Here is a 72,089-nt window from a genome sequence, read left to right as displayed (position 1 = left end):
CCCCATGCTGGCATGCTTACGCCCAACTGCCCCCCTGCCAGCCTGCTCGCCCACAACTGCCCCCATACTGGTGATTGCCCACAACTGCCCCCCCTCCGCCAGCCAGCTCACCCCCAATTGCCCCCCCTGCTGGCCTGTTCGCCCCCAACTGCCCCATGCCAGCCTGCTCGCCCACAACTGACCCCCATGCCAGCCTGATTGCCCCCAACTGCCCACCCCTGCCTGCCAGCTTGCCCTCAACTGCCCTCTGCCAGCCTGCTCGCCCCCAGCTGCCCCTCCTGCTGGCCTGATCGCCCCCAACTCACCCCCATGCCAGCCTGATTGCTCCCAACTGCCCTCCCCTGCCAGTCTCGTGGCCCCCAACTGCCCTCCCCAGCTGGCCTGATGGCCCCCAACTGCCCCGCTGCCAATCTGTTCACTCCCAACTGCTCCCCTGCTGGCCTGATCACCCCCACCTCCCCCCACCCCCACTGGCTGCTTGCCCTCAACTGCCTCCCCTGCCAGCCAGCTTGCCTCCAACTAGCCCCCCTGCTGGCCTGCTTGCCCCCAGCATTCCCCCCTGTGCTGGCCTGCTCACCCCCAACTGCCCCCCTGCCAGCCTGCTCACCCCCATCTGCCCCCCTGCCGGCCTGATTGCCCCAAACTGCCCTCCCCTGCCAGCCAGCTCGCCCTCAATGCCCCCCCTGCCGGCCTGCTCGCCACCAACTACCCTCCCCTGCCGGCCTCATGGTCTCCAACTGCCCTCCCCTGCCAGCCTTATGGCCCCCAACTGTCCCTCCTGCCAGCCTGTTCGCCCTCAACTGCTCCCCATGCCCGCCTGATCGCAACCACCTGCCCCTCCTGCCAGCCTGTTTGCACCCAACTGCTCCCCCGTGCTGGCCTGCTCACCTCCAAATGTCCCCACTGCTGGCCTGCTCGCCCTCAACTGCCCCCCTGCCAACCAGCTCGCCCCCAACTGCCCCTCTTGCCGGCCTGTTTGCCCCCAACTGCCCCCCTGCCAGCCTGCTAGCCGCCAACTGCCCCCTTGCCAGACTGATGGACACCACCTGCCCCCCACCCCCGTGCTGGCATGCTCGCCTCCAAATGTCCCCACTGCTGGCCTGCTCACCCTCAACTGCCCCCCCTGCCAGCCAGCTCACCCCCAACTGCCCTCCCTGCCAGCCTCAAAGCCCCCAACTGCCCTCCCCACCTGGCCTGATTGCCCCCAACTGTCCCCACTGCCGGCCTGCTCGCCCTCAAGTGCCTCCCTGCCCGCCAGGTTGCCCCAAACTGCCCCCCTTGCTGGCCTACTCACCCCCAATGTCCTCCCGTGTCGCCTGCTCACCCAGAACTCTCCCCTCTGCTGGCCTGTTCGCCCCCAAATGTCCCCCGTGCTGGCCTGCTCACGCCCAACTGCCCCTTCCTGACAGACTGCTCACCCCAAATGCCCCCATGCCAGCCTGATTGCCCCAAACTGCCCTCCACTGCAAGCCAGCTTACCCCAACTGCCCCCCTGCCAGCTAGCTCACCCCCAACTTCCCTCCCCTGCCAGCCTCTAGGCCCCCAACTGCCCTTCCACCTGGCCTGATTGCCCCCAACTGTCCCCACTGCTGGCCTGCTTGCCCTCAACTGTCCCCCTGCCAGCCAGGTCGCCCTAAACTGCCCCCCTTGCTGGCCTGCTCAGCCCCTACTGTCCCCCCGTGCTGGCCTGCTCACCCCCATCTGCCCCATCTGCTGGTCTGTTCGGCCCCAACTGTCCCCCGTGCTGGCATGCTTATGCCCAACTGCCTCCCTGCCAGCCTGCTCGCCCCCAACTGCCCCCATACCAGTGATTGCCCCCAACTGCCCCCCCGTCAGCCAGCTCACCCCCAAATGCCCTCCCTGCCGTCCTGTTCACCCCCAACTGCCCCCCTGCCAGCCTGCTTGCCCCCAACTGACCCCCATGCCAGCCTGATTGCCCCCAACTGCCCCTCCTGCTGGCCTGCTCGCCCCCAACTCACCCCCATGCCAGCCTGATTGCCCCCAACTGCCCTCCCCTGACAGGCAGCTCACCCTCAACTGCCCTACCCTGCTGGCCTCATGCCTCAAACTGCCCTCCCCTGCCAGCCTCATGGCCCCCAAATGCCCCCTCTGCCAGATTCATGGCCTCCAACTGCCCTCCTCTGCCGGCCTCTTGGCCCCCAAATGCCCCCCCACTGGCCTTATGGCCCCAACTGCCCTGCCATCCTCAGGGCCCCCAACTGCCCTCCCCAGCTGTCCCGATTGCCCCCAACTGTCCCCATTGCTGGCCTTCTCGCCCTCAACAGTCCCCCTGCCAGCCAGGTCGCCCCCAACTGCCCCCCTTGCTGGCCTGCTCACCCCCAACTGTCCCCCCGTGCTGGCCTGCTCACCCCCAACTGCCCCCTCTGCTGGCCTGCTCGCCCCCAATTGCACCCCCCTGTCGGCCTCATGGCCTCCAACTGCCCTCTCCTACCTGCCTCATGGCCCCTAAATGCCCTCCCGCTGGCCTTATGGTCCCCAATTGACCTCCCCAGCTGGCCTCATTGCCCCCAACTGCTCCCCCTGCCAGCCTGATCACCACCACCTGCCCCCCTGCTGGCTGCTTGCCCTCAACTGCGCCTGCCAGCCAGCTTGCCCCCAACTGGCCCCCCTGCTGGCCTGCTTGCCCCCAGCTTTCCCCCCGTGCTGGCCTTCTCACCCCCAACTGCCCCCTCTGCCGGCCTGCTCACCCCCAACTGCTCCCATGCCGGCCTGATTGCCCCCAACTGCCCTCCCCTGCCAGCCAGTTCACCGCCAACTGGCCCCCCTCCCAGCCTGCTCGCCCCCAACTGCCCCCTTGCCGGCCTGATCGCCATCACCTGCCCCTCCTGCTGGCCTGCTCGCCCTCAACTGCTCCCCTCCCAGTCAGCTTGTCCCCAACTGCCCCTCCTCTTGGCCTGTTTGCCTCCAACTGCCCCCTTGTCAGCCTGCTAGCCCCCAACTGCCCCCTTGCCAGCCTGATCGCCATCACCTGCCCCTCCTGCTGGCCTGCTCGCCCTCAACTGCTCCCCTCCCAGTCAGCTTGTCCCCAACTGCCCCTCCTCTTGGCCTGTTTGCCTCCAACTGCCCCCTTGCTGGCCTGCTAGCCCCCAACTGCCCCCTTGCTGGCCTGCTCACCCCCAAATGTCCCCACTGCAGGCCTGCTCGCCCTCAACTGTCCCCTTGCCAGCCAGGTCACCCCCAACTGTCCCCACTGCTGGCCTGCTCACCCCCAACTGTCCCCCCATGCTGTCCTGTCCACCCCCAACTGTCCCCACTGCTAGCCTGCTCGCTCCCAACTGCCCCCTCTGCTGTCCTGCTCGCCCCAAACTGTCCCCCGTGCTGGCTTGTTCACCCCCAACTGCCCCCCCTGCCAGCCTGCTCACCCCCAACTGCCCCCCTGCCAGCCTGCTTGCCCCCAATTGCCCCCTTGCCGGACTGATCGCCACCACCTGCCCCCCCTCTGCCGGCTTGCTCGCCCTCAACTGCCCCCCTGCTAGCCAGCTTGCCCCCAAATGCCCCACTTGCTGGCCTGCTCACTCCGAACTGTCCCCCCGTGCTGGCCTGCTCACCCCCAACTGCCCCCCCGCCAGCCTGCTCACCCCCCAATTGCCCCCTCTGCTGGCCTGCTCGCCCCCAACTGTCCCCCTGTGCTGGCCTGCTCACCCCCAACTGCCCCCACTGCTGGCCTGCTCACCCCCAACTGCCCCCTCTGCTGGCCTGCTCGCCCCCAACTGTCCCCTGTGCTGGCCTTCTCACTCTCACCTGTTCCCCTCCGGCAGCCTGATCGCTCCTAACTGCCTCTGCCTCGGCCCCACTACCATGACTTTGTCCAGAAGGATGTCCGGAAGGTCTCCCAGTCTAATTAGCATATTACTCTTTTATTAGTATAGATAGATTATAAACGATAGCATTGCTTAAATGCGGGGGAGCCTTTTTCAGCAGAAGGAGATGCTCTTAGCAGAGAAAAACACATAATCCCTATATCTGGACTGATAGCCAGCCATATGCACTATACTGCCAAAGTGGTCATTGAAAAATTGAACTGCTTTCTTACACCTTACACCAAACAGCTTTTGCTCTTAAAACCCCTCCTCAGCCCCCACCTTAGGTTCTGCTTTTGTAGTTCACCAAGATTTGCTTCTGATTGGTTGGTTTCTATGCCCGTCAGCATCAAAAGCTCCACCTCCTAGGCAGCCATTGGCTCCTGGCACTTCACCCAGATTTGATTCTAAATGGTCAGTTTCTATGCCAGTCAGTGTCTCCGGGTCTATCTCTGGGCCTGATCAAAGAGGTTGCAGATCAGATCCTGCCTCTCTCTCTGCAGGCCTCTCTCTGGGCCTATCCACAGCCCCCTCAGTAGTCAGTGCTGGGTTGCTGCCCCAGTACTGGCTGCAGTCAGTGCTAGGTCACCACAGCAACCCAGCACTGACTTCCGGTGTTAAGTCAAGCCTTCAGTCATTATGGACCCTGGCTCTTTATATATATAGATTCCATAAAGCAGTAGTTCTCACAGGTGAGCATGCATCAAAATGGATGCTCTATGAAGAGGGCTTATAAAACACATATCTGGGCCCCAACTCCCAAGTTTTCTGATGCAGTAGGGCAGGGTAGGGCCAGAGAATCTGCATTTCTAACAAGTTCCAAGGTGATACTAGTGCTGCTGATTAAGGAATCACACTTGAAGAACCCCTGCCTTAAAGAGAGGCAGAGAAAATATATTGGTCCAGACCCTATCCTGGGTGGGGAAGGTACAGAAAGGTGTAATCATGGTCTCTTAACTCCAGAGTCTCTCAGACTGATGTGGGAGAAAGGCCCACATGCAGATGACCATAACACATCACAGGAAGTACCCAGTGAGGGATTTTTACCTGTTAACTTGGGAGCTCAGAGGAGGCTAGTTTTTTCTTAGGCAATTAAAAAAAATAGTAGTGTTTAACTGGATAAGTGAATCCCTACTGAGTAAATTTCAGAAAACTTTGAATGTGTAGCTGTGTTTATACCAGGTAAAGATGAACATTTGAGCATAATATAAGGTAAAAAATTGTTGTGAAATATACTTTTGTCTTCCTTTTTCATCTACTTCATGGGAATTTAAACAATTCAAAACCATATGAGCATGTCAGTGGTTTTTCATGACTGGCATATTTCTATTGATATAAAGAAACATCATGGCTGTTTCAATACAAAATGCTGTTAGGAACTGGGTCTTCATTAAGATAGAGCAGTGGTCGGCAAACTCATTAGTCAAGACAGCAGCAAACCATGGCTCGCGAGCCGCATGTGGCTCATGAGCCACAGTTTGCCGACCACTGAGATAGAGGATAGATAGCTAAGTGGTTAAAATATTATTTTATATTTGTGTATATATGTGTTCTTTGCAGCAATGATGGCCACTTTCACTTGGATGTGGTAATTGGGAGATGATGGAACACCTGAAATTTTCTTTTCTATCATTTAAATGAGATTTCATGTTTTATTAAGTAATCCTTCCCTTTATTTCTCACAAGCAGCAAAATTTCCCCCTGTCCCCTGCATCATTTCAGGATGAAGGTTGGGATGATTTGTCAGTCACCATTAATTCTGCCTCCTGCATTGGAATGGGCAGATACAGCTGGAGGTTTGCTGGATCCAGGCTTGGCTGCAGACCAAGAGGGGTATCTTATCTCCTAGTATTTACAAGCACTTGGGAGCTGATTCCTCATGAGAATTTCTTTATTTCCAGGATAGAATTTTCCAGAAGAGATGAAAAGCTATGAGCAGATTCCAAGATGGTGGCCAGAAGCATGGCAGTCAGGGAGAGGATGGCAGTCAGGGAGAGAGTGTGAGTGAGTGAGGGAGTGAAAGGGGAGTGTGTGGATGTGTGGTGTGTGTGTGTCTGAGTGAGGGACAGCTAGATCTCACAGGACCTTTGGGGGCTGGCAGACCAGGCTCGCCTAGCCGGGCAACCTCTGCTACTGCTGTAATCACCCCTGAGGCAGTCGGCTCTGCCACAGAGGCCACACCATCTTGAAGGGGAGGGCTTCTGTGACTGGGAGCCCAGCTTCACCTCCACCCAGGCGGCCCTCAGACACCACCTGGGATCCTACAGCCACTACGGCCAGGGACCTGCTGCCTCGGCTGCCAAGCCACCAACACCGGGACACCAGCCTCCCTGGCTGAGGGCTACAGTGAGTTTCAGAGCGTGCTCCCCTCTTGCCAGCCAGACATTTTAGCCTGGGCACCTTGACCATGCCAGCAGCCATTGCCCGTGACCATGTGACCAGCCACCAAGCCCACCACTGCAGCCACAGGCCCCACATGACTTGAAACCTAGATCCTTTGGTGAGAGCAAAAATGGGGAGACAGAAGAACAACCCCCAAAGGAAAGAAAAAGAGGAATCACTAGAAAAGGAACTAAATGAAACAAGGCATGTAATATGTCAGAAAAAGAATTCAGAATAAGGGTCATACACTTGATGGATGAGAAAATCAACAACCTATTTAAGAATTAGGAGGAAATAAAGAGTGACATAGCTACAATAAAAACATTATGGAAGCTTTCAACAGTAGACTAGGAGAAGCAGAGGATTGAATTTGCAAATTAGAAGGCAGGGAAGCAAAATCACACCCAAGCTGAACTGCAATTGAAGGAAAAAATCAAAAGACAGGAGGAGAGCCTGAGGGAGCTTTGGGACACCCTGAAACAAAGCAACGTATGTATAATAGGGGTGCCAGAATGACAAGAAGAGGAGTAAGGGTTAGAAAAATTATTTGAAGAAATGCTGTCAGGAAACTTCCCTGATTTGGGGAAGAAAAAAGTCACACAAGCACAGAGAGACCCAAACAAGATGAATCCAAAAAGACCCACACCAAGACACATCATAATTACAATGGAAAATGTTAATGACGAAGAGAGAATCTTAAAGGCTGCAAGAGGGAGACAGAAAGTTACCAACAAGGGATCGTCTATTAGATTATCAAATGATTGCTCAACAAAAACACATCAGGCCAGAAAGGTATGGAAGGAAGTATGCAAAGTGATACAAAGCAGGAGACTGAATCCAAGAATACTCCATCCAGCAAGGCTAGCATTCAAAATTGAAGGTGAAATCAGGAGCTTCACAGACAAAAAAAAAGGGCTAAGGGAGTTTAACACTACCAAGCAAGCAATGCAAGAAATGCTAAAGGGACTGTTGTAAAAAGAAGGAAAAAATAGCAACAAAAAATAAAAATGGCTACAAACAAGTACCTATCAATAATAACCTTGAATATAAATGGACTGAATGCTCCAATCAAAAGACATTGAGTGGCCGAAACCGGTTTGGCTCAGTGGATAGAGCGTCGGCCTGCGGACTGAAAGGTCCCGGGTTCGATTCTGGTCAAGGGCATGTACCTTGGTTGCGGGCACATCCTCAGTGGGAGGTGTGCAGGAGGCAGCTGATCGATGTTTCTCTCTCATCGATGTTTCTAACTCTCTATCCCTCTCCCTTCCTCTCTGTGAAATATCAATAAAATATATTTAAAAAAAAGACATTGAGTGGCTGAATGGACAAGAAAACATGACCCATATATATGCTGTCTGCAGGAGACCCACCTCAGAACAAAGGACTCACACAAATTGAAAGTGAAGGGATAGAAAAAATATCTTTCAGGCAAATGGAAATGAAAAAAAGCTGGGGTAGCAATACTTATATCTGACAAAATAGACCTCAAAGTGAAGGCCATAACAATAGATAAGGACGGCCACTTCATAATTCTAAAGGGATAGATACAAGATGATATAACTCTGGTAAACATATATGCACCCAATGCAGGAGCATCCAAATCCATTAAAAAAAAAAAAAACACTTCTGGAAGATATCAAGGGAGAGATCAACAGCAATATGATCATAGTAGGGAACTTTAATATCCTATTGACATCACTAGATAAATCCTCTAGACAAAAAATATCAGCAAAGAAACAGCAATCCTAAATGACTCACTAGATCAGATGGACTTTATTGACATCTTCAGAACATTTCACCCCAAAGCTATAGAATATATATTCTTCTCAAGCGCACATGGACATTTTCAAAGATAGACTACATATTGGGTCACAGGCAAAGTTTCTCCAAATTCAAGAAAATTGAAATCATATCAAGCATCTTCTCAGACCACAATGGCATAATATTAGAAATCAACTACAATAAAAACAATCAAAAAATTAAAACACTTGGAGGCCGAATATCATGCTATTAAACAATGATTGGGTTACCAAAGAGGTCAAAGAAGAAATTAAAAACATCCTGGAAATGAATGACAATGAAAACACACCAATCCAAAATCTATGGGAAACAGTGAAAGCAGTCCTGAGAGGGAAGTTCAAAGTACTACAGGCCTACCTAAAAAAAAAAACACAAAAAAAAAACAAAAAACAAAAAAAAAAAACAAGAAAAAATGGTAGTAAATCATCTAACTCTACAACTTAAAGAATTAGAAAGAGAACAATAAGAAAAGCCCAGAGTGAGGAGAAGGAAGGAGATAATAAAGATCAGAGCAGAAATAAATGACATAGAGACCAAAAAAAAAAAAAAATACAAAAGATCAATGAAACCAAGAGCTGGTTCTTTGAGAGGACAAACAAGACTGATGCACCTCTAGCCAGGCTCACCAAGAAGCAAAGAGAGAGGACCCAAATAAACAAAATCAGAATGAAAGAGGTGAAATAACAACATACCCCACAGAAACACAAAAGATTTTTTAAAAATACTATGAACAACTCTATCCCAACAAACCAAACAACCTAGAGGAAATGGACATATTCCTAGAAAAATACGACCTTCCAAAAAACTCAATCAAGAAGAATCAAAAAATCTCAACAGGCCGATAACTAAGGAGGAAATTGAAGCAGTCATCAGGAATCTTCCAGCAAACAAAAGCCCGGAGCCAGACAGCTTCACCCGGGAGTTTTACCAAACATTCAAAGAAGAACTAAATCCTATCATTCTCAGACTATTCCAAAAAACACAAGAGGAAGGCACACTTCCAAGCTCTTTCTATCAAGTCAGCATTACCCTAATCCCAAAACCAGATAAAGACACTACAAAGAAAGATAATTACAGGCCAATATCCTTGATGAACATAGATGCTAAAAAACCTCAACAAAATTCTAGCAAATCGGATCCGGCATTACATTTCATTAGAAAGATCATACACCATGACCAAGTGGGATTTATTCCAGAGATGCAAGTCTGGCACAGTATCTGCAAATCAATAAATGTGATACATCACATAAACAGATTGAGAGACAAAAATCACATAATCATATCAATTGATGCAGAAAAGGCATTTGACAAAAATCCAACACCCTTTCTTGATAAAATCTCTCAGCAAAGTGGGAATAGATCATACCTCAACATAATAAAAGCCTTATATGACAAACCTACAGCCAACATCATACTCAATGGGCAAAAACTAAAATCATTTCCCCTAAAAATAGGAACAAGACACGGATTCCCACTTTCATCATTCCTGTTTGACATAGTACTGGAAGTGTTAGCCATAGAGATCAGACAAGAAGAAGAAATAAAAGGCATCCCAATGGGAAAAGAAGGAGTAAAATTGTCATTATTCACAGATGACATGATATTGTACATAGAAAACCCTAAAGACTCCATCAAAAAATTACTAGAACTAATAAATGAATTCGGGAATGTAGCAGGATACAAAATTAACACTCAGAAATCTGTGGCATTTTTATACACCAATAATGAACTCACAGAAAGAGAAACAAAAACAATCCCAGTTACCATTGCAACAAAAAAATTAAGATGCCTTACCAATATAGCTCCTAAAGCAATGGAAACTAAGGAGAAAATAAACAAATGTGGCTACATAAAAAAAAAAAAGGTTTTGCACAGCAAAAGAAACCATCAACAAAACAACAAGAAAGCCCACTGCATGGGAGAACATATTTACCAATGTTATCTCTGATAAGGGTTTACTCTCCAAAATTTGTAGGGAACTCATACAACTTAACAAAAGGAATATAAACAACCCAATCAAAAAATGGGCAACGGACCTAAAAAGATACTTTTTGAAAGAAGACAGAAGGAAGGCCAAGAGACATATGAAAACATGCTCAAAGTCACTAATCATCCAAGAGATGCAAATCAAAACAACAATGAGGTACCATCTCACACCTGTCAGAATGGCTATCATCAACATATCAACAAAGGACAAGTGCTGAAGAGGATGCTAAGAAAAAGGTACCCTCTTGCACTGCTGGTGGGAATGCAGGCTGGTACAGCCACTGTGGAGAACAGTATGGAGTTTCCTCAAAACACTAAAAATGGAGCTCCCATTTGACCCAGTGATCCCACTTCTAGGAATATATCCCAAGAAATCAGAAACACCAATCAGAAAGGATATATGCACCCCTGTGTTCATAGCAGCACAATTCATCATAGCTAAGATTTGGAAACAGCCTAAGTGCCCATCAGCAGATGACTGGATTAAAAAGCTGTGGTACATCTATACAATGGAATACTACGCTGCAGTAAAAAAGAAGGAATTCTTACCATTTGCAGCAGCATGGATGGAACTGGAGAGTATTATGCTAAGTGAAATAAGCCAGTCAGAGAAAGATAAATATCACATGATCTCACTCATTTGTGGAATATAATGAACGATATAAACTGATGAACCAAAATAGAACCAGAGTCATAGAAGCATCAAACAGACTGTCCAACCTATGTGGGAAGGCAGGAGGTGAGGGAGTAAGAGATCAACCAAAGGACTTGTATGCATGCATATGAATGTAACCAATGGACACAGACGGGGGGGAGGGAAGAGAGAGCATGTGCTGATGGCACCAGCCCCACTCGCACCCGCTGCTGGCGCCGGCCCCAATCACTCCACGCTGTCAGCGGTTGCAAGTGGGGCCAGCACCATCAGCGAAGGGAGCTGTGGGGGCGGGAGCAGGGCTGCTGGCAGACAGAGGACTGGGGCCACGGTGGGAGGGGCCGGGCTGGGGCACAGAGAATGAACAGAGACCCACCCCTATGCCCACCACAGCCTTGCGACCCACTGTTCCTTTCAAGGTGCACACATTAGTGCACTGGGCTCCTAGTAATTATAAATTTTAAATAAAAATGTTTTTAAAGATGAAAAAAAGTATGGAGAGCTGAAAAATGCCACCATGAGGAAGTTTTTCAATTAAAGTGAGAATAAAGCTACAAGCAGATGGTCTTGTTAACTTTGTTAGTTTTGCTGTCAAATATTATTGTCAGAGTGAACTTTTATGCATTTTGTGGTGACTTGTGGGTACAAGCATCACAGAATGTAAAATTAAGCAGTTGGACAAATGAGGTTTTCTCCATTTGGGTATTTGCATATAAACAAACTGCAGTAGTGCTTTTTGAGAAATGTTAATTTGAATGGTTCTGGGTAATTTCCTGTGTTTTCTGTTTTTGCTTTCATTGGATAAGATATTGACATACAGAGAGATGATGAACAATTTGTTCGAATAGAGTCAGAGTAAGATAAGAGTGAACCATTTTGAGTTTTGCAACCATTGTTTTGGTCATCGTTCTGTGGAGGGGATGGATTTTCAGTTTGGATGTTAAATCACTGTTGGTGATCTCTTTTATTATAATACTAATTATTATTGTTGTTTTATTTAGGGAACTATAGACTAGCATGGTATATGGCCCAGATTAAATTACATGAAGATGAGAACCAAGATTAGGGGTCCAAAGGAAAGTGCTAAGAAGTTCTATATCATGGAGTGAGGCAAATATATTTTCACTAGAGGGCCAGTACACGAATTCGTGCACCAGTGGGGTCCCTTGGCCTGGCCTGCGGGATCAGGCTGAAACCAGCTCTCCAATATCACCCAAGGGGTCCCAGATTGCAAGAGGGCACAGGCCAGGCCAAGGGACCCCACCAACCGATGCACAATCAGGGCCAGGGAAGGATGTGGAAGGGCTCCAGGGCATGTCCGGCCTGTCTCGCTCAGTCCATGTCAGCCAGACCCCAGCAGCAAGCTAACCTACCGGTCAGAGCATCTGCCCCCTGGTGGTCAGTGCACGTCATAGAGACAGGTTGACCAGTTGACTGCCCCCTGGTGGCCAGTGCACATCATAGTGAGCAGTTGAGTGGCCTTAGCATATCATTAGCATATTATGCTTTGATTGGTTGAATGGATGACCAGACGACTGGACACTTAGCATATTAGGTTTTTATTATATAGGATAAGAGGAAGCTTATGGACACAGAAGTAAGGCAAAGTCTCTGCCCGCATTGAGCTATTACTCCATCTCGGAAAGCAGACATTAAACCAGCCACAGTGACTGGTTAAAACTGAGATTAACATACACAGTAAAAGTACAGGGAGCTATGAGAGGATATCACAAGGATTTGACCTAGTGTTAAGAGGATCAGGGTGAGCAGCTTGTTTGAATCAGTGGCAATTAAACTGAAAGTGGCAGGGCAAATATGAGTTAGCCAGGCAAAGAGCGGGAGGAGTTGACAGATGCCCCTCAAGCTGAGAGCATAGCTCTTTGAAAGACTTTGAGCCAGGAAGGAGATGGGGTTATTGGAGCTGTTACAAAAAGCCATACTTCTAGTGTGATTAGAGCATAGTGAACAGCAGGGGGAGTGGTGATAGACAAAATTAGAGAGGTAGGCCAGGCATGATCACTCAAAACCATATTGAATTGTTTTTGTGGTGTTGGATTTTATAAGTTCCTTATAAATTATTAATTTTATTAATACATTTCCTTATTAATGTTGGCTATTAAGCCCTTATAAGATGTATTGGTGAATATGTTCTCCCATTCAATGGGTTGTCTTTTCATTTTGTTGATGGTTTCCTTTGCTGTGCAAAAACTTTTTAGTCCTATTTATTTATCTTTTTCTTCTCAGAATATATCCAAAGAAACCCAAAACACTATTTTGAAAGAATATATGCACCCCTATGTCCATTGCAGTGTTATTTGCAACAGCCAATAAGGTCTGTAATTGAGTTGACAGCATGGTACCATTATAATTTTTCTGGCTTTGATAATGTATCTTGGTTATGTTATTTTGAGGGGGATCTGAGTGAAGGGGGCAGAAGAACTCTCAGTATTGTTTTTGCAACCTCTTGCATCTTAAATTACTTAGAAATAAATTATACAAAAAATAAGATGTGAGTCAAAATTACAAATAGTTGGTAAAAATAAAACTTTATGATGTGATTCAGATACCAGCAATTATTTGGACCTATAAGGGTCTACATCACTTATTCAAATGCTGTTTATTGCAAGTAATGAAGCTCTAATTGTTTGACTGTATTGTGTGCAAAATGATTTTGGTCATGCATCATGCCACCTGGTGGGGAGATCCAGAAAAAATTCCTGGCCTATCCTAACCGAATTTCTTTTGGGGTTTCAGAGAAATTATTGGCAAAAATTCAGAGTGCATCTAGTTTTTACATTCTGGTTATAGGAGATTACTATTAACCAAAAGCCTCAGTGGGCAGCTTGGAAAAGGACAGCAATATCTGAAGCCCCTTTGAGGCTAGATGAGTGCCTTCCCCAGTTTGAAAGGCATTTAAGCTGGACCTTCCTCCTACACTCACTCCCTTTAATGTAGGTCTACTCTTGAAAAGGAGCAGATATCCAGAACCAGCTGTTGCGTCAAATATAAGGAGGTAAAATGACTATAACAGAGACCCATACAACTAACATCTGGGCAAAGGTTTTATACTATGTTTCCCCTATGGGGAAGCACCAGACTTCTAATGATCTTTTCCTCAGATATGGTCTCCTGATCTTTAATCACACAATTATTAGATTATAAGAAAACAGTGACAAGAGGGCCATTGTACATGAAGATGGTAGTAATAAACCAAAATAGATTACACTATTAAAAGAGGCAGCTCAGCATAATGGAAAGAGCATGAGGCATTGAACCAGACCAATACAGGGTGGAAAATAGCTCAAAGCTTTATTCTCATATAGATAAGAGCCATATATAGATAGATCTTGTGATTTTTGGTGTCCATCTGCTTGTATTTTAGAGTCCACGGGAATACTTGGTTATGCAGTTTTTTTTCTTTAAATATTGTCAATGGTTTTTTGTATCAATTCAGAATATCAAAATGGTGGGTGGGGGTGCTGGGTGAAAAAAATAAAGAGATTAAGTACAAACTGACAATTACAGAGATATAAAATACAGCATGTAAAATATAGTCAATAATATTGTAATAACTATATATGGTATCAGATGAGTACTAGATTTATGGGGGATCACCTCATAAGTCATATAAATGTATAATATAATATTGAACGTCAACTGTAATTAAAACAATTTTAAGAAAGAACAGTTGGTCAGAGCTTATATGTTAGTGTGAGACTAGAATTGAAGCTACCCTTTAGTTCAACTGAAAAAAAGAAATACTTCACCTGAAAAATAGAGAGAAGGTATTTTTCTTTGAAGTTGTGTGTCTGGAAAATGCTCTGAGCACATGGCAGTTAAAAGGAAAGATTGTCTCAATTATCTGTACTAATAGCAGAAAACCTTGTCATAGATTATACAATACAGAAACTAATGCAAAAAATTTGCAAGTGGTTTACATATATTCACCTTCTTAATTATGTTTATCATTAAACTTGAGTTTCTGGAATATTCATTAATTGGAAAGTAGCTTCATCTATAATATGCCAGAAGAAGGAGGAGGAGGAAGAGCAGAACAACTATTTCCAATGTGCCTGTTTTGTGCCAGGAATAAACTAGTCACTTGAAAGAAAACCTATGCACCTACTAACATCATATTCCCAGAATCTCCATCACCTAGATTTCAGTCTTGTTAGTTTTAGCATATTTGTTTCACCCATCCTTTATTGCTTAAGTATTTTAAAATAAATTATAGACATTCTTCTACTTTGCCCTTAATAATTTTGTATTCATCTCTTTAATAAAGGGAAATTTTCCTCAAAAAATTACCAACTACCACATAAAGTAAATTATCAGTAAATACCCTAATAACAATCTCTCACACAGCCTATATCCACAATTGTTGAATTTCCCCAAAATAGTTTTTATAAGTGAGGTGTTTTTTTCCAAACCAGTGTTTACATGTCATATAGGTCTTTTTAATCTCTCTTAATGGAGAATATCATCCCTCATGGACACAATTTGGTAGCATATTTTTATCATAGAGAAGTTGAAAAATTGCAGTCCAGAACATTGAAAAGCTCTCCTATGGCTGCACTCTACCTCTTAGAGGATATGCTCCTATGCTTTTATTCTAAATTTGTATTATAGACATTTCAATCACATAAAAATTAAAGAGAACTATAATACAACTCTATCGCTAAGCTTCAACAGCCATTCACTTTCTGCCATTCTTGTTTTGTCTGTCTATTGCACATCCTTTACATTGCTATATATTTAGAGGAACATATCAGGTTGCTTCCCTCCACACTAACCTAGGTACATATAACAATACTAATGATGATCAGGGAAGCATCAATCAGACTGTCAAACCTCAGGGAAGGTAGGGGAGAGTGGGGGTAAGGGGGAGAAATCAACAAAAGGACTTGTATGCATGCATATAAGCCTAACCAGTTCTCACGGACACCAGGGGGGTGGGGGCATGCGTGGGGAAGGGTTCAGGAGGGGAATGGGGGGATGAGCACAAATATGTGATACCTTAATCAATAAAGAAATTTAAAAAAATACTAATGATGATCATGATGTTGATTATTTGATAACTGGTTTATTTTCTATCCTAGAGTTTTATCAGCATGAAAAGAAGAATCTTGTTTTCTGCTACTTGACTATCACCTAAAATGGTGCCTGACTGCCACACAGTAAATGTTCAGTAGCTTTTAAAAATAAATGCAAGAACAATGAAATATCTTGAGCACAGAGAGATCACTTAGAGCAGGGCCTGGCATTAAGTGCCAGCTCTCAGCCAGATAGCTGTAAATAGATCCCATTATTTAAGTACAGTTACTTACTGTGACTACCACTGTGCTAAAGAACGCTTGCAGCATTATTCTCTCAAACCCTCAAATTACTTAATAAGTTCCAGTGAAAATATGAGCATATTCATCTCAAATGGAAGAAAATTTGATGAACAATGAGATGGAATTTTTTGTCACTCAGATTCTTTTTTTAATCAGAGATGGGGATGGTATCTAGTGTTGATTACACTCTGGGAAAGAGCTTTGCACAGAACAATTGGGAAAGTTTTTTAGAATTTAAAATGCTATTCTACTTCTTCATGATAACAAATGAGGACAAACCAAAGCATAAATAATCACTGGAATATTGTTGGTGACTGTGAAAAATGCATAATAAGGGAATAGCTAAATGTAGGTGTATGCAAGCATACTATGGAATATCTGTGGAGCAGATATTTTTCAAATCAGGCATGCAATTATGCTAATTTTAACAATGAGGTAAACCTGGTCTAATATTATGGAATGATCTCCAAGAGAGAAAATTTTATAAGAAAAAATCAAGATAGACTAAGAAGGCAATAGTTATTGCCCCATATGTGTTAAACATGAAAATTTCTCGAGCAGGCATGCCTAATTGTTAATTCTGAGGGGAGTACTTAGGTTTTGAGAGCAGTAACAAGGTGGAGGGACAGTCTTAGACTGTATTACTGGATTTTTCTGCTAGAAAATATATAAAGTATTAATTTTCGTTAGTCAAAGACCAACGAGAACACATCTGTGGTTAAAATATTGGGTTTGTTGTTCACTGTAGTGAGGGAGAATAAGATGATAGAACCAGGGAACATCTCAGTAAGAGGATGATAAAAGGGATTTAATGGTATGGTGTTTGAATGATTTCAGAAAGCACTCAGAGAGGGAAGCAGATTTTGCGCTGGTTTGGATGTTGTCGGGAAGCAGGGAGATTTCTATGATTGGGTATCTCAATAAACCTTAAATAGAAGGAAAGAACAGTAGGTGAAGCTAAAACTGTAATTAGTAAAGAAGCATCACTCATATTAACCAGTATAGAGGGATGTTTGATCATTTTTGCAACATGGACAATATTCGTGTTTTTGTCTGTATTCAGGCATGACCACTGAGTGGTCTTATTTTTGTTTTGATCCATTATGCTAACAAGGTGGCCTTGTCTGCTATTGATGTTCTAAGAAATAATTCAATGAGAGAACACTAAGGCCTTGCTATGAGTGCCAAGCGGCTCCTAGCAACAACAAGGCTTAGTTGATATTATTAGACCCAACTCCTGGATGTCAGGGCTGCTTTGCTCTTTCTCAATACCACTTCCCTTTAGCCAAGGACAGACATCGGCCTCAGAATATTTATCCATAATGTCCATATTTTACCATGGTCAAGATTTTGATCATCAGGAATTTGTTTAGAGAATGATGTCTATAGTTGGATGAGGATTAATTTTTCCTGCTTCTTTTGTTGCTAGCATGTAGGATCATTTAATGTGACAATGGCTATAGAGCAGCATATAAAAATCAGGACAGACCAAGCTGGTTTGGCTCAGTGGATAGAGCATCAGCCTTTGGACTGAAGGGTCCTGGGTTTGATTCCAGTCAAGGGCACATGCCCAGGTTGCAGGCTCGATCCCTGGTAGGGGACATGCAGGAGGCAGCCAATCAATGATTCTCATCATTGATGTTTGCTGCCCCCTCTCTCTTTCTCTCTCTTTCTCTCTCTCTCCCTCCCTCTCTCCTTTCCTCTCTGCAATCAGTAATATATATATATATATATATATATATATATATATATATATATTAAAATAAAAAGAATCAGGACAGAATATGTCAACCAAATATAACAGAATATGTCAACCAAATATAACACAAGCAATTACCAGGAAGAAAAATGGTTCTTAGTACTTGAACAAATTCTTTTTTTTAATATATTTTATTGATTTTTCACAGAGAGGAAGGGAGAGGGATAGAGAGTTAGAAACATCGATGAGAGAGAGACATCGATCAGCTGCCTCCTGCACACCCCCCACTGGGGATGTGCCCGCAACCAAGGTACATGCCCTTGACTGGAATCGAACCTGGAACGCCTCAGTCCCCAGGCCGATGCTCTAGCCACTGAGCAAAACCGGTTAGGGCACAAATTCTTAAAGTTATACTGGTAAGTGAATTCAGTTAAGTAGCAGGATACAAAATTAATATTCAGAAATCATTTTCATTTTTATACATCAATAAGAAACTATCAGAAAGGGAAACTAAAAAACAATCCCATTTACAATTGCATCCAAAAAATACCTAGGGATAAATTTAACAAGGAAGTAAAAGACCTGTACCCAGAAAATTATAAAGCACTGAAGAAAGAAATCAAAGAAGATACAACTACATGGAAGTATATACTCTGTTCATGGATAGGAATAATTAGCAGCATTACCATCTATATATTCAATGCAATTCCTATCAAAATACCAATGGCATATTTCACAGAACTAGAAAAAACTCATCCGAAAGTTTATATGGAGCCACACACAAACCTGAATAGCCTCAGTAATATTGAAAGAAAGAAGACAAAGTTGGAAGTATCACACCATCTGATACCAAACTATACTACAAGGACATAATAATCAAAACAGTATAGTACTGAGTAAAATACAGATCAAAGGAACAGAATAAAGAGCCCAGAAAAAAACCCATGCCTATATCATCAATATTTGACAAAGGAGGCAAGAACATACAATGGGGTAAAAACAATCTATTCAATAAATGGTACTGGGAAAATTGGACAGATACATTCAAAAAATTAAACTAGATCACCTTCTTACACCATATACAAGAATAAACTCAAAATGGATTAAAGACTTAAATTGAAGACTGGAAACCATAAAATATTCTAAAAGAAAACACAGGAAGTAAAATCTCTAACATTTCTCTCAGCAATATTTGTTCTGATATATCTCCTTGGGCAAGGGAAAGAAAAGAAAATATAAACAAATGGGACTACACCAAACTAAAGAGTTCTTGCGCAGCAAAGGAAACCATCAATGAAATGAAAAGGCCATCCACTGAATGGAAGAAGATATTCACCAATGGTACACGTGATAAGGGGTTAATATAAAAAATTTATAAAGAATGCCCTTTTTGGCCCTGGCTGGTTTGGCTCAGTGGATAGAGCGTCGGCCTGCGGACTCAAGGGTCCCAAGTTCGATTCCAGTCAAGGGCATGTACCTTGGTCGCAGGCACATCCCCAGTAGGGGGTGTGGAGGAGGCAGCTGATTGATATTTCTCTCTCATCGATGATTCTGACTCTCTGTCCCTCTCCCTTCCTCTCTGTAAAAAATCAATAAAATATATTTTTTTTAAAAAAAGAATGCCCTTTTTGGTTTGGCTCAGTGGATAGAGCATCAGCCTGCGGACTGAAGGGTCCCCTAGTCAAGGGCACATGCCCAGGTTGCGGGCTTGATCCCCAGTGTGGGGCGTGTAGGAGGCAACCGATCAATGATTCTCGTCATTGATGTTTCTATCTCTCTCTCCCTCTCCCTTCCTCTCTGAAATCAATAAAAATATATATTTAAAAATTATAAAGAATGTATACTACTCAATGCAAAAACAACAACCAAATAATTCAATTAAAAATTGGGCAGAGGACCTGAATAGAAGCTTCTCCAAAGAGGACATACAGATGACCAATAGACATATGAAAAGATGCCCAACATCACTAATTATTAGAGAAATGCAAATTAAAACCACAATGAGTTATCACCTCACACCCATCAGAATGGCTATGTTCAATAAATCAACAACCAGTGTTGGTGGGGACATGGAGAAAAGGGAACTCTTGTGCACTGCTGGTGAGAATGCAGACTGGTGCAGCCACTATGAAAAACAATATGGAGGGTCCTCAAAATGTTAAAAATGGAACTGCCTTATGACCCAGTCATTCCACTTCTGGGAATATATCCAAAAAATCTAAAACACTAACTCAAAAGAACATATGCAGCCCTGTGTTCATAGCAGTGTTATTTAGAATAGCCAAGATATGGAAGCAACCCAAGTGCCCATTAACAGATGAGTGGATATAAAAGCTGTAGTACATATATATAATAGAATATGACTCAGTCATAAAAAGAATGAAATCTTACCATTTGTGACAGCATGGGCATGCCTAGAGAGTATTTTGCTAAGAGAAATTAGTCAGAGAAAGACAAATACCATATGAGTTCACTTACATGTGAAATCTAAAGAACAAAATAAACATTTTACCATTATGCTCTTGAGATTATTCATGCCTGTTGTGTTTGTATGGTAGAAATATCATAGTGTTACATTTCACATTTTTTTCTCAAGTCTGTTTGCAGTGACATCACGTTGGAAATTTGAAATTAATCATTGTAGGAAATACTGGCCAATACTATAGTCAAGCCTTTTTTAGCTTGGCTATCTAAACACACCACAGGCTTAGGGTTTAAAGTACTCTAGCACAGTGGTCAGCAAACTCATGAGTCAACAGAGCCAAATATCTACAGTACGATTGAAATTTCTTTTGAGAGCCGAAAACCGACTTCTGCGCATGGGCCACGAAGTTTCAATCGCACTGTACGTGCGGCTCACACGTGGTATTTTGTGGAAGAGCCACACTTAAGGGGCCAAAAAGCCTCATGTGGCTTGCGAGCCGCAGTTTGCCGACCGCTGCTCTAGCAGTTTGGAGAGGGAAAAACCATTATCATTGTCAGCTGCTATTCTCAAATTGGCCTGCTATGTTTTCCTCTGAATATCTGCTGGCTATTTGTTGTTCTTCTGTCCTAGGGCAGTGGTCGGCAAACTCATTAGTCAACAGAGCCAAATATCAACAGTACGATTGAAATGTCTTTTGAGAGCCAAATTTTTTAAACTTAAACTTCTTCTAACGCCACTTCTTCAAAATAGACTCGCCCAAGCCGTGGTATTTTGTGGAAGAGCCACACTCAAGGGGCCAAAGAGCCGCATGTGGCTCGCGAGCCGCAGTTTGCCAACTACGGTCCTAGGGTATTCAGATGCTGGGACGTTATTTCCTCCTTTTATTGTCACATAGATGCCAACAGGTCCTGTGGGTGTTGGTGGTTTGTCTTCACCCACGTGTATTTTAAGGTAAGTCAGAATATCTTGTCATCACGCTTTATTGCAAATGTTGTTGACAGTAATTTTTGGTTTTTCTATCTAGTTGTTCTGTGTGTTTTTAAGTGGAGATTAAGAGAGACTGATAAAACTGCCTTACCACCACCATCATTTCTGACTATCACCTAGATTTCAGTCCTGTTAATTTTACCATATATACTACATCTTTTTAAAGTATTTAAAAGCAAATAATTATAGCTACCCTTTCAATTTTCTCTGAAATAGTGTCCCAAAAATGTATACACACTTTGATTATTAATTCCAATGGGTTAAATCTGAAAAGAAACATTGGAATTAATAATTATTCAAAGTGTGTATACATTTTTGGGACACTCTATGTTTTAGTATGTTTCTCTTTAATAAAAGAACACTTTTCCTCAACAAAAATCATCATACTATTACCACAACTGAAAAAATTAACAATTCCCCAATATTATCATCTCACACTCAGTACCTATATGGATTCTTTTCTTTGTCCTCACAATAGTTTTTAAAAGTGGAATATTTTCAAACCAATGTCACATGTTGCATATTCTTTAAAGGATCTCTTAATCAAGAATGACCTACATCACAAATACAGTTTTTCCTTTATTTTTAGATTGTGATATGTTCTTTTATTTATTGTTCAAGATATTACAAATAGTAGTACATATGTCTCCTTTTTTCCCCTATTGACCTTCCCCCAGCCTCCCCTATCCCCCAGCACTTGCCCTCGCCCCCCCCCCCCCCGTGTCTTGCATTTATTGATTGTGCTTATATGCATGCATACAAGTCCTTCGGCTGATCTCTTATGTTCTTATGGAATTAAAAGCCAATGCATTTTGTTCTAGCATATTTCTGAAAGTTACTATCCAGAAAAGATAAAAGCATTGAAAAATTATCCTATAACTGTGTTCCATAACTGTACTCCTTTCCTCATAGGGTATGCCATTATACTTTTTATTAAACATTTCAAAAAAAATAGGGAAAATAATATATAACGAAACCCCTTGTACCTATCAGTTACCTTCAACAATCATTGACTTACTGCCCTTCTTGTTTTCATTAATTCCTTTATACTCCCTTCAAAATAACTATAATTAAACATGTTGACTTAGCTGGTGTGGCTTAGCAGTTGAGCGTCAACCCAGGAACCAGGAGATCATGGGTTTGATTCCTGGTCAGAGCACATACGTGGGTTGTGGGCTTGGTCCCAGTGGGGCGGGTGCAGGAGGCAGCCGATTAATGATATTTCTCTCATTGATATTTCTGTCTGTCTGTCCCTCTCCCTTCCTTTTGCTCTAAAAAAAAAATCAATAAAAACCTATTTTTAAAACTGTTGGATTACATCTTCACTACTGTCCTAGGCAGATGTCACATAATAATGATGACACCATCCAAGGGAAACACGTCACAATACATGAAGCCATACCTTGTGACTGGCACTAGAAATTCAGTGAAAAGCAAAAACAAGAGGTGGGGGTCACATCTGTTGCCAACACTACACTGAGAAATGGTTGCACCTACCAACTGTAAAAAGACATTTTGGAGGCAATTGTGAACATTTATATAGGTTTACGTTTGGGATGGCATTATGGAATTTTGTTGACGATCGTAATGGATTTTTCTAAGAAAATACCTTTAATTTCTAAAGATGCATTTTGAAGTACTTGGATGTGAAATATCAGGAAGCTAGGGCTTGTTTTAAACACTCCACTAGGGGTCCCTTAACTCCACTTCCAGATAAATTAGGCCCTTTCCTCACTTCCCTCTCTCTCTCTCAGAAGATCCTGTAATTCTGGTTTTTGCCTCCACAGGGCAATCCAACACAAAGAAGATAAGATTTTTCTGGAGATGGTGGTCAAGTTGCAACAAGGTCATGTGTCTGTTTGTGCCTGAATCTGGGTCTGAGGTTTGGGGGCAGGGTTCAAAGCCCTCACAATTCAACCCTCAGGAAATTATCTCATTTTAATTTTTAGTTTAAAAAATCATTCTTTGAATCAATACCACATCATGGTTTAGAATTCAAGAAGTTACCTAGGATAGATGCCAAATGATTTCCCAAACTCTCATCTCCCATTTGCCTTCCCCACAAGCAGGTAACAACTGTTATTAGATAACTTATGTATCATCCCAGAGGTATTTTATATATACACTAGAGGCCCGGTGCACGAAATTCATGCACGGAGGGGGGGTTCCCTCAGCCCTGCCTGCACCCTCTGCAATTTGGGACCCCTAAACCTTTTTCTTATCTAGCTAACCTCTTCACATTTAAAAAAATTAACTGAAATATTACCTACTCTAGGAAATCCTCTTTGAACAAATGTCTTTACAATCTGTATTAAGTATTTTCATAGTATACCATTCTTTTTCTTTATCAGCTACTTAGAGTAGATGCAATGTGGTTTTCATTCTTGCATCTGAATTTTTTCTTCTTTCTCTTGTAATAGCAAAGCTTATCCAATTTACATTTGCCCTTCAAGGGCTTATATTTGGTTCAGTTTCTAGTTGGCTCCCTGCTTTTTTTTTTAAGCAATAAATTTGGGTTGTGATAGTAAGCCTCACTTGTAATCAAGCCTGTAGGTCTCTCTATCTGAATATTTCTATAATACCTATCACTTTAGCATACCAGAGATTGTGTTCATTTACAGAAAATAACAATAAATGTCACCTGATCATTTGATCTTCTAGTAATATTTTATAGCAAGATGTATTATTCTAGTAATTTAACTATTACAAAACTGAGGCGTACAGAAATAAATCACATTGAACAATAAAGAATGACTCAAATATCAAAGCATAGTACACTTAGGGCCTCCCTTGTCCTGTGCCTCAGATATCATAGCATAGTACACAGTTCACGTGGAACTCAGCTTCCTTTAAAATAGGAAGGGATGCCATACTCATGAAGCAGCTACTTCCACACATATTTTTTTTATTTAATTCACAGCACATATTCTTTGTACTAATTACTGGAAAATCATCCTAGCAATTGCCTCTGTTCCTCTCTGTATTGTTGCCTTACATTCCGATGTTATTACTGCGCTTTTATCATCCACTCGCTCTAATAAGATAGTGAATTATTTAAGGGCAGAGATCGTGACTTGAGCTTGTCTTTCTCTGTCATGGTGCCTAGATAAATACTCAAATGCCATCCAGTCCAAATGACTGTGATGAGAGAGACCCACCGCTGCTGGAGACCTCTGATTTTTATTTAAGGGCCTCACATGTTCTGTGCCTTTACAGAGGGGTGAGTAGGGGTGAGGGAATTTGAGGAAACCCAGACAGAATTCTCCTCCTAAAAGATTTTGCTAAGCTGGCGCCCAGGACGCCGGACATTTGTCCAATTAAAACCCGGACACACAGCAATAACAAAGGCACTGGTCTCCTACTGCTAATGTGTGGGGATCAAACCCCAGCCTGCAGGATCTCACCCCCGCAGTCAGGAACAGGCTGCTGGGTAGACCTGGGCTGGTGCTCCTAACTCTGGGGAGAGGGAGACTTCCCGTGGCTGCAGGCTAGAGGCCCTGGACTCCGCACCACGCGCCCCATCAGGTCTCTAGCGCAGGTTGGTCAGCGGAATGGCTTCTTCGCCTGGGATTGCGGGGTGGCTTGGCCAGGCTCTGCCTGGCCTGTTCGCCCCATGATCGCAAGTCAACTCGGCCTGGCCTGTTCTCCCCGTGATCGCAGGTTGACTCGGCCTGGGCCCTTCGCCCCATGATCACAGAGTGGCTTGGACCTGAGCAGGCGGCATTGGGTGCTGCCCCCACCGCCTGCCCAGGTCCCCATCTCGGCATGGATCCAGCCGGCGGCTTCGGGCGCTGCCCTCTGCCACCTGCCCAGGTCCCCGATCTCAGCTTGGATTCCCCCCCCAGGGCATAGGGTGCTGCCTGCACCGCCTGCGTATGCAAATTTACCTGCCATCTTTGCTGGGTTAATTTGCATATCACTCCCGATTAGCTGTGGGCGTAGCGGAGGTACGGTCAATTCGCATTTTTCTCTTTTATTAGTGTAGACAAGTATGGATACATATACTTCCTTCCCCCGCTATTTAAAAAAATATTTTTATTGATTTCAGAGAGGAAGGGAAAGGAGAGAGAGAAGCATCAATGATGAGAGAAAATTATTGATCTGCTGCCTCCTGCACACCCCCCATTTGGGATGGACCCCGAAACTCTAGGCATGTGCCCTGACCGGGAATTGAACCGTGATCTCCTGGTTCATAGGTCGACACTCCAATTAGCATTTCCAATATCACTTAAATCATTCCTGTAATATGACTGTGGGGTTTATAAGACAAAAGCATTTCTTTACAATTTAATTCATAATGTATTGAGCCACACCGGCTCCCCTCCACCCCCATTTTTAATACAAAAGTGGTAGAAAACACTATACATGGCTTTGCACCTTCCTTTTGTTGTTGTGATATACCACAGAGATGACACAGACCCAGAGACAACAGCAGAGCTGGGGCAAAGGGATTCTGCCAAGGCCATTCTTAGTTTAAAATGATGTGCTCAGTCAGTCAAAACCAGTAAGTACAAACTTTGGTCTGCCAAAAGTTAGGTAGAGAGGCAAAGGACAGGAACCACACAAACTACCCTAACCTCAGGAAAACAAAATGCCCCAGGGGTGGTGGTGTTCAAAGTTATTATTAGCACATCAGAGAGTATTCACTGGCCCAAAGGTCATATAACCCAATTAGAGACTTCAAAAACACATTGTTTATACTTACCGGACATTTTGGGATAGTCCTCTGTCCAGTTCTCTCGTCCACATTCCCTGTGTCCCTCCTTTGGACTCCCATGGTAGTCTGTACAGATTTATACTTCAAAGTCTACAGTTCCCTTTTTATTATGTATCTGCCTCTAACACAAGATTGTGAAATCCATGATTATGGCAGATCATGTTTCATTGGCCTTTACTAGTATATATTCAGAGGAATTCTTCTGGAAATATGGTGGGAATATTTGAGTATTTGCTAAAGAAATTTATAGAAACCACAGACAGGAAAAATACTCACTTCCAAAAGGGACTTGATAAAGTGGATGCTATTTTGTAGGCACCATTTGTTGACTTTAGAGATCAGATTCTAAGCAAACTCCTAGGCAACTTTGAGGCTTTCTGGGAGAATCTCATTAACAAAAAAGTTTTAGAAGCTCCACCTAGTATCTAGCAAAATTCTTATTACAAAGCCTCACTTAGCATTTCCAATATCACTTCAATCATTCCTGTAATATGACTGTGGGGTACATAAGACAAAAGTATTTCTTAACAATTTAATTCATAATGTATCATCTTTTTCTCAAATAAGATCAGTTAAAATTTTCTATAATTACCGAAAATACAAAAATGCATTATGTGCAATTTTAAAAATTAATGCAAAAATATTGTTAAAATTAAAAGTTTAAAAACTAAGAATGAGATATAAATAAACTTAGTTGATTTTCCTTTTACTAAGCACTCTGTAAATGTTATATCATTTAATCTTTATAACTGCTCTTCTAAACTTTGTGTAGCTCTAAAGTCTTCTTGGTTGTCACCATTTGCCTGAGTTCCACCTAGAAACCATAAACTTAGACAAAAGAGCAAGCTCTTTGAAATTATACAGACTTGTGTTTTAATCCTAATACTTGCCATTTACTATCCAACCTTTTAAGCTACAGTAAGCCCTCACTTAATGTCACCAATTGTTTCTGTGACTTTAAATGAAATGACCTATTATGAAACCAGTCTTACCACAGGCTGCTTACCATTGGTTTAAACAACATATAAGTTCCTATGACATTTCATCAACATTATAACAAAACAATGTTGAATAAAATGATGTTATTCAAAGACATGGAGAGCAACTTCAGAGGAGGCATAATTTGGCTTAGGTTTTCAAAGTACACCCTGTTTGCTGTGATGAGGCTAAACATTAAGATAAAGTTACAGGAAGGTAAACCAGTAAAGATGTCATTGCAACAATCCAGGCAAGAAATTATAGTGGCTTAGAGTCAAGTGGTAGCAGGAGAGGTGGCAAAATTGTTCACATATCAACATATTTAGGATGTGGACAGAGCAGGATTTCTGGATGGATTAATGCAAAGATTGACCCCGGTATTTTTAAGTGAGCACCTACAAGCCTAATGTTAATGTTAATGTTAATGTTAATGTTAATGTTAATGTTGTTAACGTTAATGTTAACTGAGATGAGGAAGAAATAAATAGATGAAGTGAGGGGGATGAAATGAGAATATTTCTTTTCATAGTTAAAATTGAAATATCAATAAGACATCCATGTGGACTTGCAGAGTTCACAGTAGGCAACAGACACTGGCATTTACACTGGATAACTAAACTGGAGAGAGAAGAGGGTAGAGATGGCGTATAAGGCCACAATATTGGATGAGCTCACCAGGAGGATGAGTGTAGGTAGAAAAGAGAAGAGGACCAAGGATTGAGTTCTAAGGCACATCGATTCCAAGAGGTCACAAGGAAATGTGAACCTGCCACAAACAATGAGGAATTATAGCCAATGAGGTCAGAGAACAACCAGAAAAATTTTGTCCTGGAGCTCAGGTGTGTATATGGCGTGGCAACTTGACTGGACCACAGGGTTGCCAAATATTAGCCTAAACCTTATTTCAAGGTGTGTCTTTGAGGGTGTTTCTGGATGAAATTAACATTTGAATCCATGGACTCACTGAAGAAGTTTGCCCTACCCAGGGTGGGTGGTCATCAACCAATCCCTTGAGAGTCTGAATAGAATGAAAAGGTGGAGGAATTTAGCCCTTCCTGTCTGAAGTACTGAGCTGAGACATGGATCTTCTTCTGCCTTCTGCATTATGGATTTTGAGGTATTCGGACCCCAAGTGGAATCTACATCATTGGCTTCTCTGGTTCTCTAGTACTTGAACTTACACCATGGGCTTTCCTGGGACTCCAGCTTGGAGACATCACCAGCTCCGGGGACTTCTCAGTCTCCACAATTGCATGAGCCACTTCCTTAGAATAATTCACTTCGTGTGTGTGTGTGTGTGTATCCTATCAGTTTTGTTTCTCTAGAGAACCCCGAATAATACACGAGGGAAGTACTTCTAGGTAAAGGGAGTGATCAACTCTGTACAAAAATTATGAATGGGTCATTAAGGAGAGGATTGTGAGATAGGCATTTGATTTAGAAATATTGATGTCATTGTTACCCCGAGCAGAACAGCTGCATGTTAACAGAAGCTGTATAAGCTTGATTGAAATATGAATCAGAGAGAATGGGAGGAGAGGAACTGAGGACAGTGAGTGTACACAACGTTCTACAGGAGGCTTCTTTGCTTTCAAGGGGAGGATAAATGGCCCTAAAGATGGGAGGGAGGGAGGGAGAAAGGGAGGGAGTGAGAGAGGGAGGAAGGGAGAGAGAGAGAGAGAGAGAGAGAGAGAGAGAGAGAGAGAGAGAGAGAGAGAGCGAGCCTCAACTAATACACTTGAGAAGGAACAAGCCTGTTGTTGAAGTAAAACTCTATGATGACATGATGTATGTCAATAAAGAGGGGGCAGTGTGTTCACAGGAGTACAGACAAAAGGGTCACAAAACAGGATTTTCATAAATAATTAACTGGCAGTTATCAAAGGCTGTGGTAGGCAGAATTCTAAAACTGGTCTCCGGATATTTCCCAGCATAATCCCAGGACTGTGAACAAGAGGAGTTATCACTTGCACATGTGTGTTAGCTTATGTGGCTAAAGGGATTTTGTAGATATAATTCAGGTTACTAGACTGTGGGCCTTAAAACAGGGAGATTATCCTGGATTATCCAAAGAGCCTAATCTAAGAAGGAGCCATTTAAGAGCAGACAGTCCTCGCTGTCTAGCAGCAGCAGCAGAAGCGAGGGAACTTGGAAGCACAGGAAGAACTCGGCACCACACTGCTTCCTTGAAGATGGAGGGAGCCACATGACGGGAAACACAGGCAGCCTCTGGAATCTGAGAGCAGCCCCCCCCGCCCCACCCACAAGGATGTGGGGCCTGTCCTGCCACCACAGGAGTTGCACCTGCTAACCACCTCAGTGAGCTGGGAGGCAGCTTCCCCCGAGCCTCCAGGTAAGACCCCACCAAGCTGACACCTTGATTTCAGCCTCAGGAGACGCTACAGAGAACTCACGTGATCCATGCCCCACCTCTGGCCCATGGAAACTGTGAAATAATAAATGTGTTGATTTAAGCCGCCAAATGTGTGGCAATTTGCTATGCAGCAACACAAAGCTAACATTTACGTTATCGGTGTATTGGATCTGTGGTGGTGAAGGCAATTCTCTGTGTTCAACAACCTACTGGACAGGAGGAGGAATAATTTCTGGCCCAGCATAACCACGTGTGGCTCTGAGGTGCAAATTAAAGTAGGAACTGTGAAGGGCACAGTGCAGAGAGTTCTGAATGGTGTGCAGTGAAGACTAACGGCAATATGGGGCAAGATCAAGGCTTGAAGTGGGACAGCAGCAAAAAGGCCGCTTTCTGGGAAGGCGGTGCCATGCTCAGTCAGGGTGAAGTCTGGATGCTGGAGCTGCCCATTCTGTCCCTGACCTTTAGATAAGAGGACTTTCAGTTCCAAGGTTCTCTGTGGAGCAGCGGCAGGCAAACACAGTCAGGGAACTTGCAGGTAGTGGCTCTGAATTACATTGAAATAAATCGTTATGCAAAGGGTCTGATGTCATAGACATTCTTTGAGGCTTTAGAGTCAGACAGACTGGCTCCAATACCCTATATCCTAGCTGAGTTCGGCAGAGAAAGAGGGGGGGGGGGAGAGGGAGGAAAAAAGAGAGAGAGAGAGAGAGAGAGAATAAAACACCTCCTTGATACACAAATTTGACAAATCTTTGCAGACCACTGGGGTTAAGATCCACCTGCTGAATTTCAGCACGTAGACAGCTGGATCAGCTTGAATGACCCTCTAACCCCAGAGCCTGCTACAGTGCCTGGAACAGGGAGCATTTCTCACTACATCCCAGCCCCCTATATTCAGTAGCTTCCAGTGCCCATGCATTGCTGACTTCCTGGCTTCATGATGAGTGTAGGCCTTTCTAATAATCTCTCAATTGTCTGAAATGTCCTCACACTGGGAGAACTTTGGAAATTCCTCTAGTCTTTGCAAATACGGAGTGATGGTGCAAAAAATCATTTAAAAATTGATGAATACAAGACTGGAAATTCCATTAACTGTTTTGGTGAAAATCATAACTACTCAGGAATATGAGATCAAGTCTGTGAGCCGCAAACAATAGAATTTTCAGGGATAGCCACGCATGTGCAGAGTCACAAGGACTCGGTGCCTCTGATCTGACTCCTGCTCCTATTGCCTCTATTCTCTCTTCCTCCAATTCTGTGTCTCCTCTTCCACGTTCCTCTCTTGCCGGCAAAGGTACCCTGTGGAGACTTGTAATTCATGAATTACATTCCACCCTTTTGTTAGCTTTCCTATGAGATACTTGAAGACTAGAAATACGTTGTGCTTGCTGTCTGCACGTCCTGTGTGAAGGCCACTGCAGAAAACATGGTGGGTGTTGCTGAAGGTCTGTTGAGTTCATTTATTTCATATGGAATCATGGACAGCAAACCACCCTGGCGGCAGTACAGTCCGTTTTCCACGGAGGCACTATATGTGTGGCTTCTCCATGTCGGGTGCCATGAAAACCCTCCTGGACGCTAGGTGCTGGAGGGCTGGAAATCTGGTCCATTTGTCCAGGTGCTTCTACATCACACAATACTCAGCACACAATATGGCTTAAAGCAACTACTCCCAGGACTTAGTCATGCATATGCCTTTTGTTACCTGACACCCCAACTCTAATGTTATTATAAACCCAACTAGAGGCCCAGCACGCTATTGAAATCACGCGAGGAGGCGCCCCGCCTCCCGCCAAGAGAGAGGCACCCCGCAGGGGGCTGGAACCCGTGCCTGACCCGCGTAGTGCTGGCCGCCACATAGTGTCCACTGGGGTGAGGGCAGGTGCTCCTGTGTGCTGTGTCTCCACTCTGGCCCGCCCCCAGCCCCAGCCTCCCCGCAACCGCTGGGGCTGGGGACTGCACGCAGTCCCCTCCTGCCCATCTGTGCCCACGGCTCCTTCTGGATCCTGATGCAGCCTCCTCCTGAGCGGTCGTGATGCCTGGCTAATTAGCATATTCCCTGTTTTTAGATAGATATTTTATGTAAGGGAAAAGAATTGTTTCTTGTGACTAAAGCTCTAAAAAGAGAATAATGATATAGTAAATGAATGCAATTTTTAAATTTACATTGATATTGTCAAAAGCATGATTTTTTCTATTTTTTTAATGTGGGGTATGTTGATCCATACATGCAATAATTGTGACAGTTCTTCTAAATCCCATCTCTGCAACTTCCTGGCTGTGTGACCAGGACCAAGTTACCTGTCCCCCTGAGCCTTCATTTCCTCCTCTGTGAAACTGGAAAAGTGCGACGCGGAGGGCCGCCATAAGGATTTTATGAAAATTATCGGTGAGATATGTAAATCCCTGAAACATGGTAGACTCTCATAGATTTTTTTTCCTCATCTCATCCAATGTTGCAGTTCAAGAATCAAACAAAACCAAACAAACAGGATTCCTTTATAAGTAACTGCACCATCAGAAAGTTTGCCCCAAGCAACAAGGCAAGAATACTACCTGAACCCATTTCTGACACCAAACATCACTGTACGTGCCTGGCTGTCTTACTCTAAGGAGCCTGTGGAATTTGTGCAACAGTGTGGAACCCTGAGAAACCTGTTTTGCCTCTGAGGGAGAGGGTCTCATGGTGCCTGGGCCTGTGGGTGCACCGTGTCTTGATAAGTAAGCTATGTCCCCTCCTAGGCTGGGTTCATATCTCTTGGAAGGGAAGGGCATCCTGCCAAGAACAGGGAAACGAGCTGTGCAGCAAAGGACCCTCCTCGGGATCCACACTCATCACGGGCACAAACAGGATGTAAATAGCAATGACTGCAGCATTCACAAGGACTCTGCGTAGTCACCGTCCATGTGGCCACAGAAATCAGGGTGGAATACACCAACCTTTGTCCAAAGGGGCTGGGGAGACCTCTGGGATGAAGAGCTTCTAAACTGCTAGGAGATGGGATGACAATGTCAGACAGCTGTATCTGTGAACAAAAGAAAGGGAATGGTAGGACAGGACTGCTGGGGGCAAGCTATGGGGGTCTGGCCACTCTCAGGCCTTGCAGAGTGCTAGCCTCCAGGAGCCCGAGTTTCCACCTCATGTGGCTGCCTACAACCTGTCAGATCCTGGGCAGTTTAGACAATGTCATTGATCTCAACATTCTCCCCCATAAAAATGGAAATAGTTTCTTTGAGGGTGTTTATTAGGATTACATGAAAGAAGATGGTGAAGTGCCCAGAGCAGGTACCCATCATTACGTGTATTATTACTTAACATTAATCTCAACCTATATTTCAATTACTTCATTCTACTGTTTGGCTTTCATTGTGTTTAATTATGTAAATGTACTTTATTCACAATGATGCTTCCATTTACACAACATACAATAAAATATTAGATGTAAACACCAGTATAGCACATGTCCTGCACAGATTAAAATGGTGATGAATGAGTGAGACCGGGAACCACCACCCTAAGTCATGCTGTGTAGGAAGAACTGTGCTCACTTTATGATGGCTTTACAACTATACTGAGAACTGCACCATCAGAAAGTTCGCCCGAATCAACAAGGCAAGGATACTTCCTCTGAGATGGAGGAAGCAGGTGTGGGTGAGGAGCATTCCAGGCAGATGGATTAGCGACAGCAAAGGTCCTGCGGAGGGATCTGCAGACAGTGGATCAGATTCTGGCTCTGAAATATGTCCCTGCTGACCTGGCAGGTGTCCTCCTTGGGTTGGAGCTTCGTCCTGTCCACGGAGAGGTGGCAGGTTCAACTCCCTGTCAGGGCGTATACCCAGGTTGCAGGTTTGATCCCTGATCAGAATGCATACAGGAGGTAACCGATCAATGTTTCTCTCTCACATACATGTTTCTCTCTCTCTCTCTCTCTCTCTCTCTCTCTCTCTCTCTCTCCTTTCTAAAATCAGTAAAAAACATATCCTCAGGTGAGCATTTAATAGACCTCCCAGCTGACTAGCAGAGTTTGCATGGCAGCTGGCACACGCATGGTGCTAACACAGAGGGCACCTACAGGAAACACTAGTTTGGAAGCAGAAATGTTTTCTCTATTACTGTCACTTCCCCATCCCACAAATATTCAGCAGTGCCTGTCCAGTTGTATCAGAAAGTGTCCTGGAAGGGGGTTGACAGAGACCAAGAAACAAGGCCCTTGTCCTCAAGGCTGTCGCAATGCAGTGGGGGAGACAGACACTCTTCCTCACGTCAACAGATATTGTCCGGCTGACTCCAGTGTGTGCTCAGCAAAGTTCTGGGCTGCTTGAGATATACCAGTGAACAAGGGACAATGATCCCTAAGATCAGGGAGCTTGTATTCAGGCCGGGGCCATGGGGGAGGCGAGAGATAAGCAACCCACATAACAAAGAAGTAAAGAACATAGTCAGCTAGCTGGTGAGTGGCATGCCAAACGGACAATTTAGGCCAAGGTAAAGGGGATGAGGAACATGGGGGTGGGGTGGGGGTGGGGGAGGATGCCTGCACTTAGCAATATAAAATATGGTGGCCTGGGCAGGCCTCGGAGAGCAGGTGAGGGCTAAGGCAGGCAGGCCTCGGAGAGCAGGAGAGGGCTAAGCCAGGCCTTTATGGAGGGAGCTCGGTACTCAGGCTGATGTGAGTGAGGAGCATTCCAGGCAGATGGATTAGCTAGAGCAAAGATGCTGCAGAGGGAGCCAGGCTGACAAGATCCAGACCTGTAGGGGTCCAGGTGACTTGGGGATGAGTGGCTGAAGGGGACAATCATACCGATAAAGTCCAAGAGGAAACAGGGCCCAGGTCTTGCAGGCCTTGAAGAGTGTGTGAGGATTCACACTTGACTCTGATGCAGGACCCAAGAAGCACCAGGCAGGGTTTCGGTGCCAAATTAGAAATCTACAGAGGGCACAGCATCGGGGGAAAGAGGACATCACAATCAGGGAACCTGAGGGAGTGAACGAGGAATCGGCATGTGCTGCCTCTTTGAGAGAGTGGGCTAGACATCCTCCATCATCTGGAATAAACATCCCTCCATCTTTGTGTCCACACCATTGAATGCACTTCGGTGCCGTCCTATCTAATAAACAGGGAATGTGCAAATTGACCGTCACACCGTCACAAAGATGGATGCGCCCACAGCAGAGGCATAGTTCCCGTAACTAGCCTTAAAGAGCAATCAGCAGGGACCTGAGGCTGTGTGGCGCTGGGCCGGGGCAGGGGACCTGAGACTGTGCCCACCCCCCCCCCCGCCGCCCTGCTCAGTGGGGCTTGACAGAGGACCTCAAGCCGCGCCCTCCGCCCCTGGTGCCAGGCCGCTGGAACTCAGGCAACGCCCCCTGCCCAGCGGGGCTTGACGGGGGACTTCAAGTTGCGCCCCCCCACCCTGGTTGGGCCAGGGACCTGAGACTGAGCCACCCGCTTGGTGGGACTAGACGGGGGTTCTCAGACCGCGTCCCCCACCCGGTGGGGCTTAAAGGGGGACCTCACAGCATGACCCCCTCTCAGAGTTGCTTGACGGGGGAATTCAGGCCGTGCCCCTCGCGCGGCAGAGCTTGACGGGGTACCTCAGGCTGCGTCCCCTCCCCAGTGGGGCTTGATGGGGGACCTCAAGGTGTGCCCCCCCTCACCCGGGCCCAGGCTGGGGGACCTCTGGCCACGCCCACCCGCCCTAGCGCCAGTCTGGGGGACCTCGGGCCATGCCCCCGGCCCAGCAGGGCTTGATGGGGGACCTCAAGGTGCGCCCCCCTGCCCCGGTGCCAGGCCGGGGACCTTAGGCCGTGCCCCCCACCCAGGCACCAGGCCAGGGGAGGTATATTTCATTTGATCGCGTTGTCTTTGACAAGTCTTTCCTGAGCAACCTAGTATGACCCACTATGAAGGCACTTCTGTGGTTCAGGAGAAACACTGTACAAAAAGAAGCAAAGAATCTGGGGAAATACGGAGAGGGATTTGAAAGACTCACCCTGCCAAACCTCCCCAAGTGAAACGATATGTACAGAGCTACCTATAGTCACTCTTCCTTCCCTTTAAATCTCTCAGTTACAATAACAACAGTCCTCTGTGATCCATGTGGCCTCTGTCATGCCCTGTCACTCTGTCAATACCCCACGACAATGCTTCCAATGACACTGTCACTGTCCAATCTGCCTGCTCCTTCCTAACTCAGAAAAAAAATGCAGGAATACGCATCCCAACCTTGTTGGTCTCGGAGCAGATCCTCTTACCTTTAGACCATGACATGAAGCGATGCTCTGCTGGGAGCCTGCACATCCTGGGAGGAAATAATGGGAGAGGAGGAAGCTGTACCAAGGCCATGACATGCGTGTGCACCTCAGCAGCTCGGAACAGGTGGGAAATATGTCCTAGTGAGTGTTTTGGAGTCAGGCAAACCAAGGTGACCATCTCTGCTCCATCACTTACTGCCTTACTTACTTAACCCATCTCAGCCTGTTTCGTAATCTGCTTAAGGGGGATCTTGACACTCATTTTCCAAGTTTGTGGGTAAATATATATTTAGTGCATAAAATAATGCAGACCGTCAATAAATTACAATCAGTGCTGGGAGTCATGGCAAAATAGATTATCTTCTTTTTTTGTATCGCTTTTTCCATTTCATGCTCACTGGGGGAACTGAACTTGGAGTTGTTAAGTAACATCTCAAGATGACACACATAATTGCTGAGAGAGACAGGCATTTGGGTGTTCTTTATACTATATTGTGCAAGAGAAGAACATCCACATGGGAAAATAACTTTCTTTGAACTCAGTGACTCTGAACAAATGAACACCTTACCCAAGTACTCAACTCTGAATGTCATCAAAGAATGTCACAAAAAAACATAGCTCTCGATGAAAATAATCCTTTTGACAAAACCCGGTGATACTGTGACTGCACCGGCTAGAGAGGCATGAAGACGCATTGAAGTGCAAACTCTAAGCCATCTCTTCTATGAAATGCAAATAATAACTGCCTCCTTAAGATTCAATTGCCTGTCAGTTTAAAAGGACACAGTGCTCAACACAGGGCCTGGCACATAGACTATTCACAGCAAAGATTGCCTGTCTTAGCCTCATCCCTTCTGCTTTGGACTCCAGGGAAAGTCCGATGTCAACCTCTTCAAGCAGAGGTGAAATTTCTACTCTAAAAATGTTCCCTCTCCTTATTTCTGTGGGATATAGATGGGTGGCAGTGAATAGTCGTACCAGCTAGCTTTGGATGTATAACACACCAGCCCCGCCCCCATTTAGTGACTTGAAACAACAGCCAATTCTTGCCCTCACAATTCTGCGGCTCAACAATGGTAGCTGGGCTCAGCGGAGTGCTCCTTCTGCTGTTCTCTCTCAGAAGGCCTCCTCATGCACCTGTGCTCAGGGCCCTGTCCGCTAAGTGGCTCTGCTGGGGTGGCTCATGCTCTAGGATGGTCTCGCTCACATTTCTGGCATTTGGTTCAGGCAGCTGGGTGAAGGGCATGCACGGGCCACGGGTCTCTCGTCACCCGCCTAGGCCTAGCTTTTCCATATTTTTGTCATCTTGTTGGCGGAGTGCAAGCACTTGTTAATTCTCAGCTCGCTTCACATTTGCCATTGTCCCCTGCACAAAGGGAGTTCCATCTCCCATGCCAAGGACGATGTGGGAGGGGACGCAGGCACGCAGGCACAAATCGCAGTTCTTATTGTAACAGGTTACTATTATGGCGGTTCATCGAATGACCTTGAGTGTCACTGGAGAAACACTAACCTGTGGACAAACCAGAAGGTTTGGTAGAAGGCTAGTCTCTCAGAAATGATTTTAACCCCTCTTTAGAAAAAGTCACAACTATCTTCCCTGTTGTTCTAATGGGCGAGTGGTAAAGGTGGTTTATGAAATTCTGGGGACAAAAAACTAATTTCAAATTTTCCTGGGCCTTGTACGAAACCTGTAAGCTGTGGCTCCATTTATCCAGTAACCTCCTATGTATGTCTTTGCCAGGAGGAATCCAGCCCGCCCCTCTTTCCATATTATAATGCTGCTATTCCTCTCCCTTCCAATAGGCATACCCCCGCAGAGGCATATTGCAGGGGCATATTCGGATGTAAAAGTAACAGAATAAACTAGAAAACGGCCCCTCTGGTGAGACAACAGATAGGACCTGGCATTGCGAAGTAGACCTGTGATGTGGCTGGGGCCTGGTCGGACCACTCCTCCGCCCAGACATCAGCGCTGTATCCCGCCTTAGCTACAGGTCCCTCAGATTTATTCAAATCATCGCTCAAAGCTGAGTACACGTTTATCATTTCCTACTACAATGTCCTAACCCTATTTTTAGGATCCCATGGTAAAATCTATTTTGGGGTGGTTGATATTGCTACTGTGAATGTCATTTCCCCATTCTAACTTTATAAATGTTTTTATTGATTTATAGAGAAAGAGAAGGGAGAGGGAGATATGCATCAATCCAATCAGCTGCCTCCTGCAAGCCTCCTTCCCGGGATTGAGCCTGCAACCCTGGCATATGCCCTGTCTGGGAACTGAACTGGCAAATTTTCACTGCAGGGGGTGATGCCCAACCCCATGAGCCACACCGGCCAGGGTTCCCCATCCCAAATTTACATGATTATTGCCGGCATACATGAAAGATCTTGGTATGATAAATATTACTATTTCATTCTACCATTTAAAGGGATTTATATATATACCATTTCTTGGGTGTTTTCCCAGAACATATCCATATCACCTGCAAATAATGACAATTTTGCCTTCTTAACCAAAACGATAGTCTTTTCTTCTCTTTACAATCTCATTACACTGGAAAGAACACTAAAACAACATTAATGGTCTTGGTGATGAGGAGGTATCTTTGCCTAGATCCTGATTGTAATAGCTGTTTTTCTAGTGGTTTAACATCACGTGTGTACTTGTGAGCATGGACACACTGAGGGAGACAGCCTGCTAAAACCTACTTTCCTCATTTGTTTTTAATCATGGGTGTTTCATTCCTACATATGTTCCTGATCACCTGTCGATCACTAAAACATGGTCAGTACCAGTTGTGTCTTTGTTGGTTCAAGTCATTCTCTTTATGCCTCCATTTAATCATTGTCTTCATGTACGACCCATACCTTTGTATCACATTATGCTCTAGATATTGCCAATGTGTGTTGCAATGAACAGGATCACTTTATGAGCTGTTCTGGGTATCAATGGGGTGGCGCAGACCCTGGGAAGCTGAACTAACTTGTAGTTTAAACATTGGACTGTATGTTTCATAACTACTTTCCATTTACATCTCAGTCAATTTCCGCTGGAATAAGGAATGATTTCATTGGAGGAGTGAGGTGTGGAGGAACTTACCTGCCCGGTGCCAGCAGTGTCTGTGGGTGAGGGGGAGACAGAGATGCACCAAGTTGCAATATGGCAAAGGTTGAGGGACATCAGAGGCCTTCTCCATAAGGCTCCTGCTACTCCTAGAGTAGGAAAACAATACAGAAACTAAGCAGGTGAGGGAAAGCTTTCGGTGGTTGAATTTTTGGCTGGGGCTGGGGCCGCTGCTGGGCCTAGAGGATGGGATGAGCATCCAGAGAGCTGCCAGAGCACCAAGTGGCCTTGCTGCGGTCCCATGCCAGGAGGCTTCTAAAAATCACAATGTAGACTATGAAGGGGTTCCCTTAGGCCTGTTTTCCACACCCCCCCCCCCAGCACTGACCAAGGAGAGAGAGAGAGAGAGAGAGAGAAGGGGGGAGGGTGTGGAGGGCGGAGCTCCTTGGGGTGTCATAAACACTATGTGGGGTGGTCCCCCAGCTGTTGGGGGGACATGAGGCAAATGCAAGTAGGCGAGGGGCTTACTGATGAAGACACCCAGGAACAGGGGAGACGTTGAAGAAAAGCGTCCAGTTACGGGCTGTGCCAAGATGCCTGGCAGCGGGAAGAACCTGTTAAAGAAATAAGACTGCATGCCATGACTCAGCAAAGATTAGGTAAGACTCTGATGCAAGAAGGCCAGGATCATTCTGACAAAGCCCGGCCTGGGTATCAGTGAGCAGGTACCGTTCCTGATGGGCGACGAGGAAGATGCACTTGACTCTACTGCGTGGAGGACGGCTGCCTGTGTGTTTCCTGAAGCTGGTGGGCGGTGCGGAGAAGCGCAGCCAGCGCCAGCCCCAGTCCCAATGCGGTGCACGCAACCCCGCGTGAAGGAGATTCCCAGCCAGAGAGGGGCGGGGCGCCTGCGCACTGGGCCCCAGGCGCCGCGCTGCGGGAGTCGCGAGACCCCCGCTCCCGCCCCTCGCCCTCCAGCGGGAACGCGCACGTGGGAAGGGACGCGGGCGCGGGCGCGCACGCGGACGCGCACGCGAAGCCGCCTCACCCCCCTCTACCCTGCGGGGCGGCGCGGAGGGGGCGACGCGCGCGGGAGCCGCCGGGGGGCTGCGTGCGGAGCGGCGGCGCCGGGTCCACGCAGGCGTGTGCGCTCGGACCCCGGCGCGGAGGGCGGACTGACTGACGTCCGCGCGGCCGCCCCCGCCCCACGCGCCCCGCCCCCGCCTCCTGGGCTCTAAGGCTCCGGGCTCGGGGCTGCGGCGCTCTCCTCCCACCCCGCGCAGCCAGCGGCCCATTCTCTCCGCAGCGGCTGAGCCGGCGGCCACGCGACCCCAGCGGCGACGAGCGGAGCGGGCAACCTGGAGGATGAAGTGCAAGCCGAACCAGACGCGCACGTACGACCCCGAGGGCTTCAAGAAGAGGGCGGCGTGCCTGTGCTTCCGCAGCGAGCGCGAGGACGAGGTGCTGCTGGTGAGCAGCAGCCGCTACCCGGACCGCTGGATCGTGCCGGGCGGGGGCATGGAGCCCGAGGAGGAGCCGAGCGGCGCGGCCGTGCGAGAGGTGTATGAGGAGGCGGGCGTCAAGGGGAAGTTGGGCCGGCTCCTGGGCGTCTTCGAGCAGAACCAGGACCCCAAGCACAGGACCTACGTGTACGTCCTGACCGTCACCGAGGTTCTGGAGGACTGGGAAGACTCGGTGAGCATTGGCAGGAAGCGAGAGTGGTTCAAAATCGAAGATGCCATCAAGGTCCTCCAGTGCCACAAGCCCGTGCATGCCGAGTACCTGCAGAAACTAAAGCTGGGCGGTCCCCCCACCAATGGAAACTCCGTGCCCGGGAGCGACCCCTAGTATGTACCGCTCCTGCGCAGACCCCCTGCTTCCCGCCCGCCCGCCCGCCCGCCCACAGCACCCAGTGCCCGCGCACCCCCAGTGCCCGTGCGGGCTCCCCGGGGGAGGGGGCGCCTTTTGTTTCCTTGGCAGACTCTCAATCTCGCTTGCAAACTGTCTCACTTGCCAGGCGCTGTCGGTGGACAAGTTGCCCGTTTTTCAGAAGCTTGGAGAATCGCTTCTTGCCGTGTAACCTAGTTCACGTGGGCGCTTCTGAAAGGTGCCTTAGCTGCTCGCCCAGCCCTTGGGTGGTGTGTGTGAGAGAGCGCGCGTGTGTGCACTGTGGGCACCAGGCTTGTGGTTTTGTAGCAAAGGCGTTTACAGTCTGTTCACCTTGGTTGTCTGGCATCTCATTCGTTTTCTTTCCTCGGTTGTTTCCTCATGCGCAGTGTTAGCCCCTGTCAGCAAGACCTGCTGCAGTGGGAACTGGTTTAAATGAGCAGTTTTGAATTAAAAGATATTTAAGAAATTTGACTTCTTGTGCTCTTGCCGTACTCGACAATAACTTTATCTTCAGAAATAAAGTGATCTAATTTGCCCTTTTCAGAAATTTCTTTCTTCATGTGGACATAGTTTGATTTGCAAAAATTGTTCACAACTGCAAAGTTTTGACCGCTTACTGGAAGTGGCCATTCCCCGTGCGGCCCGAATGTAGTTTAACAAAATATCACTTAGCACATCCATGTACCTTATCGGGGAAACTATTCATAGAGGATGTGGAGCATGCTCCACTTCCAGCCCCCACTGCCCCGTCTGGGTACCCTCAGAACAGCCATGGTTTTCTCAACATAAACTGGCTTTTGAAAGAAAGTTGTTGCACATATTTGAATTTAGCAGCGGTCCAGGTAAACTTCCCGACTATGGGTAACCACAGGAATGGGAGCTGGTGATGACACCCAGCTGAGTGAGGTACCTTTCTTGATTCAGCTGTTGCAGACTTTCAGAGTGGAGGGACACCTGAGCAATCTGTCTTAAATGTTTAGAACAAACATGTTGTGTCTGTGACACGCAATCTATATAGGGTGCTGAATGAAAAACTCTCACATTTGCCTGGATGCTTGCTTGTCATCCGGACTCCCAGCTGAGAGACCTGGGTCTCTCCTGAACCACCTTTATTCCCCTAGGCATGTCTCCTGATAAGCTGTTAATACTGAGGTTAGCAGATCTTAAATGTGTGTGGGCAAACAGTACTCTGAGAAGTGGAAAAGTGAAGTAAAACATGATGGTTTCATGAGGGAGAGTTGGATGTGGTAGAAACTACATTGGGGCTTTGAAGTCAGACAGACCTAGGGTTGAAAACTGCCTGCATCTAAAATGCTGCCACAAATACCTGGCAGATTTAATTTATCCATGGCGTTCTTAGAGATAATAATGCAAAATCGCATGTTTTGACTTCTATGCTATGTGTTTGTCAAATTTAAAAATACAGTGTTGATGTTTATCAACACTTAAGAGTTGTTAGCCTGTATTTGCTGTATTTTATTCAGAAATATTTGGATTGCCAAAATACCTTCAATTTGTGCAATGTGTAAAACTCCCAAGGTTTTCTTTTCTAAATCACAACAGAATATTTTACAGTTATCACACTGTAAGTTAAGTTTTCAAATTCACATGGGCAGTTCTTGGTATACGTGCTTCTGGAGTTCAGTCTAAAAAGGTTACATGAAAAATAAAAGCAAAAAGCCCTTCATTTTGAAAGAGAAATCCAAAACTTCAAACTAAAACAGTTGACAGGGACGGTAGCAAATGGAATGGTCTCTATAGCCTCCATTCTCCATGAGTTTAGTACACAGTTGGGGTTTTCTGCTTACAGAGTCATTACATAGCAGCCATGCATTACTTATGTTGTGATTGCACTAAAAATGTGCAGATGAATCTTTCAGCTTATACCCCTCCCAGAAAATAGTACATTGATCAAAGATAATTAATATTTTCAGACATGAGGTAGAAATTTGTTTTCAGCATGTTTTTTTAAAGGCTATTTTTTTTCCCAGCTGTACAAGTGCCTATTCTTATCTTTAAAATAAGTTTTAAGAAGACATGTTGGAGTAAATTTTCATTTGAGATCATTGTAAAGATTTTAACAGTTTTATATTTAGAAACATCAAACATTGGGGCAGGGGGTGAAGGAGCAGGAACAAGCAGCTTGTAAAGTACCAGCAACATTAGAGGCACCTTCTGGGACAGAAACTTGGAAAGGCTCTGAAGCTAGAGCTGCACCTCTCACTTCCGGTTCCGTTGAGCCCAATTGTAAGAAAAAGCAATTCCTCCATCAATAGTCGCTTACTGAGAAAAGGGAGGTGAAAGTGTGTTTGTAGAGACCACGGGACTAACAGCTGGCCAGAGTTTTCTTTTTCAGGGCTCCTTTTTTGGAAGCACCAAACAAAACAGGAAGTATTTTCAGCATCATTCTAGTATTGTAATCATCTTTCTGAATGTCTGTTGGCCTGTTAGACTGTGAACTCGGAGGACTAGGACCCAGCCTGATTCCTGCCCGTATCCTCAGCAGCTAGAACTGTGGCTAAAATTTGGAGACATTTGTCATTGATCCAGAGATTGGAAATGTCTACTACTAGGATATTCTTGATTTCTTAGCTTCATATGTTAGCTGAGACAACCTGTTACTCCCTCGGGCTCTCATCTGGCCTCACAGCAGAACTGCATTGGATAATTCACTGATGGCTTTTCCAATAAAAAAGTGGTTAATGAACCATAGTAGACCACCAATAAACATTTGCTGACTAGAGGAATTGACGAAGCAATAAAACTATTAATGAGACTTTTTTTTCCAGATTTACTTTGAAAGAATCAAGAATGTGAACCCAGTGGTGAGTGGAATTGTGAAGCACAGGTGAGCTCTTTCATCAAGAACACAGCTCATTCTATGCTTTTGGACAGTTCTTCCCTGTTTATTACAATGACAATTCTCCAGGTTGTTTCATTGCCACTGTATCTGTACAGACTTCTAATTTGGCACTTACGGCCTTTTTTGTGCTTTTATTATTATGTGTCTGTATTTCCCACAGGCTTATATGACCTTGAGTGCAAGGACCTTGTTTCCTTGGTCTTTTTATATATCTAGCATACAAGACATCACTTGAAATATGGTAGATATCACTGAAGATTTGGCTAACTAATATTTTGTAATGGCACTGAGTGGTAAAGCATTCACCTTCTAATTGGGTGTTAGTACAATAAATGCTCTCTAACATACATGTGGCTTTTGTACATCAGGTGTCAAGTGCTTCAAGGCATCTGTGAGATACCAGAAAGCAAAAATTCTTACTCATATCTATGTCATCTGAGACATGTGCCTCCTGATGGTAGTACATTATACCACCTATGAAACATATTTGCCAAAATTTTGGACTTAAATGTAACTGTGCCTCTAGATATAAATCCTAATCTGTAGAAAATACAGGGAACAGAGAAACATACACCGGAGAGATGATAGCAGAATCCAGACTGTAGGAAATTCTATAGGACAGATGTTTCTTCAGTAAATGAATGACCTGGATGAAAGAAAGAAATGGGAGGATGAACCTATAGATTAAAAGAGATTTGGGATGTTTCCAAATCTTAACTATTGTAAAATGTGAGACATGTGAACCAGTTGTAATATATGGATATTTTGGGGCCCTGATTTGACCAAACTGTAAAATACATTTATAAGACAGTCCGGATAATTTGAAAATTGATTTGATATTTGATATTGGGATAAATGGTGGTGTGGTTATGTTGAAAACAAACGAGATTTTATCTTTTATAGATACATTCTCAAACATTTACAGTTGGTATGTTGTCTGGAATTTGCTGCAAAATAATAAGTCTGGATGTTAAATGCATTGAAGATATTGATGAAACAAGTTTGACCTTTACTTGATAATTGTTGAAGTTGGGTGATGGTTAAATGATGGTTCATTATATGTTTCTCTCTACTTTTGTATGTTTAACAGTTTCCATAATAAAAAGGTGAATTTAAAAAGTTATCAGTATTCTTATTAAAGCTAATATATAAGACACAGGCGGGGGGGGGAGAAAAAGAGGAAAATTTTTTAGATTGTTTAGAAAATGTTGGCTCTGGAGTGCCACTTCTGGCCCAAAAGGTCAAATGCTGAAAAAGAGAGGGGCAACATACCCTGGAGTGGCTAGTATTTCCCTTGCTACAGACCAGTTTTAGGAGATGTTTTTTTCCCCCTCTAATTTGGCTTGTTAAGATAGGAAGAGTTAAATTCTTAAATTCTTATTTATACCTATTAGAGAATAGGAATAGATTCTCATGTTCTGTTAAGCAGGATTTTTGACAACAGTCCAGTTCATATAAAATGTGAAAATTCAAAGACGTGGGGTCTCCAGGGAGCAAGTTATGGAATTTTACACAAACCCACAAATGCCCTTTTTGAATAGTTCTTTTAGGAAAATAGTGGCTCCAGACTTGTTAGTTGCACATTTATTAACTTTAAAGTTATATATGAAGGTAGGTATATATAAAACAGGAAAGTAAGTAGTCAACATTTCTTACTGCACTGAACCATTTTCTGTTTCATACCATACCTATTTCTTCAGTTTTGAACTGTGCTTAGAATTCTGTAAAGGCCAAAACCTTCTAGAACAGAGTCAGTGGAACTGCTGAAATCAACAGTTACGGGGACTATCCTAACATTTTACATGGGTCAAGAAGAAGCAGGTACAAAGTGAGAATAACATCGGAGGCCCCTTCCAGGGAAGATGAAGATGCCCATTCCACTCCTGCTTTCTAAGTGGGTCCCAATCCAAAGAGCAAGAAGTTCCTGGAAAAGGGAAGATGAAAGGTTTACCTCCGAGCCCTTTACTACCTTCAGCTTGACAGAACTTTCACTTCCAAGGTTCCCTTGTTAGGAGGAACAGAAAATTTTTCGTTAATCTTTCCCTTGAAGTTGTTTTTTAGCTTGAGTTTACAATAAGTTTAGCAGATTTTTTTTTTAACTTGGAGGCAAACAAAGCCAGGTGAACAGAACTGTAGGTGGTGGCTCTAAGTTAAAACAAATAGTGCTTTGGACTCCAACAGGCCGTGGTTCAAAATTGGCTTGACCATTGACTAGCTGTGTGGTCTCTGCTAAGTTACTTCACTTCTCCAATCTTCAATTTTGTCCCCTGTAAAATGGGGATAATCATAGCCCCTACCTTTGTTAACAACACTGCTTTTGAGAAGCACTTCTTGATCTAGGGCCGTGGTCGGCAAACTGCGGCTCGCGAGCCACATGCGGCTCTTTGGCCCCTTGAGTGTGGCTCTTCCACAAAATACCACGGCCTGGGTGAGTCTATTTTGAAGAAGTGACGTTAGAAGAAGTTTATGTTTAAAAAATTTGGCTCTCAAAAGAAATTTCAATCGTTGTACTGTTGATATTTGGCTCTGTTGACTAATGAGTTTGCCGACCACTTCCTAGGGTAAGATATACTCTTGTGTTGCCAGGTGTCCCACTGCTTTATTTCATAGTTCTTATAAAAATTATGCTTACTAGCCTGAATGTCTCTACCTTCTAAACTCTGAGTTTCTGTGGCTTAGAGACCCAGACTAGCACAGAGCCTGGAACTTGGTACCCCACAGGTACTCATAATGTGTATTATTATATAAAAGATTGTCATACCTTTTACTTGTCAAAATACATCTCCATTATTTTACCAGGTGTTTGTGTACTCTAAAATGTGAAGAAATTAGATACCATAAGACCATGGTCTGTACTCAAATTTCTTTTTATTGGGAAGAATATTTTGTCTATAAATTATGTTTCCATTTTTTTTTCAAAAACTTCCAGTGCCAATTATGCCTAACTTCTTAACTTCATAAAGTACTGTAAAATATTTCCTCAGGTACTGAACTGGCCCCACAGCTGCATTTGATAATTCACTGAAGGCTTTCCAAATACAAATGATTTAAAGATATGGTAAGCTCTCAGTACCTATTCAGTTTAATAACTGTTGAATAAATACAAGTATGCTAAATATTTTATTTTATGGGTAAAAAACATAGATAGCAATCAGGATTATATGGTAACAAATTCACACAAAGAAGATAAGACAAGGCCAAGACCTGAGTGATTCGACTGGTAAAGACACAATGAACTACTTCTAGATTTAGACAGTTTATTACTTATACTAGAGGCCCGGTGCATGAAATTCATGCACTGGGGGGGTCCCTCAGCCCAGCCTGCACCCTCTCCAATCTGGAACTCCTCAGGGGATGTCCGACTGCCGGTTTAGGCCCGATCCCTAAACTGGCAGTTGGACATCCCTCTCACAATCCGTAACTGCTGGCTCCTAACTGCTCGCCTGCCTGCCTGCCTGATTGCCCCTAACCGCTTCTGCCTGCCAGCCTGATCACCCCCTAACCACTCCCCTGCCGGCCTGATTAACACCTAACTGCTCCCCGGCTGGCCCGATCACCCCCAACTGCCCTCCCCTGCTGGCCTGATGGCCCCCAACTGCCCTCCCCTGCTGGCCTGGTCACCCCCAACTGCCCTCCCCTGCTGGCCTGATCTCACCCCCAACTGCCCTTCCCTGCCAACTGATTGCCCCTAACTGCCTCTGCCTGCCTGATCACCCCTAACTGCCCTCCCCTGCTGGCCTGATTTCGCCCCCAACTGCCCTCCCCTGCAGGCCTGATCTCACCCCCAACTGCCCTCCTCTGACAACCAATTTGATTCTGATTGGTCGGTTTCTATGCCAGTCAACATCAAAAGCTCCGCCTCCTAGGCAGCCATTGGCTCCTCACACTTCACCCAGATTTGGTTCTGATTGGTCAGTTTCTATGTCAGTCACTGTCTCTGGGCCTATCAACAGGGCCTGATCAGAAAGGCAGGGCTAATCAGCAGCGGGGGTGGAGGCCTGGAGAGAAATGGAGGTGTGGCTGCTGGCCAGGCCAGGAGAGAAAGAGAGGCAAGTGGTGATCAACAGCTGCCACAGAGACTATGGATCAGACCCTGCTTCTCTTTCAGGCCTCTCTCTGGGCCTGATTCGCAGCCCCCTCAGCAGTCAGTGCTAGGTCACCATGGCAACCCAGCGCTGACTGCAGGACTGACTTCCAGTTGGTTGAGCCTCCGGTCATGATGGACCCAGGGTTTTTATATATTAGGATACACAGTACAAAGAAGAATGAGCCAAAGGTGCCAGCTTCCCAGGGTCTTATCCCACATATCCTAAAAGACAACATAGAAACAAAAGGGTCTTTATAACTGAAACACAAGTTTTGGGATACTGCATTACTGAGGAGCCAAATCTTGAATGCAGTTGAGTGCTTTTATATGCTACAGCTCTATTTGTGGGTGGGAGGCTCAGTACAGAAAGCCCCATCAGAAACTGGTAGGTTATAAGAAACTGTCTCATGACAACCTCCCAGGGGTGATAAGGCGGTGTGTGGGAGATGGCCTTATAGCAGCTCCTTACAGCCTTCCATCTTCTCACATTCTGGGAAGTCACAAGACATTTAAACCAAGACAGTTTAACTGCAGTTCCAGCCTATATGGATACCAGCAAGGGTGCCAGGCCATCATAGAGGAGCCATTTCCCTACAACTCCACTTTCCTTTTACACACCCAGCTAGGAATTCTTTCTATGAACACAGGCTACAGGTTGTGGCCACTCTGAAGATACACAATGGGCCCCATAAAAAATTTGGTTCAGATCTTAAGACTGATGCCACTTACACACCAAGAGGATATTCAAAGATTTATTACTTACATAACAAGGCTTTATGGGGAGAGCAGGACAGACTTCCAAAGCTGGTTTAAAAATTCCTGAGAGAACAAGAAAAGGAAACTGGCTTGGATTTTTATTGTGGTTAAAGGGTGGGGCTAAAGTGAGGGTTCCAATGCACAGTCAGGGGCTTGCATGGTTTGAAAACTCCCTTTGGCACCAAAGGAGAGAGCACCCAGGGATTTTATTAGCTTGCCCAGATGTAGAGCCAAAGGGGAAGAGTGAGCAGTGAGGCTTAAAAGCTGTCAGCAGTCAAACATCAAAAAGAAAATTGGAGACAGACTCTTTATTACAATTCATCCCTGGTGTTTGATGGCTAAAATGTACAATATTTCTTTAATTGAATTGGAACAGGTTTAATAAGCCATTAAGGTACACTGTGAGGTCTGTAGCCTGAAGTCTGTAAGGAAGGTGAAAGTTCCATCAAATGCCTTGCCCAGTATTGTGTATTCTGAGAAGTTGATTGCCTTAGTCACAATGTCTGGAATTCTGAAGGGGATAAGAACTGTCTTGATGAAGCCTTGTATTGTAGCTTGAGTATATGTAGAGGCATGTGTGACATTGATTTTTATTTTCTTATTTGTGAGGCAAGAGCTTCCCAGACTCTACCCAAAAATGGACAGTCTTGGATACGGAATTTATGTTGCTGCCATTGGACAAACAAGATAACCAGCCCATTGGCAAGGGCCTAGGAGGGTCTAAAATTTGCAGAGGGTGCCAGGGAATCGAGTGCTAAGATGACTGACTGCCTGGAGTTTGGACAATTGTGCCTTGAGTTCATTACTTTATCTGAGACATACTGGTTAAGGGATGAAAAGCAGCAATACTCATGATTATGGCAATGTATTAAAAAAGCATACAAACTCCCGTTGATACCCACTCAGTTGATCCCAAGAGGGTACCTAGGTAGCCACGAGGTGACCTATTCCAGCCCCATGGCTTCTGGCAAGGGACTGAGGACAGGGAAAGCCATCCCCACCTGCAAATGTCATATGCCAGAGGACCCAGGTTTTGCTCTATACCATAGCAAAGAGGTTTTGGTGACTGTCATCACAGGGTGTTTCTTCCAAAGCCCAAGGCACAATTAGCTGAATATGGAGGATCACAAGCCCAGGGCCTGAGAGAGCCTCTATTTCCAGGAGACCCCAGTATGTAGCCAGCAATTACCACTCTAATGACATACAGGCATACCTTGTTTTATTGTGCTTCACTTGATTGCATTCACAGATTTTTTTTTTTACAAATTGAAAACAAGACCCTTCACCAGCAAAAAGATTACAACTTGTTTTATTGCACTACTCACTTTATTGCAGTGGTCTGGAATCAAACCCACAATATCTCTGAGGTATGCCTGTATAGCATGGGGCCTAGTAGGACAGTTTCTTGCATCAGAGGTCATGGACAACTTATGGAGATCATGGGTGGTCCTGAGACTCCAAGAGGAATGAAAGGAGATTGCTAAGCCTCTACAGTAAAGAAATTTCTGGGGGGACACTAATAGAAGTGACACTAATTGAATTACAATTTGAAAAAAATCCTAGAGCCTTTTGGGGGGCATTAAAGGTTGGTTCATTTGCAAGTAACAGCATAAATGGCTAAAGTAAAATTTGTAAGTGAAGAATATGTTGCCTCCAGAACTCAAAAGGGCCTAAAAAATGTTGGGCTTGTTTTAATGTAGGTTCTGAGAGGGTCGGTAGCAGTTTCTTGACAGTATCAAAGATAGACATCTCTAATTGCTAATTGGATGGAGTCAATAATTTCCATAATATTAGTTATGGGAACCATAATGAGTTAGACCATAGCATGAAGGTTGAGGTAATTCATTGTGAAGTCCCATTCATTTCTTCCTGGTTGAAAACAGACCAAATTAGGCTGTTAGATGAAGAGCAGTCGGAATAATAATCGCTCTTTCTCTATGCAGTTCTTGTATAATGGATATCAATCATTGAAGGCTCTGTTTTAATTTACATTTGTCTGTATTAACTAGATGAAAGGTGTAGAGGATATCCGTGTGGTCCCATTTCTTCAAGCCAGTTTGTACTTGCCAAATATTTAATTTAATTTTGATTTATTATTTACTGGATCATAGAATCCATGCCCACTATTGGCTATTTTAAGGCAATGGGTGCTATGACCATGGAGAATGTAGTCAAGGCAATAATTATGATGGTTAAGGTAAGGCATACCTATTTGACCTCTATTTAATATTCAATAACTACCCTTAGATCATAAGGGTTGCCAAATTCACTATTCAGGTTTCTCCAGAGAAACAGACCCACAGGATGTTTATATATTTAGAAGGAGATTTAGAATTGGCTCACACATTATGCAGACTAGTAAATTCAACATCTGCAGTGTAGGCTGACAGCCTAAAGATGAAGGAAAGCCAATGGTGCAGTTCCAATCTGAAGGCTGGCAGCCTGGAGACCCAGAAGACCTGATGGTACATTATGAAGTCCGTAGGTCATCTGCTGGAGAATTTTCTCTTGTTGGAGGTGGGTGGGGGAAGAGTCAGTCTTTTTGTTCTATTTAGACTTCAACTGCTTGGATGTGACCCAATCACATCATGCATGGCATCTTCGTATACAAATTTCACTGATTGAAGTGTTCATCTCATCTGAAAACATCCTCCAAATTGACACATAAAATTAACAATCACAAGTCTACCCCTTGTCAACTTGGCATCCATACACATCTTAAATCAAACATAATCACCAAATGAAAACAATAATAGGATCATCCTTCCAACTAACATGATACAACTATCCTGAATACAACTAAAAACACACTAACCCATTCCACAGAAGAGGATGCAAAGTCCTTAAATGATGTTTTCTCTTGTCCTTGATATCCCATAACCTAAATACTATGATATAAAGTTAACAATATTTAAATACTATGATATAAAATGAATACATCTCACGTTCCATGATAAGGGGCTAACAAAGGGAATAAAAGAATATAGATATATAGATATAGATATAGATATAGATATAGATGATATAAATATAGACATAAACATAACAATTACAGTCCTCATTTCTGTAACTGATCACATGGTCACAGCTGGTATTCATAAATACCTTCTTCCTCTATTTAATATTCTCTTTGCCTTTAATAAACACCTCAACTGGTTGTGGTTCTTTACCTGTTGGAATGACCTAAACCTTCATTCCTGAAGGTTCTGGGCTATTAGTAATCCTGCCTGAATTAGGTTGTTGTAGTTTCTATCAACTTTAATCAAAGGCATAGTCATACTAAGAGATGCCCTAAGGCAGAGGTGGGGAACGTCCAGCCTGTGGGCAGCTGTATAAGGACTGGGAAATCATTTGGTCTGGCTCTGGTCAAGGCATTAGGGGTGAGTTAATGAAATGTTTGACCAAATACAGCAGGCTAATTTTTAAGTTGATAATTTTGTATGGCCCAGGAATGATGTTACAAATACCCAAATGGCACTCGGCAGAGAAAAGGTTCCCCACCCCTGCCCTAAGGGATCTCCTGTATTCCAGACATGCTTTTTCTTCTCTCCTTTGTGGAATAGCAGTCCAGTTTCCCCCTTGGTAGTCAGGATCAATCGCTCCAGCCAGCACAGTAACTCCCTTCTTTGCCTATTGATTCAGAGGAATAAGGAGTCCAAGATGGACAGGTTGCAGCCTTAACGTCCAGTTCAACCAAATTATTGTTGTGCCTCCTGGAGGCAGAATCAATCTTCCCTTTGGAACTAAGTCCTCTAGGCCAGCAGAGCATATGGTTGTGGGAACAGAAAGCAAAACTCCTGCTAGTGGGTCATTGGGAGTAACAGTGAGCAGTGCTGGTGCCATTTCCACCCATTGATATATGAAGCCATGAATCTTGGCAATGGGAGAAACAGCATCATATACTGGATGCTGACTCAGAGCATATACGGCCTCCTGGGGAATCTTGCCCAGCCCTGCAAGTTATTGCCACCTTGCTTGCACTGTAACTGGGTCTTCAAGGGGCCAGTCCACAGTTCTATCAAGCCAACTGCTTTACGACGGTAAACCAGTGAATTCCATGAACAAGAGCCCATTGCTGCACTTATTTTGCTGTAAAAATTATCAAAAGCAATGCTATATGGGATACCATGATGGTGGTAAGGCATTTTGTAAGTCCATGGATGGCGGTTTTAGAAAAAACACTTCATGCAGAGAAAGCAAATCTATATCCAGAGTAAGTATCTATACAAATAAAAATAAAACACTGCCTCTTCCATGATGGAGGTTGTCCAATGGAATCAACGTGCCATGAAATAACTGATTACCCTGGGGAATGGTGTCATATCAGGAATTCATTGGCGGTTTTTGCTGCTGCCAGATTGGTCAGTCAGCAGTGGCCATAGCCCGGTTAGCCTTAGTAAATGGAACTCCATGTTGTGGAGTCCTTACATAACCTCTATTCCTGCCACCATGTCTATCTTTGTTCATAAGTCAATTGGATGATAATGGGGTGATGGGGACAGGGGGAAAAGCTGACTGGTATCCATAGAAGTGGTCATCCTATCCACTTGATTATTAAAATTTTCCTTTGCTGATGTCACCCTTTGATGAGAATTCACACAAGACATAAATATCTTCACGTTTTTGCCCATTCAGAGAGGTCTATTCACATACCTCATCCCAAAACTTCCTTGTCACCAATTTTCCAATCATGTTTCTTCAAAGTCATTTGATGATTCAGCCAAGTCATTGGCCCATGAATTGACAGATAATCACTTATCTAGCCATTTTTTCTTTTAAGAAAAGTGAACAACCAGGTGCCCTGCTCAAAGTTTTGCCCACTGGGGGGATTTCCCTTTACCACTATCCTTCAGGGGCTACAGTGCTATAGCTGTCCACTTTCAGGTGCACCTGTATATCCTGCAGAAGCTTTAGTAAACCAGGTCTGAATCTTCTCTTTCTCTGTCAACTGATTGAAGAAACTCCCCATTAGTCCAGAAGTGCAGGCTGGGAGAGAGAAGGCAGTGTAGCTGGAGTAAGAGCCCTGGGCATTTGGGCCACTTTTTAAAAAGCATGTTTTTATTGATTTGAAAGAGAGAAAAAAGAGAGAGGGAGAGAGAGACATCGATGAGAGAAAACTTTTGATCTGCCACCTCCTGCATGCCCCCCACCAAGGATAGTGCCTGAAACCCAGGCATGCCTTGATCAGGAATCAAACCAGTGACCTCTCGGTGCATGGGGCAAAGCTCAATCAACTGAGCCACACCGGCCAAGGCTTGGGCCATTTTTTCATATAACTTACTTGTTCCCTCAATACCTGCTTATGCTGGATAATATATATACCATTTTTATTTCATGATGAAGTATTGCCCTGCATACCCAACTTTATGGTCAGGTGGTTAGCTCAGGTTGCATGGTGACTTGGTGGCCCATGGTTAAGCTTTCACACTTTCCTAAGGCTCAGTAGCAGGCCAATAGCTGTTTCTCAGTTCTAAGGGCCTATGTAATAATTCATCTAAAGGTGCCTGACAAAGGCTCTACATACCATCCCTACCTGTTACTAACACTTTAGGCACCTTGATCCTGCTAGATCATATGGCCCAAGTGTAGCAAAATAGCTTGCACAGCAGCCTTCTATTGCAGAATCTATTGCAGGACCTTCTCTTGTTCAGGGCCCCTCTGAAAAACAGCAGCTTTGGGGGTTATTCAGAAATGGGCCAGAGCAACACACTCAAATGAGGAATATTCTGCCTCCAAAATTCAAAGATGCCCCCTGGGCATTGTGCCTCTTTATTGGTTAGAGGATGGGCCAGATGCAACATCTTATCCTTCACCTTAGAAGGGATATTTCAACATGCCCAATATCACTGGACCCCTAAAAAGTTCACTGATGTAGAAGGCCCTTTAATTTTTGTCAGATTTCTTTCCCAGTACTGGCTGTGTTCCCCAAAGCTCCCTTTGCCAGTCAACTGTGTAGCTGGCAGTCTGGGGACATTGGCCAGGCTCCTTGCCCTTATGTTCTGGAATTACTCAGCCTTGATTCTGGGGTTCAGTCCTGAATTGTAGATAAATTATCATACCCTGTGTGATGTTATATCCAGATGGATGTGCTGTATCCAGGTGTTCTTTTCTGGTACTGCAAATTTGATAAGTGTTTTGATTAATTTTATGTGTCAACTTGACTGGTTCATGGATACCCAGATATTTGGCTAAATATTATCTCTGGGTGTATAAGTGAGGATATTTCTCAATGAGATTAACATTTGAATTGGTAGATTAAGTAAAACATATTACCTTCCCAATGTGAGTGAACATCATCCAATCTGTGGAGGGTCTGAATAAACAAAAAAAAGCAGAAGAAGGGAGAATTTGTCCTCTCTCTGTCTTACTGGTTGAGCTGGAACATCAGACTTCTACTGTCCTTAGACTGAGACTTGTGCCATCAACTCCCCCTGGTATTCAGGCCTTCAGATATTTCCTGGGACTCCAGCTTACAGATGGAAGATCATAGGATTTCTTAACCTCTATAATCACTTCATAATAAATGAATGAATAAATTAATTAATATCCTGTTGGTTCTGTTTCTCTGGAGATCCCTAACTAATACAGATTTTTATGCGTAGAGTGGTCCTAGAGGAATAAATATTAAGAATGAATTTTCTGCCCTAACCGGTTTGGCTCAGTGGATAGAGCGTCGGCCTGCGGACTGAAGGGTCCCAGGTTCGATTCCAGTCAAGGGCATGTACCTTGGTTGCGGGCACATCCCCAGTAGGGGGTGTGCAAGAGGCAGCTGATCGATGTTTCTCTCTCATCGATGTTTCTAACTCTCTATCCCTTTCCCTTCCTCTCTGTAAAAAATCAATAAAATATACAAAAAAAAAGAATAAATTTTCTGAATTGGTCCAGAGTTTCTGGAGTTAGCACTCTATACTTGTTAGATTTAAAGATGCTAATTACTATTTCTAGTAGTAAAGAGTACACTGATAGAACGTGGCATGATCTGGCAATACAGTTATGCAAAATATATGTATTATTATATATTCCTAATCGACCACTTATGAGAAGCAAGGAGCTGGGTGACTGTATTATATACTTTTGAACTTTTTTTTTAATTAGTGAATATAATGAGGTAGGCTGGTTGCTCCTAATGCCACTGGATAAAGTGGTGAAGCAAAAGGGTAGGCTCATGGATTTGAATGCACAGCTCAAGAACCATGTAAATTACCTGAAAGCTTCTAGGTCTGCTCTGAAGGAGACCCTTATCTCCTGCAGCTGCAGGGCTGAGATTGCTGAAAATCAACCACAGAATCTCATCTAGTGATTAGCTAAATTATAACACAAATAGAATTCCCAGCCTCTCGGGGTTCCCACTGTTAAAGTGGGGGCATTGAATAGGAAGGAATGGGATCGTCCTAGCCAATTTGGCTCAGTGTATAGTGTTGGCCTGTGGACTGAAGGGTCCCGGGTTTGATTCTGGTCAAGGGCACATGCCGGGTTTGCGGGCTAGATCCCCAGTGTGGAGCAAGTAGGAGGCAGCAGATCAATAATTCTCTCTCATCATTGATGTTTCTATCTCTCTCTCTCTCCCTTCCTCTCTGAAATCAATAAAAAATATTTTTTTTAAAAAAAAGAATGGGATCTTATAAATTAAGGATGGGAATATATGGGAAGATCTTGATAAAACTGGGACAGAAAGCCCCTAAATTCTGATGAGTCTGCTTTGCCAGTGAAAGCAGCTTCCCCATCTATAATGCAGGTGGGCTCCTTACCTTCAGTGTTAGCAACTTTCCCACTCCCAGTGTTCCTGGCCCTTCCATCCCAATCTTAAATATTAACCCTGCATTGCCTAAGGCAGTGGTCGGCAAACTCATTAGTCAACAGAGCCAAATATCAACAGTACAACGATTGAAATTTCTTTTGAGAGCCAAATTTTTTAAACTTAAACTTCTTCTAACGCCACTTCTTCAAAATAGACTCGCCCAGGCCGTGGTATTTTGTGGAAGAGCCACACTCAAGGGGCCAAAGAGCCGCATGTGGCTCGCAAGCCGCAGTTTGCCGACCACTGGCCTAAGGAAACTATAAAATGGCTTCACCCAAGGCAGTTTCCATGCAAGACTCTGATTATTCTCAAGACCTATCCCCACTACCCCTCTTCACTTCTAGATCTACAGCTAGAATCAAGTATCAGCAGGCCCCTAAAGGTGAGGTATAACATATGACCCATGAACAAGTGCTACACCCCAAAAGAATTGAACTGGAATTGAAGTCACTGCCTGGTTAAGCTTATCATGATCCACTGTCATTCTCCAAGATCCATCTGTCTTCTGCATAGGCCAAATAGGGAAGTTATATGGTTATGTAGATATAGGGATGTGGGTCACCAACAGGGGTTGTAGGCCTTGTGCAATTTGCTACCATATAATGTTTATCTCTACAGAGCCTGAAACTTGATCATCTAGTCCAGGAGTCCTCAAACTTTTTAAACAGGGGGCCAGTTCACTGTCCCTCAGACCGTTGGAGGGCCAGACTATAGTTTAAAAAAAAAGCTATGAACAAATTCCTATGCACACTGCGGGCCCGGGACGCGTCGGCTGCTAAGCAGGACAGGCAGCGGCAACCGGCAGGCCAGATAAATGTCCTCGGCGGGCCACATGTGGCCCATGGGCCGTAGTTTGAGGACGCCTGAATTATACTGCCAGGCACCACCCTGCCTGCCTGTTGGCTTTTGCCCGTGAGTCAATGAACAGATAATAGGGTGCATTTTTAGTGTTTTCAAGGCAAACACCATGGAAATACACTGTTGAACAGAGTTCCCTTTTCCATGTGCAGTTGTAGTATCCAGTTTTCTTTGGGACCGCACAGCAGCAGTGGCCCAGTACATCAAATTGGCCTTGAACTTAGCTGACCCATCTGCAAACAAGGTTAGGTATCCTCAGAATCCTTAATTGTACTAGAGCCCCCAAGAAGCCCAAGTTGCTGGCACAGACCATATATGTGAGACAGTCTCATCTGGAGGGTGACCACTTTTTCATACAACTGTGAGACTCCCTAATGCCTAGCTTACTTTTTCCCTGAATACATCACATCTGTTTAATAATGGATGCTTTTGGATAATATCCACTTTGTTGGTGTTCTCATTTCTGAGCCATCCCCTGGTAGGAATATCAGGGTATAACAACACTGTTGTTGCTTTGTTAGTCTCTCAGAGTCTATCAGCACCCAATTACAAGGCAGTAATAGTCACTCAAAAAGGGTATACCAGGTAGTCATCTGTTGTCCAAGACCCCAGGGAGCACTGCTGCCTGGTGACCAGTTATTTTTGTCACAAGCTTGAGTCTGCATAATTGTCAATTACTGACACTTGTAGCTGAAAGGGCTCCTTAGAGTTGAATGGCCCAAGTAGAAGTTTGTACAGCTTACTAGATAGTTTCTAGGGCTTGTTGTTCATCAGGGCCATGTTCAAAGATGGCTACTTTTGAATAATCTTATGTAATGGGCTGAGCAGGGTCCTCATGTGAGGTATGATGTACCTCAAACTGAGTAAGTCTATCAGATGTAGTGCCCCCTTTTTGTTTGCTGAAGTTTTTAAGGTCATCAGATTTTCTTTATCAGGTCCATGGATTGTTCTCTGGGCATCAGCCCACATGGTTACCAAAAACATTACTTGAGTTTCTGGGCACTGATTCTTATTAGGATTAATCCTCCAGCTCTGGTTACTCACATATTGTATCATCTATCTAAAGCAGTCTGTATGCTGTCCTTAGCCCTTCCAATCAGAATGTCATCCATGTAATATTATTAGATCACCTCTGGTGAGGTTACAGTCTTTTCTAGGTCTCAGCCTATACAATATGAGAAATCGTGGGAGAGTTTAGATCACCTTGTGATAGCACAGTAAATGTATATATTTTTTTAATTTAATAAATCTTTATTGTTCAGATTATTTCAATTGTTTCTCCTTTTCCCCCCCATAGCTCCCCTCCACCCAGTTCCCACCCCACCCTCTGCCCTTACCTCCCCTACACTGTCCTCATCCTTAGGTGTACGATTTTTGTCCAGTCTCTTCCTGCACCCCCCACACCGTTTCCCCCTGAGAATTATCAGTCCACTCCCTTTCTATGCCCCTAATTCTATTATATTCACCAGTTTATTTTGTTCCTCAGATTTTTAATTCACTTGATTTTTAGGTTCACTTGTTGATAGATACGTATTTGTTGTTCATAATTTTTATCTTTACTTTTTTCTTCTTCCTCTTCTTAAAGAATACCTTTCAGCATTTCATATAATACTGGTTTGGTGGTGATGAACTCCTTTAGCTTTTTCTTATCTGTGAAGCTCTTTATCTGACCTTCCATTCTGAATGATAACTTTGCTGGGTAGAGTAATCTTGGTTGTAGGTTCTTGCTTTTCATCACTTTGAATATTTCTTGCCACTCCCGTCTGGCCTGCATAGTTTTTGTTGAGAAATCAGCTGACAATCATATGGGTGCTCCCTTGTAGGTAATTAACTGTTTTTCTCTTGCTGCTTTTAATATTCTCTCTTTGTCTTTTGCCCTTGGCATTTTAATTATGATGTGTCTTGGTGTGGTCCTCTTTGGATTCCTCTTGTCTGGGGTTCTGTGTGCTTCCTGGACTTGTAAGTCTATTTCTTTCACCAGGTAGGGGAAGTTTTCAGTCATTATTTCTTCAAATAGGTTTTCAGTATCTTGCTCTCTGTCTTCTTCTGGCACCCCCATAATTCTGATGTTGGTACACTTGAAGTTGTCCCAGACGCTTCTTACACTATCTTCAACTTTTTGGATTCTTTTTTCTTTTTGCTTTTCCGGTTGAGTGTTTTTTGCTTCTTTGTTTTTCAAATATTTGACTTGATTCTTGCGTTCCTCTAGTCTGCTGTTGGGTCTCTGTATAATATTTTTTATTTCAGTCAGTGTATGTTTAATTTCTAGTTGGTCCTTTTTCATATCCTCGAGGGTCTTGCTAAATTTATCGGCCTTTTCTAGGATATACTTGAAAAGCCTTATAACCGTGGTTTTGAATTCTATATCCAGTCGTTTGTTTTCCTCCATTTCTTTTGTTTGTGATCTGTTTCTTTGTTGCCACATTTTCACTGCTTCCCTGAGTTGGTAGGGTAGGTTTGTGTGCTAGGTTTCCTATATGGCCCAGTGGGTCGGCCTCTCCAGTTACGTGAGGTGGACACTATTGGTGCACCCCTTTGTGGACTGTGTGTACAGCCTTGTTGTAGTTAAGTTTTGATTGTTGTTAGTATCACTGGGAGGCATAGAACTCCAGGCCAGTTGGCTGTGAGGATCAGCTGTGTCTAAGCTGGGAGAAGTTCAGTGCTGGAGACAGCCTTATAGGATTAGACTTGCAAAATTGCAAGCCTCTGTGCTCAGCTTGGATGGGGCAGAGTCTCAGGGCCGAGCAGACAGTCTTGGCTTCCTGTCAGCCCTGCCCTTGCGCGCACGCCTCCAGACCTTTGCCTTCCACGACTCCCCTGAGTTTCCGCCTGACAGTCTATATTCCCCCTGTAAGAGCATGGGTCCCCAGGGGCTCGCCCGGAACTGGGGTTCAGTGCAGTCAGAACTAGGGTTCAGTGCAGTCAGGCACTTCTGACTCCCTTCCGCTAGGGAAAGCCTGTGGCAACCTCCGCATTCAGCTTTCTCTGCGAGCACTCACGCATGCCTCCAGACCCCTGCCCACCGTGGCTCCCCCGGGTCTCCAAGTCTCTGTGTGCCTTTCTCTCTACCTGACAGTCCAGACTCCCCCTGTATGAGCCTGGGTCCACGGGGTTTCGCCCAGAACTTGGTTTCAGTGCAGTCGGAACTGGGGTTCAGTACAGTCGGGGGCTTCCTTCCACCTCCCGCCAGAGAAAGTCAGCCAAGCTCTCAGTCGCCCTTCCTCTCTGTGCACGTCTCCGTACCTCAGCCCTTTGCCCCTTCCTCCGATTCTCTGTGAGCTTTTCTCTTTCCTTCTAGTTGTAGAATTTCCACTCAGCCAGCCTTCCTGTGGTTCTGAATGATGTCCGTTCTTTTAGTTGTAGTTTTGAAATTGTTGTGCAAGGCAGCAGTTTAGGTGCTTACCTATGCTGCATCTTGGTTTCTCTTGTAAATGTATATTTTAATCTGACCCTCATGGAGACAAATTGGGTTTAATCATATAGATCTAGTAGAATACTGAAGAAGGCATCAGCAATGTTCAACACTGCACATCAGAATCTGCACATCTGACTTAACTTGGAGTGGTGAACACACAATACAATGTACAGATGATATACTGCAGAATTTTACCCCTGAAACCTATATAATTTTACTAACCAATGTCACCCCAATACATTTAAATAAATAAATAAGTAAATAAATAAATAAATAAAATTCTAATCAAATTTTTTTAAAAATCATTCAGTCTAAACAATGGTCTCATTCCATATTCACAGGTTCTGGGGGTAAGATGTGAACATCTTTGGAGAGGGCATCATTCAGCATATCATACTGGCCATGCCCATGGTTGCTGCCAAGCACCACAGGGGCTTGTGTGCTAGGGTCCAAAAGAGTTGAAAAGGTATGGCAACCTTAGTTGCCATTAAATCCCCAATACACCTTGACCAGTGCATAGGGCCTTCAGTTCCTCTTAGGGAAAAAGTGACCTCAGCCTTTGTCCTAATCCTTTTTGTTCTTTTGTTCTTAAAGGGAGCAAGGTCTGGATAAAGCAGTGATGTTGAAGTGCTGTATTAACACTAATTTAAACAGCACAAACTTCAGCAAGGTCCTTTTGGTCATCTCCTGTTTGTGCACAGTAAAGGCCAAAGCTGACCAGGGATCTCTTCCTGCTACAGTCAGGGCCTTTAAGTTTTGTAGTCCTTTAGTGTTTCCTTCTTGGGTGCAATGAGCTGGATGGTTATGTTCCCCCAAAATTCGTATGTTGAAATACTAACCCTCCACTATGATGGTATTTGGAGGTGGAGATTTTGGGGGGTGATTAGGGCATAAGAGTAGAGCCTTCATGAATGGGATTAGTACCCTTATAAAATAGACCCCAAAGAGTTCCCTTGACCCTTCCACGATGTGAAAACATACCAAGAAGATAGCCATCTATAAACCAGAAAACAGGCTCTTACCAGACTGAATATGCTAGCACTTTGATCTTGGACTTCCCAGTCTTCCAGAACTGCAAGAAATAAATGTCTTGTTTAAGCCTATAGCATTTTGTTATAGCAGCCTGAACAGACTAAGACAACAGGCAAATTATCAATCTTATTTTTGGAACACCTCCCCCTGGCATAATAGCCAGGTCCTATGGTCTCAAACTTCAACTATCATTTTTTCTCCTCATTAACACGAAGGAAAATTTCCTAATTCTTTCTCTAGGCTTCCATTCTGATAGTTTGTTGGACAGGATCTGGAGGCTATCTCTGGGGCACAAGAGAAGATTTTATCATCCCTGATAGGATAGAAGTAGCAACTGAACAAACCAGTCAATCTGACCCTGTATGACTATCTCACCACCTGAATGCTCATGTTCTCCATTACAACTCAAGCTCAGGTTACAGTGCCCCTAAGGGAAGTCTTAGCTTTCCCTGCTCTCATCCATGTGTTTATCAGATGACAGAAACTCAACTCGCACAGACCACTGTTTTATTATGAATATACAGACCCACTGCAACAGCCCTGATTGGTCTTTACATGTTGTTCTTCCATGCTTATGTCATCAGCCAAAGTCCATGCTGGCTTGGAGCATGAAGTTGGCCTTTAGGTAACACAATGATTTCCATCCCTTCTCATCCATGAATGAAAACTAGCCTGGCTCCCTCATATGTTAGTCAGAGTGGCCAAGCCTCTGTAGTCTCATTGGGCTTTTGCTCAAACCTATGTCTAATTTCCCACATTCCTGGTCATTATAACAGTGGACCTTAACATATCTCTGAGTAAATGACTACTCTTGATTAGTAGGGAGTGATTTATCTGTGATTGTGGCCACTCATCACACAGTAATGGTTTTGCTTTCCCAATGGCACAAAAGGCTGAGCAACAACCATGGAATACTTTTTTTAGCTTTATGGTGTCCCCTGCTCTTATCTCTAACTACAACTACTGATGCAACTCATCAGGGTTCTCATGGAAAATGGTCAAGGACTAGTTGTCCACCTTATCACTGAATACTTCAGTAACTAGGTCTGCTACTGCCCACCAAAGTCTTGTTCCACACCTGGCTAGTCAACTTGAGGGATCTCACCCATCTTTTTTGTAAAAGGGCATTGTGACCTTATAAGATTGAGTCAATCTGTCATAAACAGGTGCACCTCTTTTACTGTGAGATATATGGCCAACTTTTGTAGGAGTTACAAATTTTCTATCAGAGCCCTAGCTGGTTTGGCTCAGTTGCTAGAGCATCAGCCTGGGGACTGAAGGGTCCTGGGTTCAATTCTGGTCAAGGGCACATGCATGGGTTGTGGGCTCGATCCCCAGTAGGAGGTGTGTAGGAGGCAGCCGATCAATGATTCTCTCTCATTATTAATATTTCAATCTCTCTCTCTCCCTCTCCTTTCCTCTCTGAAATCAATAAAAATATATTTTAAAAACAAAACGAAACAACAACAAACATTTTTTTCTATCGCTAACATGCTGTTTTTATTTTGTAAAAGACAGCAATTTGTCTTTGACTTACACAGGGATTCAATGAAGCTGACATTATTTCAAGAAACTTTACTTGGCAATCAGCACTTGAATTGTGTTGGGGCTTATCAGTCACTCCTGCTAGTGGGTAGCCAAGGCCACTGAGAATAAGACTTTAAATTTGCCAACCAACAAAACATCATTGTAGAGTAAAACACTGAATGCCAGAGGAATTTTTTAATACTTTATAAACATTCAAATTTCAAACATGTATCACATTTCAAACCAATTATACATTTTTACAACACAATCATTTTGAACTCTGTCACAAGTTACTTTAACTTTTTTTTTAATCTCTCCCTGGAAAGTTTTCCCACCGTGTAATAGGTACTTTTTTATTTTTGCAGAAACATAGAACAAAGAGTTTTAACATAGGCTCTTCTGGATTTACACGGCCGCTGGAAGCTCAAAGAGTAGGGGAAGAGAGTGGCACAGAGGAAGCAACTTGCACTGTCAGCATGTTTTTACATTTAATTTTGGTTTTAAGTGGCCATTTACTGGACTTCAACAAATGCACTTTGAATAATAATAAAACATCAATTGAGCAACTGGTTTTGATCCTACTCCTAACCACTTGACCTCCAAATTTTATCAACAGGTAATACTGATCCTTGAGAGTCTTGTCCCCTGACCTGGCTCACACAGTCCCTGAGAGAGGACCCTTACTCCTCTCTTCTTGCTCACTTCTTAGGCAAGGCTGCACTATTAGACGTGGGGATTCTTATCTTCCCTAACATGGTCCAGGTAATCCCTTAGTGGGAGGACTCTACTTCCCATTTTGCCTACAACATAGGTAAGAGCATGTGCTACCAGATGCCAGGGAGTCTATCTTCTGCCCTAACCTGGCCTGTGCAGTCCCACATTTTCTAAGAGGACATCATAAACTTACCAGACTCACATTAGGCTCAGAATTTATCAAACTCACTAATAAAAGCAAGGCAAGGACAAGGTCACAGTCTCACAGATATGACCAGAAACCGTGCAATAAAACACTTATAGATTTAGACAGTTTATTACTACATAGATAGTGAAGGGAAGATTAACCAAAGGTGTCAGCAACCTGTGATCTTTGTCTCACACATCATAAAAGATAACACAGAAAAAAGGGGGCCAGGAGACTACACCACAACTTGTGAGGAAGTTTGTTGCTGAGGAGCCAAATCGAAGTAGCAGCTAAGTGACTTTATATTCAACAGCTCTGTTCTGAGGATCACAGGACAAAAAGCTTTCTATATGCTTAGAACCAAGAACTAAATGAGAAACTGTATCCTGACAGTCTCCTAGGGAAGATAGGACTGGGACTGGGAGATGTACTTGTAGCAGCTTTGTACAGGCCTCACAATCTTATCTCCCATGAGAATGACAAGATGTTCTTATAGGACTCAGATTAGCTGTAGATCACACCTTTGCCTATATGGGTGCATGCAAGGGCATCAGGTTCATTATAACAGGACCATTCCCTATGGGTAAGAATCAAAGATATAAACCCAGTGATTTATGGAATTACTAAGTATAGTTAGAGCTTTCACATTCATAATGTGACATATATCCTCATTTTCCTCCTCCTTTTTTGGCCACTCATTCAGTTTATTTCACTACTTCCGCTTTCTCTTTTTTCTTCCCTGCTCACCACTTTATACAGACTTCAAATTCAACACCTATCATGTTTTGTTGTGCTTTTCTTTTCTTATTGGCCCTCTTAATAGGTGGTGAGCCCTATCTCAGCTAGGCTGGGTTTATCCTACAGTCTCTCTTCAGAGGCTCTGCAAGAAGACAAGGCAATGGGCAGGGGCCTGGGCTGCAGTAGCTAACAGGTGGAGGCTAAGAACTCACTTAGCTTGGTTACTCATCATGCAGTTTCCACGAATCACTTGCAGTTTATTCATAAGAACCATCCGGCTGTGGTGCGATTGTGAACCGATGTGTTTAACAGCCCATCTGCTACCCGCTGGGACCAGAAGCTGGACATCCTGCTGGGAAAGGGGCTGACCCCCCTGGTGTCTGCAGACAGAGATTTGGAGAGAAAGAGAGGTGGTGAGCAGCTCAGGCCCAGTGAGGAATGCCAGGGAAAGGACAGAAGTGTTTCAAGGTGTCTTTAGAGGGTTTGGCACAGGTTGGGCCCCCGACTCCAAAAAGGGCTCAGCATTGCTTTCTGTGTTAGTGGACATTTTTACTACACACACACACACACACACACACACACACACACACACACACACACAAATGCCATACACTTAAAAGCTGTATATGAGATGTTTGTCCATGCACCATTAAAGTCAGCATGGACACTGACAGTGGCCTGTGTGCCATGCATTAGGCACCTCTTACTTGAAGGAATGAACAAGCACTTGGCATCTGGGACTAGCCTGAAATCCCGACTCTTCCTCCTATTGCTGCCTGGCTTTGTAAACCCTGTAGAAACCCACACTCCCCTTCCCTGTGAGGACTCAGGGAGGTTGTGTGTGCAATCTCCCAGTACAGTGATCGATCCCCAGCAACAGGGCAATGACAAGTTGCTGTGACTATTGCCTTTATTACATCAGGACTTTGAGAAACAGAACCAATGGTCATGACTGTACTCAGATCTGGGAAGGAGAAGCTTTCATTCACATTCTCTCAGGTGCCCTTTTCTGGCCAGGAAAAGGGAGAGGCAGTGCAGTACAGTGATGGGGCAGAAGGAGAAATAGGCCCCAAGTCTGCAGACTCATGAGACAACATCCACCATTTCTCCTCTGTCTTCCCAGACAGGCTCCTGTCTTCTTCCATCCAAGCTGCTAACACGGGATCACCTGAGTTGGGACCTCACTAGACCTCACCCATTCTCGCTCCAGTTCTACTCCATGTCCTACCTACCTGGTGCCCAGCAGTGATAGAGCAGTGAACAAAATGCAACCCCTAGGCCCCTACCACGCCCATCTGGTGGATGAGAGAGAAAACCATCAGCTTACAACACAGTGTGGCCAGGGAAAGGGCAGAGTTGCAATGTGGCAGCTCAGAGAAGAGGCCCCCATTCTAGGATCTGCTGGTCAACGTATCTGAGCCTCAGTTCCAGGGTCCTCATCTCTAAAACGGTTACCTTAATCATACTCATCTCCTAATCTTGTCCTCTCTCCAGGATGAGGTGCAAAGGGACCTAAAGGGACCAGCTATACTCCAGGAAAAACTGTGTGCTGTGTTAGTCACACATCACAGGAGGGAAAACATTCCAGGATCCCTGGGAATGCATTCTGCCCTGCAGCCATGAGTAAGGAAATGGGGCTTGGGGGCAAGATGGGTGCCATGTCCATCCTTTCTTCTATGTCTTCACACCTGCAGGAGGGGCTTCTTTGTTTATTAAGTGTTCTGTGCTCTGAGGACTTAGAAATAAATATGCATGGTAAGGAACTGAAGGGCTTCCTCAACCTGGTCTGCTAGGGAAGGTGGTACCAGCAGCAGCCTATCGCCCTCTGGTGGACATTGCGAGTAATGTCACATCGTTGGGTGATTTTACCTGAATACTTGAGAAATTCCAAGGGGATGGGTAATGGTTTCTTCCTGAGTCTCTGGTGCTTCCCTCTACAATGTGTTCCAGGAATTAATAAGATCTGGCAGGACCTAGTATGCCCAGAAAAGAACCTCTATCATTACATTTCCAGCCTTTAGCTGCTTCTGTTCAACCCGCTTAAACTGTGACATAGGAAATGGACATGGACGCATTCTTTCTATTGCTTTTTATCCTTATCCTATGAACTGAGCCTTCTGGCTGTCATAGTGACTCTCCTCCCACTGGTATGCCCAGTCCTGAGGCGGACTCGGGGTCATATACCTGGTTTCAGTCCTTGTGGCGCTCACAGCATTCTGGAGGAGAAACACAGTAAAACAAGAACTACCACAATGTAGGGTACGTACTCACTGCAATGGTGGAATTCAAGATGTCCTGATAATACACGTGGAGATGGAGCAAGATAACGCCTTTCAAAGGAAGAGAGTTGCTATGAGACATAACAAACAAGTCAAAGTGGAACTAGAATTTTCCAGAGAGCTGGGATGATATATGTGAGGTCTTGATGTTAGAGTGCGATGTACATGAGGAACTGACTCCTATTCTGGCCTCAATATCAGATCAAAAATTGTATTTCTTTGCTGTTCTCTGTACATATTTTGAAAACAAGGACCCTCACCAATTCATTCTGAAGCCTGGGTGCTCAGTACAGAACCTGACATATCAATATTCAATAAATATCTCTGTATGTATAAACGTAGGACACCCACTCTATGCTAGGCACAGAAGTATAACTACTATGGCTTTTTATAAAATGTGCTCTTTCTAAAAAAGTATAGAAATTAAAATATAGTTAATTCTTGTTAATAGTAAGAAATTCAGAGAATCCTATTTACCATTTCAGTAAAAAGGAGTGGTGAAACAACTAACCAATTTCTTTGAGAATTCCTGAACAATCACTGTGCCTGCTGCCATATCCATGCATTCACCTGTTTAAAAAGCCATGAACTCTATCCCATTTATATGCCAGAATATCCATTTGTGTTTCTACATGTATATACTTGGATGTGCATACAATATGCCTTGAAATTGGTACACAATCACATGCAAAGTAAACATCAGATATATATTCTCACACGTGTACTCACAGAAATGTCATGGCCCTCCCCATTTACCACCCCACCCTCCTCCTCTATTTCCTCCCCACCCCCACTCCTTGCTTCAAGGCCCTATGACCCATTTCTATAGCCATCCATGCAGTTGTCCCTGGAAGTGCTCTGTAACCACTAATCAGTGCTTGGAGACCAGGTCATTTCGTGTGTGTTCCTCGCCAAGCTCAGCTTATTAGTCACCAATGTTGTGGTTGGACTAGCCCTAGTGGTTTTTGCGATTGCAAGATGTCCTCAGCAAAAAAACCATCAGGAAACTGAGAAGATCCAGGTTTATTACTAAAAAGACCTGGGAATGACACAGCACACCTGGGGCCACATTGAGATGAGAGAGAGAGAGAGAGAGGAGAGGGAAGAGGGGAGACAGGAGATGGGAGAGAGGAGAGAGGAGAGAGAGAAGAGAGAAGAGAGAAGAGAGAAGAGAGAAGAGAGAAGAGAGAAGAGAGAAGAGAGAAGAGAGAAGAGAGAAGAGAGAAGAGAGAAGAGAGAAGAGAGAAGAGAGAAGAGAGAAAGTCCTGGTGTTCTGTTTTCACTGGGGTTGAAGGTGAGGGCCACAGGTTTCGCTAACCCACTCTTCACCTGTGAATTGAAAACATTAGAGTATCAATTTAAAGAGCAAGCAGAGAATAAGAATTAGGCCAAATGATCAGTTATTGAAATCAACCAACATTTCTAAAACAGAGAAGCTTGTGATGGTGGGGATGCCTGGCTCTTTATCAAGTCCTCTGGCTGGGCCTGTGTTTATTGGAAATAGCCATCTTTGAAATGGATGCCTCTTGGACATGAAATCCTAGGGCAATGAAAACCTAAGTCAGGCCCTTGCATTACCAAGCAGAAAATAATGTCAGTGCTTACACTACAGTCTCCTGGTGAGTTTGAAGGAACTGATATGTATTAGACAATTACACTGATACTTGGGTTGACATTCTTGATTCTGTCAATGTAATCGGAATGCCAGGCATGCCTTTCAGGAAAAGGGGCTTTAGGAACAGAGACAAGGTCCATTTAACCCCAGCCGGGAGGATAAGTGGTCAGGATCTGCAAAGGCTCCTCTCAGAGGAAGTGATCATGAAGTAGACACTAGGCTCCCCTATTTACAGAGGAGGAGACTGAGGGTCAGAGAGGTTGTGTAACTTGATCAAAGTCACACAGCAAGGCAGAGATGGGACCAGTTGTCAACCCCAGGCTTGTGAGGCCCCAGGGCAGATGCACTTTGCTTTACTTATACCTCACTGCTATGTCAATATCACCTGTTTTTATTCCCACCTATCAGTTCATTTTCTGTGGCACTGCTTCCTGAATTAGTTTTTAAAGAAACTCTACTACATATTTTATAAAGATAAGCTACACAGTTTGGAAAGTCCAGGGAAAAATGAAAAAAAATTATGAAAAGGACAGTATTTTCCTCAATTTTGCTCCCAATGACCCAGCCTGCTTACTGGATATGTTATTTTAATCCTTCAGGTGTAACACAGCATTAACACAATGTTTAGTTTAACTTGTACCATGGATTTTAATCCTGACCACAATCCAGGAGGCATGGACTCTTACTGTGTCTAATGGACAAGTGAGGAGACCTAGGACCCCAGATTCACTAACTTGCCTGGGAACACACTGTGGGTCAATAGGAAAACTGGAAATCTGACTCCAGAGCCAAGCCCTATCAGCAACAAGATCTCAAGTCACAAAGGTGCTCTGAGCCTCTACTTGCACATCTGTAAATTGGGACTAAATATAGGCCCTCTGCACTGAGTGGGGAGACTTGCTGCTGTAAAAAGGATGGGCTTTCTTGTCCCAGTCTCTGGACCTGTGTGGACTCATTCAAGGATAACTATGAACTGGATTTTAAAATATTTGTTCCCAGAAGTATTTTCTTTAGCTCCCACATTTTTAATAGATGGCCCATAGGTTATTGATCTCTTTCCTGAGTTTAATCTTGTCTCCACCTTAGTCTATTAGTGCAGGTGATGTATTCTTTTTTAAAAAAAAATTTTTTTTGGTATTCTTTAAAAAAATATATATTTTATTGCTTTCCCACAGAGAGGAAGGGAGAGGGATAGAGAATTAGAAACATCGATCGGCTGCCTCCTGCACACCCCCCACTGGGGATGTGCCCACAACCAAGGCACATGTCCCTGACCGGAATCAAACCTGGGACCCTCCAGTCTGCCGGCCGACCCTCTATCCACTGAGCCAAACCAGCTAGGGCCCTTGGTATTCTTTTGAGAGCTACCAAGAGGCTGACTATAGACACTGTTTATCATCAGACACTGGGGAAGCACCTAAGCAGAGGCGGCACAATGCCAAGGAGCAAGGATTCTGAGTGATGGAGATTATGTGAGATGGTGGCTGCTCAGTTTTTCAATCTGACCAAACACCCATATAAAAAGAGAACAATTAAATAGCAAAAACCGCCGAAACCGGTTTGGCTCAGTGGATAGAGCGTCGGCCTGCAGACTGAAGGGTCCCAGGTTCGATTCCGGTCAAGGGCATGTACCTTGGTTGCGGGCACATCCCCAGTGGGAGGTGTGCAGGAGGCATCTGAATTGGTGTCTCTCATCGATGTTTCTAGCTCTCTATCCCTCTCCCTTCCTCTCTGTAAAATATCAATAAAAAATATATATATAAATAGCAAAATCCAAACCAAACATATGTGTACATTATTGACAACTAATTCAAATGACAAGGTATCCCCCAAAGGCCAACATTTAAGTGGATAGGGACAAACCACAGACCCTTTAATCTCGATGAAAAACCTTTATTAAAAGAATAAAGCCAACTTTTTAATTTTATTCTTCAAAGATTTATTGTATAAAAGGAAACTGGAAAAGGGGAATCTCAACTCAGGGGCAAAGGCAGACCCTTTGGAGGGAGAAGAGGGCCTGGAGTCAAGGGCCAAGAGCAGGTTAAGAGCAGGTTAAGTGCTAGGTGGGGGAGTCCTGGGAAGAGGGGGCTTTCAAACTCATGACCTTGGTTGCTGGCTCACAGAACTCTAGGAAACCTCACAGGAAACCACCCATCAGCAGCCCATCCCCCACAGTGGTGGCTGTGGATTCCTCCTGGGTCTTATGAGGATGCCCATGGAGGGTCACAGATCAGGAGTGGTAGGGGGGGGAGGGATGCTCTCTATCTCATCCTGCTCTCCCAGAGAGGTGGGGCTCATAGGATTCAATTCGAGCAATGCATTTCTGAGGGTAGCAGGGCTAGGAGTAGAGATGGAGTCCAGGCCAGGAAAATTTGGGGAAGAGGAAGGGGAGCTGTGGCCAGAAAAATCAGTTGGGGGAGAGGAGGGGCTCTGGACAGGAAACCCAGAGGAGGAGGGGGAAGAGTAGGGGGAGGGGGGTGGGGGTGGCGGGAGAGGAGGAGGAGGAAGAGGAGGTGGAAGAGGAGGAGGAACTTCTCTCACGAAACAGCCCCTGGCAAGGTAAGAGCCTACCAGGAGGTGAGGGTGAGGAGGCGCGCATACGCAGTGCGCGCCAACGTGGCCTGGATGGAGAGCTTGAGGAGCTTGAGCTGCTCTGCCCAGGGGACCCAGGCTTCTGCCCAGCAGGCCCAGGGAGCGAGGGGCGGCTGGTCGCGGTGGATCTTTTCTGGGTGGAGCGGCCCCTGGGCACCAAGCCTGGAGTGCTGCTGCTGCTGCTGCTCGGGCGGGCATGGCCTCTTGGGCGGGCCCGGCCACGGAGGGCTTGCCTAGGCCTGGATGAGGGGCTTTGGAGGCCAGGGCCTGGCGGGCTGGTGTGGTTGCCTGGCAGAGCAGCAGAGCCTCCGCGAGCACTGCGTGGCCTGGAAGCACTTTGGCGGCGATGAGAACCCGGCTGGGATTCACGGCGACGGCAGCTTTGGCGGCAGCGGCGAGCAGGACCTGGTGTGGTACGCGACCTGGATACTTGTTTAAGGACAGCGGAACGTGGCCCCGCGGCTGCAGGGCGGCTGGGTGCGTGTCCTGGCACAGATGCAGGTTGGCGGCGGCGGGGTGCAGGTCCTGGAGCAGATGTGCGGCCTCGGGCAGCAGGGCCTGGCTGGGTTGCCTGGCTTTGGCGGCGGGCAGCAGGGCCTGACTTGGGTGCTTGACTGCTGCGGCGGGGTGCAGGGCCTGGCATAGATGCAGATGCCGAAGCACCCTTCAGGCGCCTGCGGGGTGCAAGCCCTGGTGCAGATGCGCGGCCCCGGGCAGCAGGGCCAGGCTGGGGTGCATGGCCGCGGTTGGCAGCGGTGCCTCGCAGGGTCGTGTGGCTTCGCAGGGCAGGGCCTGGGGCCGTTGGCAGGGCCTGGCTTCTCAGGACAGGGCCTGGCTGAGAAGCGCCACTCCCCTGAGGAGCCCGAGGTGCTCGGCGGCTGCGGGGCGGATCCCTTGGAGGGGATGGCGGCAAAGGCACGGACCTCGGTGGCGCTGGAGCCCCTGCAAAGAGACAGCGCCCTGGAAGCTACCGCGCCTGGGCAGCCTCCCTGCGGCTGCCACCCTCTGCCCACGGCCCTACGCTGGGCCCGCGGTGCGGCCCCGACGCCCACAGGCCTGGCCGGCGCCCTCAGGCCTGGCCCCGTGGTGGCCGTGATGCCCACGGGTTCGGTCTGGAGGCCTAGGCACGTCCTGAGCCCCGCACACAGCCCGGTTCTGCGTGGCGACTCGGCCCTGGCGCTCAGAACGCCCGCTTTCCTGCCATAGGAAATGGCGCCCGCGACCATCATGGCGCGGAGGAGGCACCTGCCGTGC

General features: G+C 44.9%; 1 protein-coding gene across 3 annotated transcripts; it reads left to right on the top strand.

Moving 5' to 3' along the window:
• Positions 1–28,715: 28,715 nt before the first annotated feature.
• On the top strand, positions 28,716–44,358 carry NUDT10 (nudix hydrolase 10). 3 transcript variants are annotated; one of them, XM_080651942.1, is made up of 3 exons: positions 28,716–29,136; positions 39,791–40,331; positions 40,502–40,916. In XM_080651942.1, coding segments are annotated over exons 2-3 (483 nt in total). In that variant the 5' UTR covers positions 28,716–29,136; positions 39,791–39,849; the 3' UTR covers positions 40,503–40,916. The 3 variants fall into 3 exon arrangements, with proteins under 3 accessions (XP_080508068.1, XP_080508066.1, XP_080508067.1); XM_080651940.1 differs by lacking the exon at positions 28,716–29,136 and adding an exon at positions 38,970–39,143; XM_080651941.1 differs by lacking the exons at positions 28,716–29,136; positions 40,502–40,916 and adding an exon at positions 43,164–44,358 and having other exon boundaries at positions 39,577–40,331.
• The last annotated feature ends 27,731 nt before the right edge of the window (positions 44,359–72,089 follow it).

The sequence above is a fragment of the Plecotus auritus genome, assembly GCF_963455305.1.
Source record: "Plecotus auritus genome assembly, chromosome: X".
In the NCBI taxonomy this organism is placed as follows: domain Eukaryota; kingdom Metazoa; phylum Chordata; class Mammalia; order Chiroptera; family Vespertilionidae; genus Plecotus; species Plecotus auritus.
Note: the sequence above shows the minus strand (reverse complement) of the source record. Positions and strands in the feature narration are given on the sequence as shown.